This window comes from Thamnophis sirtalis, unplaced genomic scaffold (assembly GCF_051295495.1).
Source record: "Thamnophis sirtalis isolate CommonGarterSnake01/CBP01778 unplaced genomic scaffold, rThaSir2_p1.2 scaffold_3, whole genome shotgun sequence".
Lineage (NCBI taxonomy): Eukaryota > Metazoa > Chordata > Lepidosauria > Squamata > Natricidae > Thamnophis > Thamnophis sirtalis.
The window spans coordinates 151,502,634-151,574,722 of record NW_028261383.1 but is presented as its reverse complement, the minus strand read 5'-3'; the positions used below and the strand labels follow the sequence as shown (position 1 = coordinate 151,574,722).

General features: G+C 41.4%; 1 protein-coding gene across 1 annotated transcript; it reads right to left on the bottom strand.

The window, feature by feature from the left end:
- Positions 1–25,287: 25,287 nt before the first annotated feature.
- On the bottom strand, positions 25,288–50,768 carry LOC106550834 (keratin, type II cytoskeletal cochleal). The gene is made up of 9 exons (XM_014068816.2): positions 50,316–50,768; positions 48,060–48,271; positions 41,104–41,164; positions 38,299–38,394; positions 35,197–35,361; positions 34,331–34,456; positions 30,761–30,981; positions 27,832–27,866; positions 25,288–25,877 (listed from the first exon to the last, which is right to left on the bottom strand). Exons 1-9 carry the CDS (start codon positions 50,649–50,651, stop codon positions 25,690–25,692), a joined length of 1,440 nt encoding a protein of 479 aa, XP_013924291.1. The 5' UTR covers positions 50,652–50,768; the 3' UTR covers positions 25,288–25,689.
- Between the last annotated feature and the right edge of the window lie 21,321 nt (positions 50,769–72,089).

Here is a 72,089-nt window from a genome sequence, read left to right as displayed (position 1 = left end):
AATCAGTGAGCTGGCCAACCAGCTCACTGATTGGCTGGACTCCTTAGCTGAGGACGCATGCGCGAGTCTCCATTTTATTTTGTCTTTCTTGTTGGGGTTGCAGCTGCGCTTACTGGTGGTGAGTAAAATAAATCATGTTTTGTAAAAAATTTTACTCGGGAGTAAATTTTACTTACTCCTGAGTAAAAATTTTACTCGGGAGTAAAAAGCGGCTGCCGGTCGCGCAGAGAACTTCCACGTGGTTCCATCCAGACTTGCCGCCCGTGCTGGCTGTGAACTCCGCAAAGCCAAAGGGGGAGAAGGCAGGGGGCTGTCTCCTCCTCCCAGCCCAGCAAACAGTCCTTTTTTCAGCTGTGCAGACAACTTCCACATGGCTCTCGCAGCCCGGCAGAAGCATTTTTTCGGGGGAGGGCTCTGCCTTAAGCAAGAATTGCATTAAAGACCAGAGCAACAGGTATTTCCTTATTTGCCTGGAGACAAATAATTCCTAGGGATACTTGCCATGTTCTTTCATCACCATGACGATCTTATTTTTTTTTGAGCTAAATGTATTTTTCCAGTTTGAATTGGGCATAATCTTTTTTTATTGATCCACTGTCAGGAAGAGGGATTATAATTTAAAACAGATGATTTCAGTGGCATCTTTTTTATTAATTTAAATTTCTTTCCGTTGTCCATACCCATCTTCTTGTATCAAATAATAGCTGTGGATTCATTGGTATTAAGTGTATATGTTTGAAGCAGTGCAGGAAATCTTGAAAACTTATGAATTTCTCTCCCCTCTGTGGCATTAGGCCTTAGTATCTGATTTGCTATATAACTTAGCAGTAGTTATTAGCACTCTTGGTGAATGATTCCCTTTTCTCAAATTATCTTGAACAATAGTTTGCAATGTTTTCATATCAGCTTTTTAAATTTATTATTAAATAATTTGTATTCTATCAGGGGCTTTCAGCAGTTTACAGCAACAAAAATGCCAAATAAAATTATATTATTATAAAATCATTGTAACAATTCCACAAAAACAATAAAAAGAAAATCCAGTGATAAAACCATATTAAATCCCAATGGCTCCAGAAGACAGAATAATTTGTACAGCCTTCCTGAATGGACAGCAGGTTAGGGCTCCCTGCTCTGGAGGAGGTTTCCAAAGAGGCACCAGCTGAAACCTTCCTCCTGAGAAAGCCCTACCTTTGTCATGAATGGGATTACAGGGCCTCCCCAGAAGATATTTAAAGCTCTGGTAAGATAGCTTTGAGGGGGGTGGTCTTTAAATATTTGGACTTTAAGCTGATTTTGGAACATCTGTAAATTTGAAAGCACAAAAAATGCTATTGGCTTGTTTCCAGATGAGTCATTTACTGTAAGGAGTATAGGCTCAATGTATTTTAAAATAATATTTTATTTATTGTGCATATGATTTTTTAAAATAGTGGTATTCTGTGTTGATTCTTTTTTTTAAATTGTCTTAGACTATTTAAAAAAAGATTCTATCCAAAATAAATTGAAACAAGCCATTTTTAAAATTTCTATGCACAATACTTTGAAATGGACTCAGGAGTCATGATTGACACTGAGTGAATTTGCACTTTTAATAATCAGGAAGATACAATGGCATTGAAAAAAGTGACTGATGACCATTTTTCACACTTAGCGACCATTTTCACACTTAGCGACCGTTGTGGCATCCTCATGGTTACGCGATCAAAATGTTGATGTTTGGCAACGGATTCGTATTTCTGATGATAGTTTGAAATGGTGACAGTATAAATTATTGCTGGTGTAATACTTAACAATGGTTTTTAAGGATTTCTTTTATTTATAGAATACCTTTTTTATTATTTGGGGGGGATTTTTACTTTTAAATTGTTTATAAAATGTATTTACTACAAGAAATGTTCCTTTTTGCAAATGTGATCTTTGCAAATCTTTGTGATGCAATATGTTCAGACCAGGTTTATGTGTCTCAAAGTGGCTGCTATTCTATGGGCAGGCCAGGTTGGTGCAAGGCAGCTTTGCCAGATTTGGTGTGTTTCACCCTCATTGAATTTTATATCGTATAAAGAATGGAAGGAGGAAGGAAGAGAAAAAAGGAGGAAGGGAGTGAGTGAGGAAAGAAGAGGATGGAAGGAGGGAGGAAGGAAGGAAGGAAGGAAGAGAGGGAAAGAGCAGAAGACAGATAAGGTGAAGGTAGATAAGCAAGAGGAATGAAGGAAGAAGTGAGGAGTCTCGAGGAGGGGGAAAACATTTAGTGACCAAAGTTACAATGGCATTGAAAAAAGTGACTGATGACCATTTTTCACACTTAGCGACCGTTGAGACCATTTTTCACACTTAGCGACCATTTAGACCATTTTTCACACTTAGCGACCGTTGCAGCATCCTCATGGTCACGTGATCAAAATTTTGTTTGGCAACAGATTCGTATTTATGCTGGTTTCAGTGTCCTGGGGTGACCTTTTGACCCAAAAAAAATTTTTTAATCAAGCCCCCCCCCCCCCCCCGTGTCAAGGGTGTCCCTCTTTTCCAATCTGAAAATCTGGTCACCTTAACTAATCCTGGCTGCGCAAGAACAAGCTATCCGCACAAATGCCATTAAGGCCAAAATCGAAAAATCCTCTGATGATGCCAAATGCAGACTTTGCAAAGAAGCTGATGAAACTGTTGATCACATACTCAGCTGCTGTAAAAAAATCGCGCAGACTGATTATAAATTGCGGCACAATTCAGTAGCACAAATGATCCATTGGAATTTGTGCAAAAATTATAATATTAAAACAGCAACAAACTGGTGGGAACATCAGCCTGAAAAAGTCACCGAAAATCAGATGGTCAAGATCTTGTGGGATTTCCGTATACAAACCGACAAAATACTGGCGCATAATACACCAGACATCACACTGGTTGAGAAAAATAAGGTCACAATCATAGACATCGCAATACCAGGTGATAGCAGGGTCGCCGAGAAGGAACATGAAAAAATCGCAAGATATCAGGACTTAAAAATCGAAATTCAACGACTATGGCACAAACCAGCAGTGGTAATTCCAGTGGTAATTGGCACACTGGGTGCTATTCCAAAAGCACTGGAATTACATTTAAAACAGTTAAAAATTGACAAAATCACCATCAGTCAAATGCAAAAAGCCGCACTGCTTGGATCTGCACGCATATTACGAAAATACGTTACGACGTCCTAGGCCCCTGGGTGGGGCCCGACTAGTAACCAATGCCAAATCCGGCGAAACAACTGGCCGCTGTGATACAATTGAATAATAATAATAATGTCGAACAGATAACTATCTGCCACATATCCCCCCCATCCAGTGACGTGCGGTGAGGTTTATGGCTGGTGAGGCACTGACGTCATCACAATCAGATTTACAAACATTAAAATCCTACAAATTATCTTATCCAATATTTGATTGGCAGCAGTTAACGGGTTATGTTTAAAGTCTCATATCAGCATTCTTTACACATACTGTAGCACACAAAAAAGCACATTTAATTGAAGTTATTATGGGTCTTACCTTTACTTATAAATGAAATCCATCTGCCACTCCTTCTGAACAAAAGCATCTATAACTTGTTCATTTTTCATTGTCTTCTTTTAGTTTTAAAAGTCTCTCTGTCTCAATAGTGATCACGGCCAGGCAAGAAAGTCATCCTTGATGTCACCGCGCTCTGTGACTGTCACTTACTTTGCTGCCGCTGAGTCACAGGAAGAACGTGAGCCCTCTACTATGAGGCAGGAGAACTGTGTGCCTCACCTAGTCTGACTTTTTAGGTGTTTTATGATTGCTCAGCACAAGAAACCCACTCCACACATAGTTGTTGACAAAAAAACACTCCGTTTTATATTATATACATCAGCTAAACTATTAAAAATGACATACAGAGAGACAGCGTATTGGTCTCATTACAGATCATGTAAAACAGTTAAGCAGAGTCATCTACGGTAAGGCAGCAGCTAGCTCAGCCTCACCTCAGCTCTCGCCTGACTACTTGAATGGTAAATGTGAAAATTCTGCAATTTTAATACCAAATAATGTAAAACTGGTGAAGTTAAATGGAAAATAACTTTATGGTACAGATCAGTAGATAAATACAAGCATTTAATTTATTTTTTCCTTTTACCTTTTTCTTTTTATGAAAGGTGAGGCTATGCCTCACTTGCCTCTCCTGACTGCACGTCACTCCCCCCATCAACAATTGTTGATAAGAAAGAAAAAAAAGGGAATAGTGGGCATTGCAGTATCTGAAGACAGCAAAAGAGAAGAAAAAGGAGAGAATCGCACAATATAAAGATCTGTAAATCATCGTGTCTTCGGTTGCAATTCCAAAACCTCTGGAGTCCCACTTGAACACCCTGGTCATAGACCAAATCATAATCAGTCAATTGCAAAAGGCAGTTTTACTTGGAACAGTTTATACCTAGCAATGATACCTTTAATGCCATCAAACAACATCTGCCTATCCCAGATCCTTAGGAGGGTCTCGATAGGTGGATATAAATGCCAAATTCAGCTTAAACATCTGACTGACTATACAACCAAATGCAATAATCAGTCACAACCAAATTAACTATTTTTTTCTACCCAGAAATAGGGCTGCAAACCGTGTACCGTAATTCCCCATATAATTTAATATTACATGGTAATGAGGGAAAAGGTGCCCTCGGGGTTGAACCAGCTCATGAATTCTGAGGTAATCCACACCTGAGGAGAAACAGTAACTGGAAAAGCCCCCTTGCTGCTAGACCTACCTTCAGCCCCTTTGTTATAAGCCATTTTCTTCCTTCCTCACCAGCCTTCTGGGGAACCAGGAGAAGACTGAAATCCTCCACCTACTCTGGGTCTGGCTAGATTGCAGGAAGGTGATGCATTAGCCCTGGAATTAGGAGGCGGCCATCCTGTAGAGAGTGGAGACATCCCAGGAAACTCTGTGTGTGTGTATGTGTGTATGTTACATGCCTGGTGGAGCCGAAGGGAATTAATAAATAAATATTTAAAGGGATGGTATGATTGTGATGATCTGGTCAAGTTGAGGTGCCTCAGGTGGTCTGTGCCACTTGATGTTCCATATAAGGCAAATAGTGTATGTTTAACCAATGAGATTTTTTTGCAACCATGCTATTTCCTTGTTTCCTTGCTTTGAACTGTATAAACGTAATTAGAAAACGCCACTCTGGGTCTTGGCTCCTTTTACTGGAGTACTCCAATAAAAGAAGCTGAAAATGCCATTCCTTGTGTCTGGTGGTTTTTATTGGCTTTCGAGCCAGACTAGGACCCATTTTGGGTTCAACAAAGGGAAACCAAGTAAAACCTTAGGGGATCAATAGCTGAGGCAGGTGCTGAAAGGCCACCAGTGAACTCAAGGATTTAACCCAAATCAACTTTATTGAAGGTGCCAAAGGAGACAAATACACCAAATACAGTTTTTAAAAAAGATAATATACAATCTTAATGCTATTCCAACTACAGCTAAACAACTCAACATCCAGGTTTGCTTGAGGCCACCCCCTCATACAGGATTCCAGTTAATCCCCCCCAAAAAACCCACTCAATAGAACACTCTTCTTTTCCTTTTTTGGCTCCTAGAGATCTGGTAACTCACTATAGGCATGTGACTAATTTGTTTTTTTGACGGATCAGCTACTCCCCACTAGCTATTCATATCAGGTACATTAAAATTGTGTGTCATCTGTGACAGTCTTAATTAGCAGCGGTAGGACCCCCAAAGTGGTGATTTTGTAAAAAGAAAATTCTTTTAATCTCATGATTCCAGCAACTTCATCTTGCAATCTAATGCAGTTTCAGTATTCTTTTTTTTTAAAGTTTTTTATTAGATAAACATTAAAAACATTGGACATAGTGCGACATTTCTGGCATAAAGGTTTCCATATAGTAATTAGATCTTACAACATTTACATTTTTATCCATTACATAGGTGTGTGTAGTCAATCAGATTACCTGTCCGTTGATCCTTTCTTTTATATAATTACTAATCATACAAATACATATCCAATTCCTACCTATCACACATTCTTAATGCCACATTTTCCAATTCTTAACTTGTCTGTGTTTTTCTGTCCCAACCTTTTTCCCTCGTTTCTAACCATTGGTAACATTTGTCCCAGATTTTGTGATATTCTTACTCTTGTCTTTGAGCTCTAGAGTCAGTCTGTCCATTTCTGCGCACGTCAGTATCTTATTTATTATTTCTTGTTCCGAGGGAGTCTCTTTCTTGTCATCATGATGCCCAGGACCTGTAAAGTTTATTAATACTTGAGGTTAATTAATCAGTGTTAGAAAACTTGAAACTCAAGAGCAATATAATATAGATTTAACCATTTGGTAAAATCTGTACACTATCTTGTATAATAGGGGAAATACTTCAGAACACTACTTTTATATGTTGAGAAAGTGCCGGCTGGGAAGTGTTCTGATAAAATTAGTACTTATGATATGCAAACAGACTGCATAATTTGCAGAGCAAATTAAAGTGTAACACAGTATGATCCTTATACAGTAATTAAAAATGAAAATGTCCGATTCTGATGCCATGTTCATCTCATCCATAGAAGAACAGAGCCCCCTAACGGTGGCATTGGGAAATAACACAAGCAATGCAGTTAGGATCCGATATAGAAATGAAGAAAATAACAAATGGAGATGCTTCTGAAATTTTCATATGAATTTTTACTCAGAATTGGGTTTATTAATTTAATTTTCCTTTGGAAGGGGAAACAGGTTATTTCCAAAACTTTCCATTTCTCCATTATTTATTTTGGAGCAACTGGATACCGTGGGCCTTAACTTATATCCTTTCACCCATTGTTATTGATGTGCTTTTGCATGCATGGACAATTTCATATACTTATGTGGATTAGTTTTGTTGATATTTTTTGCAGTGTTTTTATTACTGAATTGGAACATAACTGCATAGTAGGAGTAAATATTCAAGTGCTGTTTTGAATCATGTTCAAACGTTTTGGTGCAGTCAGCGTACTGTAGACAATGTGCCTCTCTCTTGCCTATAATCTTTCCCTTAACTCACATATTCCATACATGCCATGTATATTTTCCCCAAGTCCTCCAGTGATTCTTTTTTAAAGCCCTTCCAACAATATTTTCTCTGACTCTTGGACTGTTCCTATTTTACTCCCCTCCCCCCCACTATTGTTCTACTCTTTTACCATTTTCCATCCTCCCTCGCTTCGCTCCCTGTCAGGTAGGTAATACTGACCTCAATAAGCATTACTGAGTAGAGTCTGAACTAAACAATATGCTCTGCTTATTTAGGAATCTGGAAGCCCTGAGATGATGTATAAAGCACTAGAATGAGCTGATAGATGTGCAATACATTGGCCTTCTGGTTTATGAACATTTGTGGATAATCCTCAAAGCATGCGCTAGGAAATTTATCCCCACAAGGGATTTCATTCCGTTCTGCAGCATCCAGAGCCATCAGGACTTCAGGAAGAAAGTTGTTACTACCTATCATAACAAAAATTTCTACCAATCTGCCACAAAAGAGCAATTAAAGAAATGTGTTAATCCCTCCCCCTCCCCCAGAAAAGAGAGGGGGCCTGAAAATTCTGGCCCTGACCCCTAATACGGTCTTAGTGTTATCACCGCATTTCCAGTGAGCTTCCGCAGGCTAAATAATGAAGAGAAGGCACACTCCAACCTCAAAACTAGCTTATCCCTATGATGAAGAGAATAATAGATGTTTCCAAATGTTCCCTGCAGCTGGATCAGGGCACACTGATGTCTCTGACTCCGGGATCTGAAAAAATGTTTTGCCAATCCAAGCACTGAGATGTTGAAAAGGAAAATCAATTTTCTTCCTGCCAAACTTAGGGATGGGTCGTCTCCTCGTGGCATGAAATAGGGTGTTATATCAAAGTGGATGTTACCCAAGCCAAATTCTGAAATTCAGTTCCCATTACATTCCTGAGAATCTCAGGAGCACATTGACGGCCCAAATACCTCTTCTTGACCCTTGCTGCTCCTTTTCCATCCAATTATTCAGCAGTATCAGGGCCATGGGGAGGTCACAGCCTCTCTGTGATAATGGTATGTTCTGAGTTGTTTATTCTGACCAATTCCACGGTCCATGCTGAGGTTTCCTATCAGGAGTGGCTCAGGAATTCATGGTTACTATAGCAACTACAGAGTCTATTGTGAGTTATTTCTGGCCCTACCCATTCAGCTGGATATAGTTTTAACTAGATAATGTTAACTACCGTAGATGTCCTATTGGGTTATTATTTCAAGATATTTCCTTACATCAGCTGAAAAATAGAATGACCATGGACAGACCAAAGAATAATGGGAGAGAGAACAACTTCCAACTTCCTGCTGCCTTCTCCACTGTTTTTCTTGTGGGAATTCACAGAGCACACTGGAAATCTTCCTTCCATCCCTTCCTCTTTCTTCATTCTTTCCTGTTCCTTCCTCTCTCCCTTCCACTATTCTTTCCTTCCCTTCTTCCCTCCCTTTATTTCTTCCTCCTTACTGTTCCTTCCTTTCTGTTCCTTCTTCCTTCACTCCTTCTCTTTCCACCCTTCCTTTCTTCCCTTCCCCCTCCTTCCTTTCTTCTTACTGTTCCTCCCTCCCCCCTCTTTCTTTTCCTCCCTCGCTCGAATTCCAGTTGGTTTCCCTATTCAGTTTGCTTGTGGGAAGCTTTCAGGGGGAATGTCAGTGGGGAAGCCAGTTGGAAGTTCCAACTCCGAGTAGGCAGGTAAATGGCTGCTGCCATGTGGAGGAGGGAGCAAGGGTGTGTGGGTCAAGACAAGAAGGCTGTATAGGTATGAACAAAAGATGCAATGTGGGTTGTGCAAGGTACATGGATAGCCAGCATGGGCCAGGAGGCTGCATGGGGGTGCATGAGAGATGCAATGTGATGTTAGGTAGGGCATATGGAGGGAAGTGCAAGTCAGGAAGCATGTATGGATGTTGTGGGGCTATGCGAGAGGTGTCAGAGACAGGGCAGCATGGGTTGAGAAGGTTTGTGGATTCACCCAAGAGGTGCAATTTGGATTAGAGAAGTGTGGTGGAGGAAGAACATGGACAGTGTACCATATGGGTTGGGAAGGCACATGGGGAGGGGATTTGGGTCGAGGGAGCACACAGGGAGCAACCTAGACCAGGAAGGATGCACAGTGGGTTCTTTCTTCTCTGTTTCTTCCTCCTTTCCTTCCCAGGAGACAGGTAAGTGGCCAATGTTGGATGGGGAGGGAGCAAGATTGTGAGAGTGGCTGGGAAACTGTCATGGAATGTTAAAAATGAGCATCGCATGACACAGCAACAGCCTGGCAGCACTGAAGCAACCCTAACTAGTAAGTACCCGCTGCTAGTACTAAATTTGTAAGTAGTTGAATTTAGGAAAAATTCGGCAACCTGTAGCCCTTGACCTAATTTCCTGTGGGGGTAGCTTCAGAAGTTTTCTGTAAAAAGAAAAAGAAAAAAAACCAATGTAGGTCTTTGATATGAGAGGTGTGCCTCTTTTCTGCCACCTGCTATTTGGGGGAGAAACAAGTTGGTTCACTGGTCCCACTGGTCCTACTGGCTTGGGCTTATGAGCCAAGGTGGCGCAGTGGTTAAATGCAGCACTGCAGGCTACTGCTAGATCAGCAGTTCAGCGGTTCAAATCTCACTGGCTCAGGGTTGACTCAGCCTTCCATCCTTCCGAGGTGGGTAAAATGAAGACCCAGATTGTTGGGGGCAATATGCTGACTCTCTGTAAACCGCTTAGAGAGGGCTGAAAGCCCTATGAAGGGGTATATAAGTCTACTGCTATTGCTATTGCTTATGGAAGTTAAAGGCAACACATTTGGAGCATACCAAGCTAGGAAGACTTCCCTGTTGAAAAAGAAATAATACAAACGCATTGTCATAAACTGGAAACAAACCAATACACGCAGACGAAACAATCATTAGAAAGGCACTCGAATATGCAGAGATGAACAAAATGACCATGGAATTAAAAGAAAGCGAAGAATCGGATTTCTATAAAAATGGAATAGAATTTATAAGTGGCTAGAAAACAGAAGCCAAACAGGAAATAGAAGTCTTTGTGGGTTTTTTTTCTAAACTAGTATTGAATAAAAATTAACCAAAGTTACTAATTACTATCAAACTTAAAGTATTGACTACAATGTAAATATAATGGTGATATGAACAATTAATGTTATTACAAGTGTTAGTACTACTCTTACTACGCTATTAGAGAAGTTAAAATCGATAGGAAGGCAATGTAGAATGGAGAACTACAAAGGCTAAATATGAATGCAGAAGGCTGTATAACTACTTTATATTGTTATGTTTGTCTTGTTTTTTCTTTCTTTTGTGTGTGTGTGTGTTTTCTTTCTGTTTTTAAAGGTAAAAATGTTTAATAAAAACTTTTGAAAGAAAAGCATTGTCATGGAAGAAGAAAAGCTTTTGAGATGGTAGCATGCATGGTTTCAATTTTATTATAGTGTGTTAAGTTGCCACTGCTTCATTGGGCCATTGGGGGAGGGGATGGAGTTGCTCAATACTACTTAATGGCCTTAGGGCAGTGATGGCTAACCTTTTTTGGATCACATGCCAAAAGCGGGGGGAATGCAGGGGGGTTGTGCGCAGGCATGCCCACACCCATAATGCTATGTGCATCCCCCCCCTGCTTTTGGCACACTTTTTTCACCCTCCCCAGGCTCCAGAGGCTTTCTAGGCGCCTGGGGAGGGTGAAAACAGCCTCCCCCCCCCCCCGGAGGCTTCAGGAGCTTCCCTGAAGTCTCCAGAGGGCAAAAACTGGCCCTAGAGGCAGCTCGGAAGTTCAGGAACTGTCCGTAGGGCTGTTTTTTGCCCTCTGGAGGCTTCAGGAGGCTTCCCTGAAGGCTCCGTATGGCGAAAAACGGCCCTATGGCCAAACCAGAAATTCTCCTGAAGGCTCCAGAGTGCAAAAAACAGCTCTACAGCCAAACCGGAAGTCTGTTCCTGAATTTCCAGTTTGCCCATAGGGCTGGTTTTTTGCCCTCCGGAGGCTTTAAGAAAGCCTCCGGAGGGCGAAAGACGGCCTTAAAAGAAGGCCGAAGCCAGCTGGCCAGAGCGCGCATGCGTGCTGCAGCTGACAGGGCAACACCTTAAAAGAAGGCCAAAGCCAGCTGGCCAGAGTGCGCATGCGTGCTGCAGCTGACAGGACAACGACATGGCTCCGTATGCCACCTGTGGCATCTGTCACAGCCCTAGAGTAACTGTTAGACTATCACTCCATCTTTTGATTTGACATTTAACATATTACACAATAGTTGGAACAAATTCATTAAAATTGTATTGGAAGAAAAAAAAGAAAGTTGCCAGTTTTGAAGCTCAGGCAAAAAAAGCATCCATGGCCATTCATTTTCAATAAAATAACCACATTTTCTCAATAATTCTCCCTCAGAGAACCAAACTCCTGTAAGAGAGTTGCATTAAATTCTGCTTAAGAGGTTTTCCTCCACCTTGTTCTCTCACACAGTATGAAGAGATCCAGGATTCTGTTACAACATATGGAGATGAGCTGCACAATGTAAAGAACGAGATCCCAGAACTGAACTAACTAATCCAGAGGCTCCAAGTGGAAACCGATTCTGTGAAAAAAAACAGGTATGGCCAAGTAGAATTACCAGAAAATTAATGGGAAAGAGTACCAACACTCCTGAAATTTTCTTGTTTTCCTTGTAAGCAGTTTAATTAATTTTGTTAATTAGACCACCTTGATTCAGATTGGTATAAAACAGACAAGGGTAAACATGCAGATGTTGTATGTGTGGAAGATTAGACCACTTTTGTTCATAGGCTAATCATCATCATCATCATCGTCACCATTGGCATCCTTCAGTCTCAAAAGACTATAGTATCGTGTTCTGGAAAGAGGTCCTAATGCAGCATCTAGTGTGGCTAAAAAGGCCAATTTGGGAGTGGCAATCCCTTCCACACTGAGGGCAGTGCTCAGCCCCCAGTCCCCTGCCCAGCCCCCAGATTTCACTGGTTCCGGGACTGCCTCTTTGCCACAGCAAACTTCCCCCCTCCTTTCTCCCCCTTCCTTTTTTCACTTTATTTTCTTATTTTTCTGATTGTCAAATTTGCTGTCTCCATCTTTTCTTCTCAACGTGGACATTAATATTCCGTATCAATACTTACTACCAAATTCTAACCTAAGATAAAAAAGTTTATTTTATAGCAAATCCTTGGATGTAATCTGCAACATTTTTTATTCAATTCTGGATGAAAAGGGTAAATAATCTGATGATCCAAAAAATGGGCATTTTTGCTCAATTTTGCCCCCCCCCCTCCAAGCCCCCAGGAGTACACTATAAGCCTCCTAAAGGCTATCCATGCCCTTTAAAAAAAACTGGGCCTGTTTTGGCAAAAAATGGGCCATTTTGGGGAGGTTTGCAGAGTGCAAAAACTCTTTTTTTTTAATTTGCCTCTTCAAAACCTTGGTGTGTCTTATACTCCGAAAAATACGGTAATTTCAGTCACTTTCAATTCAGGATATACTTCAATGCATTCTGAAATTCAACTGATTTATCCATGTTCAAGATAAGATGGATCCTGATTTTGTAATCAAGTGTTCTGAAATAAAACACTGGTGAGGAAATAGCTCTTAGCTATCTATGGGTGTGTTTTTTTCTTTTTTAAATAAACTAATCCATACATATGAATATATAATCTGTCGCTTGAAACTATTTTCACCTTGCCAAACCTAGAGTATGCACAAACCACATAGAAAAAAGAATAAATATGCTCCTATGTGGCAAGTTCAGGGTATAGCATCTTTTAAACTTCCCTAAAAGTAAATTATAGGCTATTTAAATTTTACAGCCAAATGTCATTTTACAATCAGGATTCAATGGGAAAAAGAAACTCTGCAATCTAATTGCAAAATACTACTACAGATAATGTGCAACTTTAACCTATTTAGCCATGGTTAGCAAGTTGCTTGTTGCCAGACCTGAAAAATTGGATATGTCCCAACTTACAATTTTTTCAAGGCATTGTCAAAAGTGCTTTGGGCAAAGTCTAGGGATCACACACTTTAAAAAAAAAAGGGGGCATGCATGAACCACCATCCAGCACCGCGTGTGCTTCTTGGGACTGAGGCAATTGCCCTGCTCTGCTATAAATATTCCATGGCAAGCTGTCTTCCTTTCTGCAGATTTATTGCTGTGAGTATGTGCTCATAACATGGTGCATGAACTTCTGCTTTCTCAGCATCTAGGGATTTAGCAAAAGAGCCCATGAGCTCCACGCAGCAAGCAAACGCTTTGCAAGATCAAAGCTGCAGACTACTGGCCTAGGCAGGAAAAGGAGATTAAAACCAGGCCCCAACCATGAAAATCTTTCTGCTGAGTACAAGTTTTGTTTCATTTGTGTATAGAAAGGGAGGGGAGAATCCGCACTTCAATGTGTGGTGCTTTTAAGTGTAATAAAGAATATTTGTGAAATACCTGAAACCTAAAAGCCATGTTGTATATAGGCCAGGTAGAAAGCTGGGTGAGAAACAATAGCAATAGCAATAGCACTTAGACTTATACCATTTTACAGTGCTTTACAGCCATGTCTAAGCGGTTTACAGAGTCAGCATATTGTCCCCAACAATCTGGGTCCTCATTTTACCCACCTTGGATGGATGGAAGGCTGACTTAACCATGAGCCTGTGAAGATTGAACTAACAACTGCACCATCATGACTCATCATTGTTATTCCATGATGCTGGAATAGCCATCTGTGGCCCAAGCAGAGATGTGTATTCAGATGCCACATCTCTGCAGAAATGCAGGGAGCTGCCCTGCTTTCCGCTTTTATGATTTGCTCACATGTCCCTCCCCAGGTGGCTTCAGTTATGGGAGCAGAAGGGGATCCGGTGTCCAATTTCTGACACCCATGGTCAATTGTGTATGTTGTCCTTAGGAAACCAATATGTAAGACCAAAGGTGGGTTCCTACCAGTTCGCACCTATTTGGTAGAACCGGTTCGTCAAATCTACCGAACCGGTTAGAAGAGGTCCCACCAGTGGACCCGGAAAGCAGGCCACACCTACAGAAGAGGTTCCAAAAATTTTTGAAACCCACCACTGTGTAAGACCCACAATAGTTTGGGAAAACTGATACCAAGATCAAAAAGAATATTACCGGCTATAAATAACAATGGTTGCTTCAAAACAAACAAACAAACAGAGCTCCTTTCTGATGCCTTGTTGCCAATATAAGAGTTGTTTAGAAATGCTAAATTGATAGTTCTCACCTTATCTTGTCTAAGGTGGGAGAAAAGCCAGATTAGCAAGTTGAGGTTTCCAACAGAAATGTCCCTTCTCAGACATTTTGGCTGATCACTTTAGCTTTCCTGACTTCCCTGGAGGAGACTAGAACGACCTGCAACTTCTACCTCTTTTTCCTATCAGAGGAAAGAGTTATCAAAGCTTCCCAGCTTTGCAGTCAAATTGGTCTATATTCATGATGGTGAATCTATGGCACGTGTGCCAGAGGTGGAACACAGAGGCTTTTCTGTGGGCACGCGCACCATCGCCCCAGCTCAGCCAGCTGGTCGTTGGGTTTCTGAGGTACGCATGCACAATGGCCAGCTGGTTGTCGGGTTTCTGGCATGCATGTGCCTCAGAGGTGGGTTCCTACCAGTTTGCACCTATTCGGTAGAACCAGTTCATCAAATCTACCGAACGGGTTAGAAGAGGTTCCACCAGTGGACCCAGAAAGCAGGCCACACCTACAGAAGAGATTCCAAACATTTTTGAAACCCACCACTGGCAAGGATCTTGTAACTTGACAGCTTTAAGACTTGCATACTTCAATGCCAGAGTTTCTGAATAGCTACTTGGACCGACCTAAGTACTAATTCATAATTTCATATTCGGTCACATGGGCGGCAAGCCACTCCCATCCGGTCACATGGATGGCAAGCCACTCCCACAAAGGAGGCCACACCCACAGAGTAGGTTCCAACAATTTTTGAAATCCACCACTGATGTCCCTTCCCAGTTTGGGCACTCTGTGTCTAAAAGGTTTGCTACCACTGGTCTATATGCTTATAGAGTTGGTCCTCCTTTATTGACCTCCCATTCAGCGACCATTTTAAATTGTGTCAGCGCTGAATGAGTGGGATTAGGACCAGTCCTTGAAGTTGTGGTCATTGCAGCAACCCACAGTCATGCGGTTGCAATTGGGGTGCTTGGCAGCCATCTCATATTGATGAGGGTTGCAGCATCCTGTGATGAAGCGATCACCGTTTGTGACCTTTCTTTCTGGCTTCTTGCAAGCAAAGTCAATGGGAAAGCAGCCAGAGTAAGTTGCAATTTGCTCTGGTAAGTCTGCTTACGCACCACATTGTGCCCTCCTTCCAGATGTGGGTTCCTACCAGTTCGCACCTATTCGGTAGAACCGGTTAGAAGAGGTTCCACCAGTGGACCCGGAAAGCAGGCCACACCTACAGAAGAGGTTCCAAAAATATTTGAAACCCACCACTCACACACACACACACACACACACACACACACACACACACACAGACAGACAGACAGACAGACAGACAGACTGACACAAAGAGAGAGAGAAAGAAAGAAAGGAAGAAATAAATAAAGAAAAAAGAAAGAAAAAGAGTGAGAGAGAGATGAAAGAAAAAAGGGACAGAGAGACAAAAGGAAGGAAAGAGAGAGAGAGAGAGAAAAAAGAAAGAAAGAAAGAAAGAAAGAAAGAAAGAAAGAAAGAAACAAACAAACAAACAAACAAACAAACAAACAAACACACACATGGCGGGCAAGCCACTCCCACCAGGTCACATGGCCGGCAAGCCACTCCCACAAAGGAGGCCACACCCACAGAGTAGGTTCCAAAAAAATTTGAAACCCACCACTGCCTCCTTCCCTCAACCTCCCCATGTTTGCACCCACTTGCACTACCATGTCCCCTTCCCCTCGGCTTCCCTGAGCTCAAATGTGCTTGCATTGCCACATCCTCCTTCCCTTTGGTGCCCTGCCTTTGTGCCTGCTTGCACCATGCCATGCTCTCCTTCCCTTAGCTTCCCCGCACTCAAATGTGCTCACACCACAGTCCACACTCCTTGCTTCCCTGCACTTTTACATGTTCGCACTGCACGTGCCTTTCTTCCCTTGGTTTCTCTGCACTCATACATCCTTGCGCTGCACTGCACCCTCCTTCCCTCAGCCTTCTTGCACTTGTACACGCTAACACTGACCCACACTCTCCTCTCCTTGGTCTCCCTGAATTCATTGCACACTGGAGCATCCCCTCTCCTAACTCGTGGCCTCTGCCAGGTTTCACAGGACCTCTTATATCCCTTTGGGGTATTCCTACATGCCTTACCTGGGATTCCGAGCACTTCCTCTTTAACAATCCACATATCTTGGGATTATGATGGCAACTGAGACTGCCTGGAGTATCATCACTAAGCAAAGCAGTCATGTGACATTGTGTTTTACAACCACATCACTTAGCAATGGCAATCCTGATCCAATTGCCGCCCTATTCTGAGGACCCTATACCTGTGTATGGCAAGAAAATAACATGAAAAATGAATGCAGGGGAAAAGTTCAATTTTTCAGACATAATACTTGTGAATCTCCCTCTCTTTCTTTCCCTGTAGTTAGGAATTACAGTAAATGTGAAAGCTTATATGCCCCCCCCCCCCGAAGTACCGAAACAGACATTTTCATGATGTTATCATGCTATAATGATGATGTCATGTAGTTATCATTATCGCTATAATCTGCCAAAGACTTGACTGAGCATGGGCCACCCAGAATACTAAGGGATTTACATCAGGGGAAGTGTGATTTCATTGCAAATTTGCTGACTGTTTGTACAAGCTTTTTAATTTAATAATTTAATTTAATTTGCTTCTCCTTGCCTTTTGTTCTTTTATCTTGAGGGTGAGCGTTCTCTGTATGAGAAAGGCTTGCTTGTAGGTATTTCATGTGATCTGGCTATTGCAATAGCAGTGGAATAGCAATAGCAGTGGACTTATATACCGCTTCATAGGCCTTTCAGGCCTCTCTAAGCGGTTTACAGAGAGTCAGCATATTGCCCCCAACAATCTGGGTCCTCATTTTACCCACCTCGGAAGGATGGAAGGCTGAGTCAACCCTGAGCCGGTGAGATTTGAACCGCTGACCTGCTGATCTAGCAGTAGCCTGCAGTGCTGCATTTAACCACTGCGCCATCCTGGCTCTTGACTCATTGCGTTTATCTGGCCATTTCCTGTGGAAAACTGACTTGTTACAGCTTCTCTTGTTTCTGCTTTATATCTTGAGCCAGGATACCAGAAAATGGGGAGCATTTTGCAGAATCCAATAACTGCAGCTTATTTGAAGATGAAAGCCTTGTCTCTCCTTTAAAATCCTAGAAAATGAAAGCTCGTTTTCATTGTCAAAAAGACAACACGATACAACTTGGCACAAAATCTGCCTCTTTGAAATTTGTACCAATCAGAATCTTCTTAGAAGGGTCCACCAACTTAGGGACAGAGACGTGTCAGCCTCGGCAACGTGATGGATGAAGAGTTGAAATGCAGTCCCTGCCTCCTTCTGTATTTTTTTTTGTTAATAGCAATTTTATTAAAAATTATCATAATCATAAAAAGAAATAAGTGGGGGGGAGAAAAAATAGAAGGTACAGACCAGTAATGGTTTTCTCTTACCTTCGCTACCGGTTTGGAACTGGGACCACGTGCAGAGCGTCCATGATGACGACGGGGTGGGTGGGCAGAACCTCCAGCCACTGCCGCTACTGGTTCGCCCGAACCAGGGCGAACTGGCAGAATACCACCACTGGTGCAGATAGAAAAGAAAGAGGAAAAAGAGAAACTACTGTAAAGAAAATGAAAAGAAACATATAAAGAAGTGACTTCCCTCTTCATCACAGTTATAAATAATTTTAGTAATTTATCACTTTCTCTATAGATACAATAAATCATCTCTTCTTCCCATATGCCTGCTCTTATCTATAAATAAATCCATATAGCCTTGTTTCAGTCCTGATGTCAGGAAAAGTCCATTGAAGGTTACCAGAGATAAGGTAGCTATCATAAATTAAGGCAAATATAGGTGTCCAAGGATAATGTTGCAGGATTCAATCTGGTTCAGTCACTGGGACCAGAAGTTTAGTCTTTCGAGCTTTCGGATTCGTGCTGGAGCCCATCCTCAGGGAACTTATTTCTACTGGAATGTCACATTCTGGAAAGAGAGAGGTTCCCTGAGGATGGGTTTCAGCATGAATCCAAAAGCTCAGAAGACTAAACCTCTGGTCCCGATGATTGAACCAGATTGGATCCTGCAGCATATCTATTTTAATCTTGATCAAATAAATGAAATTTATATCCTTCCTTTTACTTCTAACAATCTTGATTTTTAGTCCTTTTAAGTAATATAATAGAACTTGATTTCTTTTCATTTTTCTTTGTCCTTTCCTCACAAAATTCTTCAAAGCTCAAACAAGCTTCTTTTGTAAATCCAATGTAGGAAAATTATCCAGGTCGCTCTCTTGATTTGTTATTTGTACAGCTGGATCCTTTTGTATGTATAACATCTTTCTCCATGGTACCCTCAGGGTAAGAGCCTGCCAGACTTCAGCTACATAGTGCACAACCTTATTAAGATTTGTATGAGAGATGTAACTTCAGTTGCCTCGAGTTAGAAATATTCTGGGCCTTCAAAGTACCCAGCCCTGAGCTCTGAAATGCTTTTCTCTGAAAATCTGGAGAATGTTCATGATGCCTAGTAATTAGGAAAGATTTGAAAATAAAACCTTTTAGTCAAGTTTTTTTCCCTTACCTGGAATTTGAATATTTTTAGGCATTTTACTCTACTGCTTGTATAATTTGGGAAGTGCTTTCACACATTTATTATTATTTTTTCTTTTTACAACTCTATAATTCCTTAATTCAGGGTAGAGTCAGGACGACTGAATGAAACTGTGCATTTACCAGAAGAATGCCCTTCCTGATGCCTACTTGAAGTTCACAGCAGATATTTTCTCTTTAAGCTCTGAGAGAGAAACATCTGCTGCTACCTTATGAATGGGAGGCGAGCATCCTCATCACTGGGCCGCCATGTCACTCTAATTAATTATAGGAAGTAATTAACTTCCTATAATGTTGAAATGAATAGATGAAGGTGGGGGAAAACACTCCGAAAGAAGGCATGAATGGATATAGTATTATATCATCTGTAGAGTAATATGGAAATGATACTTGTTTTGCCTCTCCATCCCAAAATAACAAAATGTTGATTCAATAGAAACTCAATCAGAATCCTCACATACCATTTCATATTTTCCAATTCTGCCGGACAGACATTTTTCTTTCTGGAACAATGTTATGTGCAGACTGATCCAGAAATGTTTTGGGACTTGAAAAAAGGCTGTAGCTATTTTAAATCTGGCATTAATTTTAATGAATGGATTCCTTGAAGAATCTAAAGTGCCTTCTCTGTATTTGTGTGAAAACCTGAAAAGAGTCAGGCTGTTTGAACAGTAATGGTCATGTGGGTGCAAAGCACTTTCTTCAGAACTGTTTTTGAAGTGTGCAGTACACGTACGCACGCGCACACACATATTATTTTGTACAATAGGCATAACATGAAGAGAAAATCAATATTCAGCTCATTTATGTTTTTTTTAAGAAATATCAATGTGTGAACAGTGTGGCACCTGGGTTTCATACATTCCAATACAAATAAAATTAATGAAATTAATCATAATTATTACATTCAATCAACTCATGTATATCTAGCAATAATACATATTTATATTAGTCTATCATCATTCAATTATTCCATGTTGTATAGAAAATTATTTCTGTCTATCCTAACTTCTAATCCTGTCACCTACCTAAAAGGAAAAAAAGGAAAGAGAGTGAGAGGAGATGAAAAGCAAACCAGAATAACAACAAATAGAAGGATCATCCATCCATCATATATAGCCTGCTTCAATATTTTAATTGCTACACTTTAAAGGAAAAAGAGAAAGATGGAAAAGCAAATCAGAACAATTAAAAAGAAAGAGAAATCATCTAACCATCATCCCTTTAATACTTTAATTGCTATGCTTTTTCTATTGACCTGCCTCCCCAATTCCTCTCCTAAATCTTTCTCTATAACTTCATCTGCTTCTTGACTGTTCAATTTAAGCACTTCTCCCACCTCTACCCTCTTCCATTGCCCAGTTCCTAGGTTTTCTACCCAAGCCCCAGTCTCCCTTTCAAGTGTATCATCCAACTCAGCTCATTTATGTATTGATGCATTGTTATCAAGAGCTGGAAGGCAAAACAATTGGCTGTATAATTCTTCAGCCTGCAGACTTGATAGAAATTTGGTAACCGGGTCTGGGAAGCCTGTAATGGAGTCTCTGCATCTCCTTTGGCTATTGAGTCAGTAATGTTTATCTTATTAAACAGTTACTGCCAAATGTGCAAAAGCAGGACTTGTTGCAGGTCCCAGGGATGAAATTGGTTGTGGGAGAGGAGCATTACAGTCTAGCCAGAAGTTTCCCAAGAGATTTTCTATTTTTGTTTGATTCTATAACTTCTCTTGGTGGGGAATAAAAAGGAAGCAAGTCAGGACAAAGTCCTCAAGCTTAGCAGATAATTATGCAGACACACATAACAATTACAAAGATTTTCCTCTGAACCCCACACACAGTTTTGATCCCATGAATGTCATAAGGGTTGGGTGGAGAAACTGGAGAAGAACAGTTGCAGAACCAGCATAAACACCAGAAAAGGCAACTTGCTCTCATTTCTGGTTGGTTATTTCTTGGTTCTTCAGGACAGCTTGGGGAACATCTAGTATGTGATATTACATATGTAGCAGGAGAGAGATACCAGACCCCCCTGACACTTTGAAGGAGATGTTGGGGATCTTGATATAGATATTTTAAAAGTCAGGGCTTTGACCATACTCCTGTGACTTTTTTGACCCCCTCGCCCCCATCCCGGTGACAGTTCCTTATTGCATTGGATGGATATGTATTGTTTGTGTGGTACTATATTGATTGTGCAGTAATTATTATGCCTGAACCCAGGAGTGGGATTGAAAAATTTTAGCAACCGATTTTCTGCCTGGATGGCTATGGCCATTGGGGGTGTGGCCTACTCGGCCTCCTGCATCACAGTGGGGGGGGGGCATTTCCACCCTCTCCAGGTTTCAGAAACTTTCTTCTGAGAGGGCAAAAACAGACCAGTTTATGGAACTTCTGTGAGGCCTGTTTCTTGCCCTCCCCAGGCACTGGAGGCTTTCCTCGAGCCTCTGGGAGGACGAAAATGGCCTCCCCCGGGCTCTGGAGGCCCTCTGGAGGCCGGAAACGGGCCCATTTCCAGACTTCCGGAACTTCCGGGAGGCTCATTTCTCGCTCTCTTGGAGCCTCCGTGTGGGCCCTGCACTTACCTGGCATGATGAACGGGCCACTTGGAGACTTCTGAGAGGGGCAGGATGGGCAGGGCCAGCCAGTCCTTCCAACTACTGGTTCGGCGAACCAGATGCAAAATTAGCATCCAGTTCGTCCAAACTGGTCCGAACTGGCTGAATCCCACCCCTGCCTGAACCGAACTTTTATCTTCCATTTGATGTTCTTGTGATTCTCTATTAGGCTTACAATGCTTATTGCATTGAAATAGTAATTAATATGCATTGCTTCCTCTTCTTGTCCTTGTTCAGTAATAGAATATTAGTTGATTTGATTAGCTTTGCATAATCTCTATTGAATGTTGAATCATAATATACAGCCCTGACTGACTATCATTATTATTAGTTTTATGAAACAAACTATCTTTCAGGCTAATGTGTTTGCTTCTAATCCTGTGTGTGTCCCTCTCAGGAACAGAAATATAGCAATCTCAGTATATTTTGAAAGTAAGGTATGATAAGAACAAAGAGCCTGACTGATGTCAATCAGGAGACAGGAGTGTCAAACTGGCAGCCAATGGTCCAGATCTTCACACGCAGGCCATCCCCATCTCAGCACCCCAAAGGGAAAAAATATCACGATACATCACATTTCGGCAATGCAACATCACAAGTATAGACCTTCTCAATGGCATCATGTAACATCCCTCTCAGACAATCACACAGATCCAGAAGTTGGAACAATTCTAAACTGGACTTTGTATGGGGAGATCCATTTCAGAGTAGCTAAACAATCAAAAGTCAGAATGGACAAGATCTAATCGGCACCAGGGAGGCCAATGATGAATTTTGATGCTATGTTACTACCAGTCTACCATTTACTTCCTGACTTGGCTTCTCAAAAAGACGACCTGCGCTTCCTTGCTTCTTTGTCTATTAAACTTTCTCTCCTAGCCAGGCTAAAGGTTTGTTGGATATAGAGCAGAACTGGCTATATAACGTGTGAAGCGTGTGCTCAGCGAACCAGTTGTTAAACTGCTAGGATCCCACCCCTGTCTCAACCCACAGACAAACTGTAGCTTTGAAGACGTTGTTTGGCTCACAAAGAAGTAGGGTAAGATGGATGTGGCAGAGATAGATAAAAAGATACACAGCATGAAAGCTGGGAGTGAGGAAAGTTTTTCTCCTTTGCTCATGATGTCGGAATGCAAGATCAAACACTGAAATAAATGTGGGGAGATCAGGATTAATAAAAGAAAATCCGTCTGTACAATACATAACTGTAGCTGCCAAAAGATGAAACAAAAGCTCCCAATTTAGGCGGTTTTTATATAGTCTGGACACACCCATACAGGACAGGCCTTTTAGAATCAATGACTGCTATTGTCAATGGATATAATATACTCTTGAATCACTCTTGAATCTTGTACATCCTGACAGTGGGTCTCCAGGGAATCTCTGCTGGATTAATGTGGGAAAAGTTGGTCTGCTCCAGCAACTTACGATCTTAACACACCTTAACACAAAGTTATATCTTGCTGCCAAGTCACATTAAATAAGTGTCCACTAATTTCAATAATATCTCAGGAGAAGCAGGAGATGTGTTTGGGTGTATGTGGCTGTTTAGGTATGGATATGGCTCTGTAGGTGTGGGTATGATTGTATTAAATTATTATTTAAGTGTAATTATTATTGCTCCTCCACGCATAATAATTACACTTAAATAATAATTTATTTATAATGACACTACTAATTTCAATTATGGTGTTAGATTTTTCAAAACTTTGTAATACATATTTTTAAAGTGTTATTTTGTTAAGTTGCTAAATTGCTTACTATAGATCGGTGGTGTCAAACTCAATTTCACTGAGGGCCACATCAGGGTTGTGTTTAACACCTCTGATTTGGGGGGCAGGGTGTGTGTGGCCAGGGTAGCTGTGGCCAGCTTGACATCACTCATGTCGGGGGTGCCTGTAGTGGCCTGAGTGCTCTGCCAGCGAAAACAGACTCCCAAGCTCCATTTTCCGCTGCAACGGCCTCCTGCAACCCTCTGCCAGCAAAAATGCAGGTGACCCTCCTGAGCTCCATTTTCACTGGCAGAGGCATTGTGGGCCAGTCCGTTATTTCCAGGGAGGCCCTGCAGGCCAGATCTAAGCACTCAACAGGCTGGATCTGCCCCCTGGCCTTTAGTATTAAATATACCATAAATGTATAGTAGATATAGAAGTATTTTATATACCAGCAGCCCTCAACCTTTTGGGCACCAGGGAATGCCATGGCCCGGTGCCAATCCATAGACCGGGGTTGGGGACCCCTGTTATATATTGTATTTGGTATTTCCTTTCACACCTGAAGCAGTAAAAGAGGAAGTAAAGAACAAGTAATTTTACCATTGCAATTATATTCTGTGGTCATCCTTGAAACATATTGGGTGTGCACACATTTCTCTCCAGCAGTTTTGGTGAAATTATAATTGGTGTGTGTCTGTCTGTCTGGCCTTCATATCATTACAAATTCACCCTCTGTACTGCAAAAATATTTGAAGTTTGTTTATGGTGCAGGAAATCTAATAATAATTTTGAGGTACTAAAATACTTTAAAAAGATAAAATAACTCAAATCTGACAAGATAATTAAATCTCAACATATTAGAAATTATGTGCAGGTTTTTATGAGATCTCATGTGAGCAGTGGTGGGATTTAGCCAATTTGCACCACTTCAGGAGAAGCGGTTGTTAAGTTTCTGAGCAGTTTGTTGAACTGGTTGTTGTAAGAAATCATTAGGGCAGAGAACCGGTTGTTAAATAATTTGAATCCCATCACTGCATGTCAGATGTGGTAATTTGACAAGCTTTTTGGCCATTTTATTATTATCTTTTAATCTTATGGTTCTACAGATGGTATTTGGAGGTCCTGCAGATACCCTGGCAACTAGCAGCATCATATTGCCCATTTTGCTTTTTTATTAATCTACTTCATGGGACTGTTATGAGGATAAACAAAAGGAAGGGAAAGAGCTATGAGTATGTGATCAAATTCAATGGAGTCAATGGTATTCAAGTAGCTCCCATAAATGTGATAACTTTGATTTCTCTCCCATCCTAACAGTAAACTTTTATTAGTGGACAAAAGCTAAAACTCACAATGGGGACAATGATGCATTTTCCTTCAAAAAGATATGGTCTTTGCTCTTCTTTCAAAAAGCTTGGAAACTTCATCCATTGCTAAATAATGTGTAAAAGGGGTTTTTGATACAATCATAATACAGAACAGACTAAGCCATTCAGAAGACTTTTTAGTAGCTACTAGGATAGAAATTCTGCCAATCTATCAGTTCGAAAGCATGTAAAAAATGCAAGTAGAAAAAATAGGAACCACCTTTGGTGGGAAGGTAACAGCTTTCCGTGCACCTTCGGCATTTAGTCATGCCGGCAACATGACCACGGAGACGTCTTTTGACAGTGCTGGCTCTTTGGCTTTGAAACAGAGATGAGCACCGCCTCCTAGAGTTGGGAACGACTAGTACATATGTGCCAGGGGAACCGTTACCTTTTAGGCATAGAAAAGTTTCTGTTTTCATAAAATCCCAATTTATGCAGCAATGTGCAATTATTACTTGAGTGAACTTTCTGAGGAACAACCCTTTCCTAGTTTTCATAATGCCAGCATATAGCTCTGCCTTTTGGATCTTATAAATTATTGGATTGCCTGCCTTCTCTCCACTTCAGCCTTAAATAATTATCTTGGCTGTCATAACACAAGAATTCAAAGGGCTGATCAATTTTCTTTTTCTTTTTTTGAAAAGTGGATGATAAATGTTGCACCATGTCCATTCTTCTTTATCCAGTGTATATGGAAGAAAAATTAAAAGAATCACAAAGGAACACCATTTAGGAGAAAAGTAAGATAGCCTCAGCTTTATTTGTGTGACTTTAATTCCTTTGCCACTCCCAATAAAAAAGGTAGGAAAATGCAGCACATTTTTTACATCAAAACCAGAGCATGTGGTTACATTCTGGATATTTCTGATCAAGGTTTACTCTGCTGTCCGTGAAATTGACAGCGAAGTTCTCCTTGGTCTGAATGGGGACAAGAAGAGATTAAGGGTGTTTAAAGTAAGTAGGGAGGAGCTCATGAATTTATAGATTTGTATCATCACTGCTGGATGTTATGGCCATTTTGGGGTGCTGAGGAAAAACAACCCCTTTCCCCAAGCCCATATTTTCTTCTCTGTTGCAAGGAAAGGAAGGGGCATTTCTTTTATTCAGTGATGATTCTTTCTTTGCTTATTTCAATTTCTGACGCTTCTCCTGGATGTGCTTTTCACACTGTATGTCGATTTCAGGCTGCTCGAGCCGCCTCCAGGAGTAAAACCAAGAACTCCACTGCCCATTCCACTTCCCAGATTAAATCCTCCACCAAAGCCAAGACCACCTCCGCTGCTGTAGGTATTACCACCACCAATGGAGCTGAGCATAGCTGCAGCATACAAAAAAAGCAAGTCATGTTTAGCAAAAACAGTGAGACATATTGGAATATTCTAACAAATATTCTGCCAACAACAGCAAGGCATTGGTTCTTGAAGAGAGCGGACACATTAACTATGGCTCAGCAGAGGCCACTTAATTTATAATCTCATATGTATGAAAGGGGATTTTGGCCCAGTTATGCTTGCTCTCCCATTCAGTCACCTTCTTTCTACCTATATCCTAAAGTGAAGGAACATACATTTGAGTATGGCCCTGAGAAATTGCTCCCAATTATCAAAATGTGATATTTAACATGATAGAAGATGAAATTATTACATGCATACCTATTATAGAATCCCCACCCTCCTATCCTTCCACAAGAGTGGCTCTGCCGGTTGGGCTAAGAGACAAATGGGGGATTTCCACACTGGAAGTGGCTGCCAGATTGATGGCGGATTCCACCTCCCCACCCTCCTTGTTCTATGCCAATGGTGGCTAACCTTTTTGGCATTGAGTGCCCAAAGCATGCGCGCATACCCACAGTGCAATGCATGTGCGACCCCCCCTTGTGCCCCCCACATATATGAATGCCCCTCTGCATGTGCCCTGCCCCCGTGCATGCGTGAGTGACACCTGCACATGAGTGCATGACCCCTGTGTCTGCGCCCCATCCCCCACACATGCATATTCATCTCCCGCATGTGCCCCACTCTTTGCGCATGTGCAGCAGAGACCTGAAAACTAGCTGGCCAGCTCGAGGCGCATGCGCATGCACTGTGGAGCTGAACTGGGGTGACGGCTCGCGTGCCTGCAGAAAGGGCTCTGCATGCCACCTGTGCCATAGGTTCACCATCACAGCTCTATGCTCTCCACCCATCCATTTTTTGGTTTTCAGATTGATGAATTCTCATTGTATTACTTCCTCATTGTTTATTTTACAGGCAGTACTCAACTTACAACATCAGTGAAAAAAGTGACTTATGACCATTTTTCACACTTATGACCATTGTGGCATCCTCATTGTCACAAGATCAAAATTCAGATGCTTGGCAACTGACTCATATTTATGATGGTTGCAGGGTCCCAGGATCATGTGATCACCTTTGGCGACCTTCAGGAAGCAAAGTCAATGGGGAAGCCTGATTCACCTAATGACCCTGTTACTAACTTAGAAACTGCAGTGATTCACTTAACAACTGTGACAAGCAAGGTCGTAAAATGGAGCAAAACTCACTTAACAGTGAGATTGTAAGTTGATTGCTACCTGTAAAATAAACAATGAGAAAGTAACACAACGAGAATGTCTCGCTTAGCAAGATAAATTGGGAGCTCAATTGTGCCTATAGATTGAGGACTATCTGTATGGTATTCTATTATTTTATTTCTATTCTGTTTACACTGCTTTCATTTTCTTCTTTTTTATTACCCCCATGGTGAAATAGGAGGCAAATTAAATAAATAAATAAGATAAATAATCTCTACTCTTCTTCTAATTAAGTCTAAATGTTTTCCCTAGCTATGTCTTCAATTTTTTGGAACACAACTATAAGTACAGATAGTCCTTGTTTAGCAATTGCAATTGGGATCAGTAACTTGGTCATTAAGCAAGGTAGTCACTAAGTGAAAATGATAGGACCATGACTATGCTTATAATTTTTCAGTTTTCCTTTGCTTCTTGCTACTTCCTTCAGCTGAATTGGGGTTCTTTTGGGTTGAGGACAATTTGGTATGGGCTAAGTAAGTGAAAATAAATGCAGAAAGACACTGCAAAGTTCATAAATGTGAGGACTGGTCACTAAGGAGATTTTTGAGCAATAAACTTTGGTCACTAAACAAGACAATCCTAGGGGAAACTTTCATCTTGGAGAAAATTATAAATTGCTGCCCTAAGGGATAATTTCCATGATCTGTGATCCAGTCCCTGGGGTTTAATATATGCTGAAAAGAATAGGAAGTAAACTTACTCATATCTACAAAACCAGATCCGTCTTCAGACAACCTATTGTGTGAGAAATAAGCACACAAGCAATTAAAAAAAGAAAAAAGAAAACATTCATTTTTTCTAATTGAAATATTTTAGTCTTGGCAATAAGGAAACAAAACATTAATTTAAAATATTCAGAAGAGACAGCTAACTGTCTCTTGCCAGATTTAATTAATGCGTGTCATTGGCCTTAGGAAGAAGATGAGAAATACTATGTTGGATGGGATTAATGATCCAGAAGATGGACTCTTCCCCCACCCAGTCCTTTATTGTTGTTAATTGACAACAATACAAGTAGGATACGCTTAAATGACAAAGCATAGGTCTCCCTCATGATTCACTTAATCGCAACCATTTCCCCATAGGAGTTTTAATTGATGAAAGGAAACATTGGATTAAATATTCATAGCGGATATATATACATAGTGGACTTTAGCAGTTGATATTGTTATTTATATATCATCAGCATCATTTTAGCCATTGGCTGTCCACTGCAGGATGAAGGCCTCTTACACACGTTTCCAAACAATACGGTCCTGAGCTTTTTTACCAATTGGGACCACAACGCTTTCTGATGTCATCAACCCATCTTCTTTTTTAGGTCTCTTTTGTGGATGCTTTTTATCAAGTGAGATCCATTCTTTGACTATTTATACATGCACACACACACACACACACATACACACACACACACACACACACACACATATATATATATATATACACATACACACACATACAAACATACACACACACACACAATACATATACACATACGCCAGTGGTGAAATCCAATTTTTTTCCCTACTGGTTCTGTGGGCGTGGCTTGGTGGGGGGGGGTCATGTGACCGAGTGGCCGTGGCCAACTTTACGTCACTGACAGCAACTCACAAAGCCACGCCCATCAAGCAATGCCCACAGAACTGAGCCGTACAGCCGTCCAAACCAAAGCTAGTGGTGAGGAGGCTTCGGGATGACACTCAGGACTGCTGAAAAGGCTTCCTCCCCAAGCCTTCAACGTATCCCAGGATTGCAACATGGAAGGCTCAGCAGGAAAATGAGGGTCAGTCTGCTGACCTTAAGAAAAGGCTGAAGGCTTGAGGGGGGGACCTTTTTGTCGATCGGCAGGAAAATTGTGAGGGGGATTTTTCCGCCTGTCCTCCTTTTCCTGCCTGTCCTTCCAAAGTCTCCGTGAGTCTTTTGGCAGCCGAGGCAGAGAATCTTCTGGCAGCTGGGGAAGAGAGGCGGCAAAGGGCGAAGCAGCCCTGCATGGAGCTGGAACCATAAAGCGGGAAGCACACTCCCAGAGTGGCGGCTGCTGGAAGACTCTCTGCCCCAGCTCCCAGAAGACTCGGCAGCAGGTGGCTGGCCTGACCAGCCTCTTCTCCGCTTCCAGTGGCTTCCAGCCAGGATTTGGAAACTGCAGAGGAAGCCTGCCATGCCCAGTGAGGGTGAGAGAAGAGATAGCAAGAAGAGCCACATCTCACTCCACACGTCTTGCTTCTCCCCCACCCACCCTGCCACCCCCCCTTGATAAAGAGACGGTGGGGAACAGAAGCAGCCAGGCTGCTGTTGCCATTGGGGTGGGGCATGTTGGGTCGCAAGGCACACATCTTACTGAGACTTGCAGCTCCATTGTGTTCCTCGCCATTGTGTCCAAGGAAACATGTTGTAAAAAAAATTTCTCATGAGTTCAATCAAACTTTGCAAAATGTTCTTTTTTACACCATGTTTTCCTGGACGCAACAGCGAGGAACACGACTTGCAGCATGCAAATCTCAGATAAGACATGTGTCTTACAGCCCAACACACTCCCCACCCCGCACCACCTGCCACCCCCAAATTGCATTCCTTAAAGGGGTGGGTGGCTAAGCAAGGGACAGGAAGCCCAGCCATGCCTGGCAAGGGGGGGAGGGACTGCAAGAGGAGCCATGTCTCACTCCACATGTCTCACTTCTCTCCCGCCCCACCTGCCACCTTCCTCGATAAAAGATGCCAGAAATGAGTCTTTGTGAGACTTTTGGAGCAGGACTCTAAAAGGTGTGTTGTGCCATTGCACGCACTAACTGCAGCACCGCTGCAAGTTTCAAACTACTGGTGCAGTCAGAAGTGGCAGGATATCATCTGTGCTGGCAGTGAGCGGACAGCAGCTCTGGAGCAAGGCTGGAGTCGGGGAATGGCACATTCCCTGACCCGGTTGAGGCAGAGGCTTTGGGGTCTCGGGAAATGGTACGTCCCTGTGCCCCAGCTCCCGACCCAAGACAAAGGGCAAGCGGGTGACATACATTGCTTACCTTTAGTGAGGTGAGCAGGCAAGGTGACTGGCGAGGCAATTAGCTGGGCCGTGTGGTAAAGGCAACTTATATAGGGCAGGGATGTGTGGACGGGACAAACAGCCAGAAGAGGCGAGCGAGTGTCCATAAGGTGGGAGAAAGCACCCAGAAGAAGTGTGAGCAGTGAGCGGGCGGGAGTGGGCATGGCCAACCAGAGGTGGTTTTTACCAGTTCAGCGAATCGATTGAAATCGTCCCTACCAGTTCACCCGAACTGGTTAAATTTCACCCCTGATGTACACATACATATGATTGCAAGCTACCCAGAATTACCCTATAGTAAGGTGGGTGGTCAATATATTTTATAAATAAATAAACAAACAAACAAATAAATATTTTTTAAACAACCATTTTTAAAAAACTAAATTCCTTCTTGGCCTTAGATGTTTGTGTTCTAGCAGAAGTCTTATTAGAAGAGGCAATCGCTTCCATAGGCAATGATCGTAAGTACTTATTTTATATATAATCTGGACGGGGAAATAAAACCTTGATTGGTTTTTTAAAAAACTACTTGACTGAACACTGCAGCCCTAGTAAAGTTGCTGCAACGATCAGAATATTTCTTCAAGCCACATACCTGCTCTCCTCCCCTTCCAGCAGCTTTCTGTAAGTAGCAATCTCAATATCCAGAGCGAGCTTGACATTCATCAGCTCTTGATATTCGCGCAGCTGGTGGGCCATATCTTGCTTAGCTTTGTTGAGGGCCATCTCCAGTTCCTCCAGTTTCCCCTTGGCATCTTTGACGGCCAGTGTACCACGTTCCTCTGCTTCTGCAATGGCGGCTTCCAGTTTGGCACGCTGGAGAGACAGACCAAGAGGACAGAATTACTCAGAAATTCTGCCGTTTCATTTCATCCACCACAGAGCAGGAGAAAACGATAAGTGTTCCAAAGCCAAACTGAAGGGTATTGTATGGGGACGTCCATTCATCCTTTTTTTCTTTTTCTTTTGCTACTTTTTTTAACAGAAAATATATTCAGAACCAATCCCTAACTGTGACCGGTGGGGTGGTGGTGGTGGTGAGGGGGATCTAAGGTTGGCTTCAGCTGCCAAGGCAAGACTGAACCTGTTAGGTCAGTTTACACAAATCCAGGAACTTGTGGTGAGTAAATTTTATTGTAAAGTTGTCTCTTTTATTGTAAAGCCTGTCTCTCTTTCTTTTAGTTCTTTAACTTTTGTTTTTCCTGTATTTTTATTTTATAATGAAACTTTAAAAAGTCATGGCAAAAAAAGAATGAGCATCCTGCATCAATTAATTCTGGTGAATAAAAGGGTTCCACCACAAATCCGCGAAGCCCTTATCTGCGGAGACATAAGCGCGAAGACTAATTCGCGCCGTTCAAAGCGCTAAAGAAAAACGCGACCCTACCGCGATGACATAATCGTGGAGGGCAAATCCGCACATTCCCAAGCACTCAGTACCCTAAACCTAACCCTAAACCTAACCCTAAACCTAACCCTAAACCTAACCCTAAAACAAACCCCTAAACCTAATCCTAACCCTTACCTTAATGGAAATTGGCTTTCTGCCACAGCGCCATTTTAAAGCGCCCTTCTGTTGCCGCGCTGTTGTCGTGGCGGTGATGACACGCGATGATGACGTCGCGGATTTAACGACGCACTTATGTCTCCGCGGATAAGGGCTTCGCGGTTTTGTCGTGCCACGAATAAAAGACAGGGAACTCCGTATTGGTTATTTTTATAAGTCTCATCTTATTTATTATTTTTATTAATATGCCACCCTCTTTCTGTCCACTTTTCTTGCTTCGTTTCCAATTGCACTTTTTAAAATGATGAGGAGGGTGTCTTAAAATAGGTAATGAGAATATCTTGAGAATAGTGTAGCAGTATCTACACTAAATGGACCACACTCTTCCCACTATTAGTGAGGAATCTGAGTTCTCAGTGTAAAGAAAATAAAATAAAAACTTTTCTGCAAAGAGAAGGGGAAAACAGCTGGGAAGTAAAGGGAGCTTCAATTGATTCTATCTCCTAATTTTTCTCTTAGGGCAGATCACATTCATCCCATAGAATAGCAAGGCATTAACGTCTCTTTAAAAGTCAGTGCAATCATTCAACTGATATTGTACAGTGATTCACTGCTCTCTAGCTCAAAGTCCAGCAAATAGTGCTGTGTCTTTAAGAAGAAAAAGAAAAGAGGGGGAAAGGAGAGGAGACTATGGGTCAGCAGCAGGACAATGCCTGCATTGTATACTGAAAGTAGTTCAACAAGTACAGATTGGAACATTTGAGAAACCACCTACTGAAGATCAGGAAAGCCCCTGGCAGAGCAAAAATAGATTACACTAAATGAACCAAAAATCTGACTTTATAAAACAGGGCTGAGGAACTTGTTCTAACAGTCATAATTTAGTCATCTAGAACCAGTGGTGGGATTCATTTTTTTTACTACTGGTTCTGTGGGCGTGGCTTAGTGGCCATGGCATGGCTTGGTGGGTGTGGCGGGGAAGGTTACTGTAAAATTCCCATTCCCTCCTGATCAGCTGGGACTTGGGAGACAGAGAATAGAAGGGGGCGGGGCCAATGATGAAATCCAAATTTTACCAATTCTCTGAACTACTCAAAAGTTCCGCTACTGATTCTCCAGAACTGGTCAGAACCTGCTGAATACCACCTCTGTCTAGAACTCTTTGGAGAGGAAGCAAAAGCTTTACCCTTTATTTAAATCAATGCACAAACATCACTTGCAGCACACTTTTGATTTGATATATTAGGGGAGAAGGGCTCACAGCTGAATGGCAATGCAACTTTTTCTGTCTCTCTCCCCCTCCCCTTCCAGAGTAGACCCAATTTGTGGCACCTCCAGTCAGTAAGTCAAGAAGTGCTTTTGCTTGGCAATCCTGGAGGACTATTACTACAGTCAGCCACAATAATTTAGACAGGAATTCAAGAAATGCGACCTGCCGCATTAAAATCAATATGAGAATCAATATTAATCCAACGTCAGTGTCAAATGCATGTTCACAAGGGAGCATGTTCCTTAGCCTGAGAACAACACACAGGGAGGAACTCTCCTCTCCATGTCCCCAAAAATGTGCCTTTGTGAGCAGGAGTGCTTCCAAAATGACTTAGGCTAATCTTCAAGTCTATCATCTGTTCTGGCATTGACAGGGTGAAAGGTAAAATGCCCTCATATGCACCTAGGGTCAGAAAACAGCAGTGCCTTGTTTCCAAGAAAAGGGAGGGAGGGGGAAATCTTCTAATCATCTGCCCTTTGCTCACCATTAATGCCATAACCATTTATTACACTGTTGGTATGAGATAAAATTACTAGCCATTTACTATGCAGGAAATTTGTAGGTGGCTCCACCCATTGTGCTCCACTCCCTCTATTGTAAGGGTGTTAAAAGAAGAGTGTAATGCTTAGCATCTGGACTCCAGATCTCCCGTTCATCAATTAGAAGTGAACTCCCCTGGGTCACTGTGTTTGCATTGCTTCTCTTTGAATGTTTGCTGAAGTCTCCCTGCCCTGAAACCAAACACCCATTATGGAGAGACAATAGCTTATCTCTCCCTTTTGTGCAAACAGTCTACTTCATTTATCACGAAATATCCAATCCTTGCAGGCAATGTAGCACAGTTATATAAGCAGGTGGAGGTTTATTTTTTTTATAAAACGTATATATCATTTATTCAACAAACTGACAAAGCTGCCCAAACCGGAGGAGGGGGAAGGTTTGTGGCTTGGAACAGCATGAACTCAAACTTAGCTAGGTAGGTGAGGGTCAAAATGAAGGAGACAGATGTGTGGCCAGATCTTCCCATATTTTTGTGAGTTTTTTGTTTTTTTTTTTACATTTCAGCAGCTACAAAGGGCTCCAATTTCTCCATAAGCTATAATCTATGCTTTTTACCAAAAGAACTTTGACTCCAGCCAGGTTTGCGATAGAATCTCAACCTGCTTTTTCTTGCAGTTCTTTTATATCTAACACGTAGATGCATCCAACTTTAACAAGAAACCATAAATCCAACAATATAGTTCCAGCTGTGGTCTATTTCCTGTAAGGATTTATGTCGTAGGTGGGATGGTGAGTTGGGATATTGGGACTGTGCATGGATATTATACCACACTCTTACACACTTTTATTCCTTAGTACTTGGTGTAGATTTTCTTTCTTTTACTCACCTGGTTTTTCACATTGTCAATCTCAGCTTGCAACCTCAGTATTGTGCGATTAATCTCTGCAATCTCATTCTTTGTGTTCCGCAGGTCATCTCCATGCTTTCCAGCGGTGGCTTGCAAGACCTCAAACTAAAATTAATAAAAGATGTAGAAAATATAAAGGGAGGTTGCTTGTCTTCCCCTCCTCATTCTAGGCTCCTGCCTGGGCTCAGTTCCCTATCACATCCTGAAACTCTACATAATGTTCAAGTTTCAGAATTGTTTTCTACGCAAAGACAAAAGAAACATCATCTTTGCTCCAAGTAGCAACTGACCCATTTCTGAGACTAGAAGGGCAAGTACAAAATGCCCATGGGAGAGAAGGTTAGAAGAGTGAGTGAGCTAAAAGAGGATAAATGACTATTAAGACAGTTTGTGGAAAACTAGTAAAAATTCTTAAGGCATAGGACACAAACAACATCAGTCCCCATCACGTATCTCCAATGTTACATATACGGTACATTTGTCTGATTGCTTATTTGAGAAATTTCCTGAACAATTCATTCAGTGGGCACTGCAAAATGAACAGTCATAAAGAAGGAAAAGGCTAACTGATGGTGATATCATTACAGCTTCTACTCATAAGAGTAGTTTAACGATGTTGGAGCTACAAGTTCCAAATATAAAGGCAAAAAAAGTATCCATATTAATCATAAATTTGAGATTCATATGCAGCAGCTATCCAACAAAGTCAGTACCTACAAGGGGCTTTCTTAAACATCTGCAAATGTATTTGAAAACTATAATACAGCATTAAGACATTATAAATAATCCACTTGATATCACCCAGTGGGCTCCCTTTTAAACCCATCTTTTCCACCATTGCTCACCTTGCTTTGGTACCAGGTTTCTGCCTCCTGCCTGCTCTTCTTAGCAATATCCTCATACTGAGCCTTGACCTCAGCAATGATGCTGTCCAAGTCCAGGTTCCGATTGTTGTCCATTCGAAGGACAACAGATGTATCTGAGATCTGGGCCTGCATTTCATTCAGTTCCTGACAGGAAAAACAACATCCACCAGACATTAGTTGTGTGCTGCCCTTTCCATGTTGTTCTGGTGAGGATGTATGGCAACACAACAGTTGAAGTCTAAAGAGGGGAAGGAGGTAGTCTTTGAAACCAAGTTTCCTGCTTCAATTAAATGTTCAATAAGAGTGATAAACTAATATGGCCAATTTTTCATGGGATTAGGGTCAGAATGGCAGCTAAGTATTCACTGAATTACATGTACTTTGTATTATGTACAATGTACATGTACATTGAATTATAGGCATAAGCCATTGCAATATACGGAAGACACATGTTTTTTCCCTCCATGGGTTCTGTTAAACACAGAAAATTGTGTTTAACAAATGTCCCAATTAAGACCTGGCAATAGTATCAATGAACAAGTGGCAGCAACTTTCTCCTGTTCATGCAGGTTGAACAATTCCTAGCTCAGCTCATTGTGCCATACACATACAGAAAGACTATTAACTCATTCAAATAGACTCATTTGTAAAACTCCTTTGATATCCATCTACTTGACAAAAGAATCACATAAGATAAGCAACTTGATATGTTTAACAAGGGTTTCGGGTTTCCACTACAGAGCCATTTGTACATTAAAATGTGACAGCTTTGACAAAGAGCCTAGAGACTATGAAGAAAAGGGAGTCAGAACAATGAAAAGTAAATATAGATGATTACATTAGTAGAATTTCAGTGTTTGTAATTTCTTAACAGCTTTGTATTCAATGTCCTGTCAAGCTTGAATTTAATCTTTTGAGTTTCTTTATATAGGGAAACTGGATTTTCCAATGGAATTTTGGAATATAGAACCAATCTTAGCTTGAGCAAAGTTCTCCTTGAAAATCACATTTTAGTTTCAATTCAATTCAATTCAATTTATTAAATTTATATGCCGCCCTTTTCCCCCGAAGGGGACTCAGGGCGGCTCACAACTCGAACCGGGGAGGGGAATACAGACAAAAGATTTAAAAATAACAACATAACAATATATAATTTAAAAACTCACAACAGTCATACCATTCGAGATGGGGGCAACAGCTCTTTAGCCCCAGGCCTGTCGGAACAACCAGGTTTTGAGGGCTTTGCGGAAGGCCTGGAGGGTGGTGAGGGTTCGAATCTCCACGGGGAGTTCGTTCCAGAGGGTCGGAGCAGCCACAGAGAAGGCTCTCCTCCGGGTAGTCGTCAGTCGACACTGGCCGGCGGATGGGATTCAGAGGAGGCCTAATCTGTGGGATCTAATCGGTCTAGTGGAGGTAATTGGCAGCAGGCGGTCTCTCAAGTACCCAGGTCCAATACCATGAAGGGCTTTATAAGTAACGACTAGCGCCTTGAAGCGTATCCGGAGACCAATAGGCAGCCAGTGCAGCTCGCGGAGGATAGGTGTTACGTGGGTGAACCGAGGTACACCCATGATCGCTCGCGCGGCTGCATTCTGGACAAGCTGAAGTCTCCGAATACTCTTCAAGGGCTGCCCCATGTAGAGCACGTTGCAGTAGTCCAGTCTAGAGGTCACAAGGGCACGAGTGACTGTTGTGAGGGCCTCCCGGTTCAGGTAGGGACGCAACTGGTGCACCAGGCGAACCTGGGCAAATGCCCCCCTGGTCACAGCCGAAAGTGGTGTTCAAGAGTCAGCTGTGGGTCCAGGAGGACTCCCAGATTGCGAACCCTGTCTGAGGGGCGTACTGTTTGACCCCCCAGCCTGAGAGATGGAACACTTGGCCAATTAGTAGGAGGGAAGCACAGCAGCCACTCGGTCTTATCTGGATTGAGTACAAGCTTGTTAAGCCCCATCCAGTCCGTAACAGCCTCGAGGCACTGGCACATCACGTCAACCGCTTCATTGAGTTGGCACGGGGTGGACAGATACAGCTGCGTATCGTCCGCATACTGATGTTGTTTAAAACATGCAGCCTACTCAGTCAAAGGATAGGGTTTAAGCTAACCAAAATATTGCTGTAAGTGTATTTTGCACATTGCACTAGATTAATATTTGCTTAATCATGGTTTGTTGAAAAAGTTACAATGTCTGGGTGCACACATCATATTAATCCACTGGAGTCTGGCAGCCAATAAATTTAAAAAGATAAAAAATGTCAAAACTAAACAAATTACATTTTGGCTTACAAAGTAATATAAACTCTTATTAAAAATAGAATTCTGGGCAGACTGGAATTCTGTCTGAATCTAATTTCATCAATAGTGAGAAATTTCCAATGAAAAATTCAGCAACACAATTCACCTACCCGCACAGTGATTATATTAGGGATCAAATAACTTGGGATCAATATTAGTGATAAAATATTTTTGACAATATTTAATAATAGAGAAGATAATACTTCTCAAAGTTCAAATGTAACAGAGAACCATAATTTGTTTTCTCTTTACAATTGTTACGTCTGGATATTTAAATTACTGCTAGAAGAAAATGATCTCCCTTAATTTTCCTTGAATAAATTTATGAGAATTTAAGTTTTCTCTTTTTTATGTTTCCTTTTTAGATATTGACTGGGCAGTATGAGATGCTAAATGAATACTGTCATCACAAATGCTTATCATTATTATTTGCTAAGCAAATATATTTGCTATATATTTTCTTTAATGAATAATCTTTATTTCTGTTAATTCTTCCCCTCCCTTCATAAAACAACTCCTTTGCTCAATCTCTTCTCCCATGCCAACTTTTCCAACTCTTGAGAAAGACAAACTAACAGGTCATATATAAATATTTAAATAAATTCTTTACAAGGATCAGTTAATTTGTTGTCTGTAAGGAGATCAGTGCCTGAGCTAAAGACAGTAATAGCACAAACATTCTTCCTTAGTCTTGTATCTTGCAGATATGCATCTTGTTGACTGGGAGTTGTAAACCAGCATACCTCAATGGTATCAGATTGTGGAAAGTGACAGTAAAGTTTACTTACTGTTTCATAAAGCGCTCTCAGGAAATTTATTTCATCTGTCAGTCCATCCACTTTGGCTTCCAGCTCCACCTTATTCATGTAGGAAGCATCAACATCCTAAAGGAAACCATTAGAAGAAAATCAACTTATGTTTTTGAGAAATGGAGAAGAAGGAAAGGACGAGGTTGCTACTATGGGCAAAGGAAAAAAAAATGTAATGGAGAATCTCATTTCTTTGTTGCTAGGTTTAATCATCCCGCATGTTGTCCCCGCCCTAAAATGAAATTGTCAGACTGATTTAGCATCAATGTACACATGATACTGTGGTGGCGCGATGACTCGGTGATTAAGACAGTGGATAGCAGTAGCAGTAGACTTATATACCGCTTCATAGGCCTTTCAGGCCTCTCTAAGCGGTTTACAGAGAGTCAGCATATTGCCCCCAACAATCTGGGTCCTCATTTTACCCACCTCGGAAGGATGGAAGGCTGAGTCAACCCTGAGCCGGTGAGATTTGAACCGCTGACCTGCTGATCTAGCAGTAGCCTGCAGTGCTGCATTTAACCACTGCGCCACCTTGGCTCCTGGATGCTGGAAAGCCAATGTCCTGGCCTCAAGATCCCAGCATCATGTCACAGATTGAGTCTTATTACTTGTTCCAGTTCCTGCCAATTTAGCAGTTCGAAAGCATGCAAATACAAGTTGATAAATGGGTGCCACTTTGATGGGAACATAACGGCACTCTGTGACATCTTGCTGGCCCATATGACTGCAGAAATGTCTTTGGATGTCACTGGCTCAATGGCCCTTGAAATAGAGATGAGTACTGCCCTCTATAATCGGCAATGACTAGCAGAGTAAAATCCGCAGGGGCTCCTTATACATGATACTGAATATGCAGCAGGCTACTATGGCTTTTTAAAAATTATTATTTAAAGTCACAACTATAATTTAGTCCACTGCAAGTGGGAAGGAGAAGTTTATCCTTTCCTTTTATAGTTTTAATTGCAATTACACTTGTCTTCTCCTCCCATGGCACAGTCATTTTTGTCAAGCTTGGAAATTAGTTTCCTTTTCCTGTAATAAACTATTTAAGGGGAAGAACATAACTGCAAGTATTCAATTTCAGATAATATGTAGTATGTCCTTAAATTTCTTCTCCATGTGGATGACTCAATTGACCTTGAGTAGGTCACCTCTCCTTGCTGTGTGTGTATCCATTATCCTTTTCCTCTTCCATCTCATCTGTTTCAGTGGTGGGTTGCAGGTGGTACGCCCGGGTACAGGCGTACCGGAGCCTGCCCAGAGCACGGGATGGAGCTCCTTACCATGTTTTAAAGCTTTCAACGCTTCCGTACATGTGCATGGTGCGTACAGCGCCTGCGTGATGCTCCGCTGAGCAGCTGAAGCATTGCGGAGGCTTGCAGAAGCCTCGTTTACAGCTACAACGCATGCACACGTGCCACACGCATCCATGTAGGCATCCAGAACCCATCACGGATCTGTTTGCTTTGTATACAAAGAAGAAAAACACCTGTCTGCATAATACAAATCCCTGCTTTTAGTGCTGTAACCATATAATAAGGGAATAGGTGTTACATTTATTATACTCCAATGTAATTCTTGCATCAGGACTATCCAACAGCTGAATGAATGAATGAATGAATGAATGAATGAATGAATGAATGAATGAATGAATGAATGAATGAATGAAAGCAATTTGCAAAATAAGGGTATCCTTTTGAGGATTTTGGTGGTTGCAGCAGTGTATTTAAGTGATTTTAAAATGCAATTGTTTTACTCTTCCTAGCATTCACATGCTTCATAAAAAGCTGGGTTAATGTTTGCAAGAATTTTTTCTTTCAGAAAGTTTATCAAATTCAGTTTTTATTCCATTCAAAGCTTCTATATGGAATATCCACTTTATAATGGAGATGTCAGGTTGTACCAGTTAATAATTCCCATGACAAAATAATCCCTGTACAGAAATAAAAACCTGACATTCAAAAAGTCTGTAACTCTTTCCCCATAACAACTTATTTTTATAGGTTTATAATTTTCTTTTTTCTTTGAAAATAAAAGTAGACGATCTTTTCCCCATTGGCAGTTTATGGTGATGCCATCATTTTTTGTGTATATGGACAAGAACAGATATCACCCAAAAGTTTACATTTCCATAATTAATATTAAATTTGAAGACATTTGACATTTGGACATCATCACTAAAATAAAATTTTACATGCCAATGTACTGCTAATAAATTTAATAAAAAGGTAAAGGTTCCCCTTGAACATATGTGCTAGTTGTTCCTGATTCTAGGGGGCGGTGCTCATCTCTGTTTCAAAGCCCAAGTGACAGAGCTGTCCGAAGATGCCTCCATGGTCAAGTGGCTGGCATGACTAAATGCCGACAGCACATGCAACTCTGATACCTTCCCACCAAAGGTGGTTCCTATTTTTCTACTTGCATTTTAACATGCTTTCAAATTGGTAGGTTGGCAGAAGCTGGGACAAGTAATGGGAGCTCATTCCGTTACATGGCAATAGGGATTCGAACTGCCAAACTGCCGACCTTTCTGATTGACAAACTCAGCATCTTAGACACTAAGCTACCATGTCCCTAATAAATTTAAATTTAAATTTATTTTAATACATTTAATAAGTAGACTTACATTTCTACTTTGATCTATTCCAATTGTTTAAAGGTACTGTTTCCAGGGTTATATCCTGCATATAATGCTACAGAATTGTACTAGTAAAATCATGTCACACTGGAAACCCTGCCATCTATAACACAACATGCGAATTTAGGTTAATAGACTCTTACCTTCTTGAGCACGACAAATTCATTTTCTGCAGAGGTGCGCTTGTTGATTTCATCTTCATACCTGTGATGAATGTAGAAGAGACAGATGGTTTAAATAGGCCCATGAGTTACTCATCACAGAAAGAGAAAATTTATCTAACCCTAGGGAAATCTGCAGCAATGATGGGACTAATCAAGTTTCTTTCCCTCACCCTGCTATTTTAGAAAATGAAAATGTATCTTTTAACAGGATTCTTCATGTTAAACCTTCAAGTTTGGGAAGTCAAATTGGGGCCAAAGACATTCAAATCTGGAACAGTAAGCTTAGACATGTCTTGCTTATTGTAAGATTAAGTTGTGTTGTACCGAAGGGGATTTATTTCCAAATATATATGATTACCAGAAAACAAGCTGCTTTATACCAAAGCACTCGAGTCATGTAACCTAGCATCATCTGACTGACAAGGGATGTCTGGAAGTCTGCCTGTCGAGATGAGATGGACCGGTTGCTTTCGTGGTGTGGAGACAATAACTTGGTCCTTAACACCAATAAGACCAAGGAGCATATAATGGACTACAGAAGGAATAGATCAGACATCCAGCCCTTGCTTATCAATGGAGACTGAGTGGAGCAAGTGACCAGCTTTAAGTTTCTGGATGTTATCATAAAAGAGGAACTGACCTGGGGCGCTCACATTGCAGCACTGGTCAAAAGGGCCCAGCAGAGATTATATTACCTGAGACTACTGGTGACCTTCTACCGCTGCACCACAGAGAGTATTTCAACTTACTGCACCTGTGTATGGTTTGCCAATTGCACAGTGGCAGATAGGAGAGCGTTCCAGAGAATCAACATCATTGCCCAGAGGATCATTGGTTGCCCTCTCCCCTCTTTGGAAGAACTTTATAGCTCCCGCTGCCTTAAGAAAGTTCAAAACTTTCTCCACAATAGGGGATCGTTCCCGCTTGAGCTCCCTTTGTTCCTTTTTTCTCTACCTGCCCAATATAGCTCCTCCTTAGCTTCATTTCATTTCCAATTTCCTTTTTGCCTCCTTTTTACCAGGAGGAGGAAGGGTTTGTGTGTGTATGCCCACAGGTGCTTATATTACACAAACATCAATCCACCATTAAACATTTTTTCTTTTAAAAATCCTGTCTATCTTTTCTCAGATTGGGGTCTGGCAAGCATGACCCAGGCCTACATTAAATGAGGAAAGGGTAGAAATTATCCCCTGGGTTGTTTTCAGCTTGAACTGGCAAACCTAAATTGATGAACAAAAAAAGGGGAACTCTGCATAAAGGTATTTTCCTTCCTCTCTTGTTGTGCATGATGACCTCTCAAATCTGCAAATTTCTTCTTCTCTGGAAGAACCTAAAACTCCTGAAACTTAACAACTGCTATGGCTCTTTCCTATTGCAAAAAAGTGTGGGGATTGTAAATTGAAATGGATGCAGAGAATATTCTCTAAGAGACCCTCTCACAAATTCCCGGAGTTCATAAAAGCAAAGACCTTTTTAAGCTCTTTATGGCACAATTGGTGTCTCACACACAGAACTATCCCTGCTATGAAAGCGGTTGGTGTCCTTGGATCGTATAAAAAGGCCTAGATAAAGCCTATCCTCAGGCTGCTACTCCCTTTCTCCACAATCCATATTTAACTTGCCTTACCTTTGGGAAACATTAGTAAGTTATTGACTTTTTTCGTCCACAGAGACACACCCTCAGGTGTTTTGTTTGCTGTCTTATTGGAGCTAGTGTGCCAATTTCTATTTCTTAAACATAGCAGGTGTGACTGGGTGGGGGGGAAAACAGGCGTGGAGTCCATTTCTCTTGGATATTTGTAAGAAGCAAAGAGCCTTTTTTACACAAGTTCAGCAGCCATTTGATCCTTTGTCTCCACAGGAACTTTCTAAAGAACAACAGAATGTGCTCTGCGGTAAAATGCAGAGCTATCAGCAGATAAAGAGTAGTATACATCCTTCCTTCCTCCACCTCCCTTTTTCAACAGTTGTTTGTCAAGTGATAGGAGAGGGAAAAATGACCTTTCACTTGCTGGCATGCTCTTTGTACGAACTAATTGCGTGAGAAGCTAATCCAGGAACTTCTTAGGAGGGATTTATAATACTTCCACTTAAAATGGCTCCTAACATGTAAGACTTAGGCTATAATTTACTATACCTTTAAATTACACAGATGAGATAGCAGGTCCTAAGTTCAAGGGCTGCCATATCAGCATAATTGCATAATAATTGAATATATAGTTGAAGTATGGGGACACAGATTGGGAAAAATCTCCCTCAAAAGCCTCAATCATCCATACAATTTCTTAAGTCATTCCTTGGGTTGCTCTCAGTGAAATCTACCTCACAGGAACAATGAGAAGACAAAACAAGGATTTGTGTTTGAGCTGTGCACCTTGCCCTGAATTCTTTAGAAAGGAATTTGATTTTAAAGATAACTACCGGTATATACATTTTCTAGGCTAAGTAAAAGGCTCATAAACAATCAAGCCATCAAACAGGTTGAAAGCATCAATTTTTTTAAGAGTAGTATCCAAACTTCACAAAGCAGCAAAATTCAATCCAACTATGTCTTTTTTGTAGAGCAAACTTTTCACTTTTCATTTTAAACTTTTCACAGCCAAATCACTTTTCTACCACTATATGAGGCAAAGGTAAGCTGTCATTCATACATTGTAAAAGAAATCAGAATGTTTTTAAAGAATTCCTTCTCAGTTGCCTAGATCTGTCCCTAATGTGGTCATGAGATCAGAGGCTGAACTCCCCAGAACTGAAGGCAGAGTTTACAAATAATATTTGCCTGACTAAGCCATAATTTACAGGTACCATTAATTTTGAGGGGCAATCATATATAAAACTGGCAGGTGATGGAATATTACAAATAAATTTTGCACATGCAGTGTTACCTGCAGTGTCTGTTACTGAGGGTAGAGATAGTTAAGGTTGTCATCACACAATAAGATATTGTGTTGAGTTGAGTTGTGTTGTGTTGAGCCAAATTATAAAAATATATCACCTAGAGAACACAATGGATTCCTCTCCACTGTCACCTCTATATTTATTCTCACTTTCATATTCTATGTATTGGTGCCTTTCTAAAGCCTGTTTTAATGCCTTACTATCAGCACATTTTAATAAAATCCCAATATTAAAAGATTATGCCCAAGTAGGACCAATGAAGACTCGATTACATGAATTGTTCCATACTGTGCCTGAATCAAGACGGTTGGTTTTTCCATTAAATATTTTCCTAAGTTCATGTAACTTTAATATAAATTATCTGCTAATGTCACAAACAGGGTTGCAAAATATTGCTACATATAAAGGTACACCACAGCAGCATAATTATTGTGAAATATATGTCTATTAATATATCTTGGACAGTCATGGATCAAATTATAAGGATATTTATCATTATAAGGGTTGCTTTGCAATAGTGGCTTTATTTGTTGCTTTATTCAATCTTGGTTTAAGACTGCATCAGATTTGTAAACAATGCGTAAACTAAAATAGGGTGACCCATCTATCTAGGCTAATACTATGCTTTAACTATATGACAACTCCTTTGGATTCTAGCAATTTTCCATTCCAGACTACAGAACGCCACACATAAAACAGTTCCAGGACATTCACACCATTAAATCAAGGATGTGTGGTAGAAAAGTAGACAAAGCATTCTCTGTCTCTGCCCATAAAGTACACATGCAGAGTTCAGGCGGATGAAACAAATTGTTCAACACCCACATTTCTGCACCTCCAGAAACTGTATACCTGAGGAATTTTTTGCAAGGGAACCTTTTAAGCCATTACAGTTACCTGCACACCTGCTGGAAAGCCCCTTGTATGAGATGTGTAAGCATCAGCAGAAGCGTTTTAATTGCTGTCTCCTGAATGATTTAAATGAGATTTTTTTCCCCTTCTGCAAATCAGCAAATGGTACTATGCAAGGAAGGGTGTGTCATACTTAGATTCCATTTTGGCCAGACTCAGCCAGTCTTAAGATTTCATAATTAGTAGGTTAAACAGGCTGGAAATCTTAATGGCTATGTGCACGTCATGCTCAACCACAACTATTCTAGTACATTTTAACCTAATTTAACAACCAACATTTCTGTCACATGCAGCTATAGTACACTAGGACTATGCCATTTCTAAATAGCTTGAGCCTTTAAAAAAACCTGTCTGACAATGTTTAGCCTTCTTAACCTTGAGTAATTTTTACAGCTATATGCCACACCACATGTTGTTTCCCTACCATCCTCTTTCCAGTTTAACAGGTCAAGCTTTTCTAAATTCCCTACACTAATCCTTTTGGTTATTCATCCTTTCACCTTTGCAGGAAGAATCCATATTGGGACATGAAGATACCATGAAAGTTTCCAGTAGTTTGAGCCTAAGTACTGACAATTCAATAAGCAAAAATGCTTCATCTAAATTTCTCTGGACTGAAAACCCCTTAGACTACTTGAATCTTGTATGTATCGGAAGGTTGGCCTAATGTTCTCAGGTTTTGTATTTTGTTTTATTTATTTGAATGCTCCAACACTGGAAGTTTTTAAGAAGATGTTGGATAACCATTTGACTGAAGTGGTGTAGAGTTTCCTTCCTAGGCAGGGGGTTGGATTAGAACAGTGTTTTTCAACCTTTTTTGTGCAAAGGCACACTTTTTTCATGAAAAAAATCACGAGGCACACCACCATTAGAAAATGTTAAAAAAAATTAACTCTTTGCCTATATTGACTATATATAAAGTGTTTTTCCCACGGCACACCTTACACTATGTCACGGCACACTAGTGTGCCGCGGCACAGTGGTTGAAAAACACTGGATTAGAAGACCTCCAAGGTCCCTTCCAATCTGTTTTTCTAAATTCTATATTTTACTAACAGGGTCTATGTTTGGATCCTAGGCATTATATGATTAACCCCTAATTTCTCTTCATCTGCCATTTTCAGCTATTGATGAAAGCAGCTAAGAAGTGCATATCATTCAGTGTCTATAGATCACATAATTCTACATTATTAATATCCTTGGTCCTTGCAACTACTACAGTTCAAATGTTTGTGAACTTGACTGTACTGCAGATTCTACAGTAATTACCTTCCTTGTGGTCTCTCACCAATATTGAATCAGCACAGCCCCACCTAACCAAACTGCTTTAATGAATAACAGAGATGTTCTGGGATCGTGCATGTTGCTTCCAAGTAGTTTTTGAATCATGCATAGCTTTAATATCTAGGACCCTGTGCTTTAGAAGTCATTGTTGTTTTGGTTGGATAAAAAACAGTCTATAGGCAAAATAATTATAAATACATGGCACTTTTTTTCCAGCCACTACCATGAGTAGAATGTATCTGCTTCATATATTTTGCACAGAAGATTAAACAGTTCACAAGAGAAATATGTGTTGTATCAACAGTTCAATCTTGTTTCTTTCAATGATTAAAAAAAAATCACCTTGTCAGATTAAGGCTATTCCATTTGCAAGCAAATAGCTTCTCATCCTTCTCTGAACAATATTAATATTCCTTTGATACAAGTATAGAAAAATGAAGAATAAGCCACTGACTCCAAATTTCAATTGTCTATGGATTTCTTCAAGTATCAAGTAAATTATCATTCACAAAGAATCCTGGGACTTATCCTTTGGTATGATAAAGGTGCTTAAATAGGTTGGCAGGATGCAATGAAAAATGCTGTCCCTGGAGAGGCTACAACTCCCAAATACCATGGCAACTTTAGGGCAGCAGGTTGGGAGAGGCTGATCAAAGCAAGCGTATTCTGCTTGAAACCCCACTCATTTTAAACTTCTATATCTCTGGGTATTTCTTCCTTTAATATTTATTCAAGCTAGTATTTTCCAGATGTGTTCCAATTATACCTCCCAGATTGTCAATAGGCCTTTATGGTTAGAAATTCTGGGAGTTGTCATCTGAAAGTACCTGTAGAACATTAGATTGGGGAAGGCAGATTAGTTGTTAACTTTAAATTGAAGGTAAATCCACATATATATTTTCTTGCATTCAATGGTCTTGTTTTACCCCATAAAAGGATGGATCAGGGAGCAAGCCAGGGACAATACTGGGCAATGGTTGGTAACATTGTGCCAAGTTTAGATATACTTATGCTGCATTCAGGTTTGCACGCTCCGTGCTATGTACACAATTTCTGATGAATCATAGGTACTAACTTAGGTGTGTTAAGTGCAACAGTTTCTTGGATTCTACACCGGACAAAGAGGGCTGGACTACATAATCAAGACCTCTTCCAGTCTTTATATTTTATGTTTCCAGAGAAGCCCATTGGATCCCTATGAACTTTCCAAGGAAAAAGCATCTTGAAATTGAATCTGTTTTTACTTGTATTACTGTTATTTTGGCTTTATCTTCCAGAACCTCCATGCCATTCCTTTCTTAACTATTTGCACACTTCCCCTGTATGGCAGAAGTTGTCCGAAGCAACCTAAATAGTAGAATTACCAGGTCTAGGTTGCAAAATGCAGGCAGTTCAGAAATTAGATAGATAACTGTAAATAGATAGATAGATAAATAGATGGATGGATGGATGGATGGATGGATGATAGAGGCAGGCAGGCAGGCAGAAAGTAGAGTTTTCCAAATCTTAAATAGCATGAGAATAATCTCAGCTCAATTTCTGCACGAAATTTCATGCTTGAAATAAATTCTGCTAACCTCTCCAGGGCTTATTTCAACCATCCATGAGCTCATATTCCTTATTTGCAACTCAATGCACATTAGTTTGAGAATGAGTCTCTTTAGGGCCAATTGGGATTTGCAATGAACTTCTGTCCCCCTCCCCAAAAAAGCCCACACACTTTTCAGACCTGAATTCTTTTCTAGATACTGTTCCCCCCCCCTAAAGGAAAACCTGGGATGCTTTGCACAGAGGCACCTGAAGCCTCCCAGACTTGACAAAAACCGTTATGAATACATTACTTGTTCTTAAAATCCTCAACAAGATTCTGCATGTTCTTCATTTCTCCTTCCAGCCGTCCTTTGTCATTGTGCAAGCCGTCTAGCTGTCTCCGCAGGTTGTTAATGTACGTCTCAAAGAGGGGTGCAACGTTGCTCCGAGTTCCGGTCTTTTGCTTCTGCAGGAGGTTCCACTTGGTCTCCAAGATTTTATTCTGTTGCTCAAGGAATCGGACCTGAGAAATACCCACAAGCACATTTTAAAGAACAGCTGTTTTTCCAGGACAATGCGACATGCCACGAAATCAGAAAAAAATGGCCAGCCTGAATAATGCTCAAGATACAGAAAAGAGGATAAAAGAATGAATTATCTGGCAACATTAAGTAGCTAGGGAAGGAGGGAGGGAAGCTGAAAAGGAACAAAAAAAACCCCATCAATGGATAAATCTTTGTTTTAACCGATTGGTTCTGAAGCCAGCCTTTTAGCCATGGGTCAGCGTGAAACACACGCCTGGATTTAGTTGCACATTTTGCAAGCATTTTTGAACTTCTGATATTTATTTAGCTTTTGCATGACCGAACAGTTTAGGAGCTCTAAGAATGTTTGCATTTCCTTTTACTGCATTTTCTCTTGATCAGTTTAAGAGGTGTGGGAAGGTTACAGACTTGGATTTCCAACAAAGAAACCTCCTAGTCAGTTATACAGCTAAGCAGAGATTCATTCGTGCACGCACATTGTTCTCTAATGTTTAAATGAATCGATTACATTAATAGGAGGCTCTAACATTTGAAGAGGGATGTTAATTTACAAGCAAAATTGGGGCTAGAACTTCCATGGCTAAGCAAAAGGGTTAATAAGTAAACCATGTCCTATTTTATGCCCATAAAATGCCCATAGTTGGCAAGTTAATCACTGCAGTTGTTAAGTGAATTGTGCAGTCGTTAAGCAAATCTGCCTTTCCCCATTTGCTTTTCAGAGGAAAGCACCTGGGAAGGTCGCAAATGACAAGCATGACTATGGTTAAGTTGCACTTGTATATGCCCATTGCCAAGCTCAGAGAGATACTAAGGACTTTCAACCATGAGCTACAAATATTCTCCTTTATTGCTACCATCAGTGGTGGGATTCTGCCACTTTGGGAGAACTGGTTGCTAACTTTCTGAGTAGTTTGGTGAACTGGTTGTTGGAAGAAATCATTAGGGCAGAGAACCAGTTGTTAAATCATTTGAATCCCACCACTGGCTACCATTGTCAATCTCCTGATTTTTGGTGACATGACAGTGGGGTTTCTGCAATGGTCATAAGTGTGAGGACCAATTCTAAGTCACCTTCTTTAGCATCCTTGTAACCTCAAGCCGCACCTTAACAAATGGTTGTAAGTGGATGATTACTTCATATGCTCAGAACTTTGGCTTTTGGGCTAATTACCCAACCCAACCCAGAACTATTGGACAAGTAGCACAAATGGCATCACAGTATATGGCTTATAATGAATACTTATGGGATATCTCTATGTAGGTATCTGACAATATGCTCCTAAGCATGATTACTCAGAAGCAAACCCTATAGAATTCAGTGCAGCTACTCCCAGGAACAAACAGATAAAATGCAGAAGACATTAAAAGGTGAACAAGGGTATATATAGACATAAAATCATCATGGGACGGAATCCATACTTTTTTTCCCTTTGTCAAGAACTGCATTAACTCAGACACATTGCAACAGCGGGTGCACAAATGTAAAAAAGAAGACATTTTGGCTACTTAAGAGCCAAGCAAAAATATTACAGGACATATCAAGTGTAATTACTAATTATTTCAGAAATGTGCGCTCATAGGTATGTATTTAACCTGGATAATTTTGAACTTTGGAGGATCTCTTTCTCCTTTCCTCCCTGTGTGTATAATGTATCGGCCTCCATCCTTGACAGCATGTGAGACATATCTGTATTTTGAAGATGTACAGTCTTTTACAGATCAGTTCAAAAGCGTCCTATCCTGCCATAAACCAAGGTATTAATCAAGGTATTATTAATCAAGGTATTATTAAGAACAATCAGGTGATTCATATGGAGTCACTGAGCCATCACCGTTTAAATCCAAGCTATCAGTGAAAACCGAGCATCTCCTTCGATGCAGCTAAAGCAGTCAGCCTGAAGGAATCCCTCGCTTTGTAGGAAAACAACAACAACGAAACATCCCAACTTCATGAGTACAGTTGCAACCCACTACTAAGGCCTGTAGAAAGTTCTTGATATCACAAAAAGGCTCATATCTCACCTTGTCAATGAAGGTTGCAAATTTGTTGTTGAGGACCTTGATCTGCTCCTTCTCCTCCTTGCGTATCGCATGGATCTCTGGGTCAATACTCAGGTTGAGTGGGGACAAGAGACTCTGAGTAATCTGAATATTACCATATCCAGGTGAGACAAAGTAGGATGGGTTATTCCCCCTGTTGCTGGAGCCCACATTAAACATACTGGTGCTACTAAAGTCACCAGGCTTCTTAAAGCTTCCTCTAAATCCATGTGACGAAGAAGCCGAGCTGACCCGGACCTGGGAAAAATTAGAAGGGCCACTTGCTGAACGAGAAGTGAACGAAGTCATCTGCGACATGATTGCTTGAGCAGGGGGTTGTATCAAGGTGTAGACTCAGGGGAGTTTTAAAAAAAAGAGTCCCTCTGAACCTGCAGGCTGGCACTTCCTTTCCTTTATATCTATTAGAAAGAGCTGGGCTTGGCTTGGGGGCAGAGAAAGGATCATTTTACTGCCTGGAAGAATTGGGTGTGTCTGGCTGCCGGCCCACTGCCTTCAACCTGCTGAGCTCAGAGGAGAAGAAAGGCGGGGGGGGGGGGAACCGACACTATCAGCTCCACTCCCTTATACCTTGCCCTTTTCTTAGCAGCTATTGTCCAACTTCCTGGACAACTTGGCCTCAAGCAGAATAAAGTTAAGATCTCACAGTCTTTTATTCCTGCCCTGGGAGTAAAGACATTCAGAAAATACTCAGGGATCAAGGAGAAGTTGTAATAATGCATGGTTTTATGTTAATAAAAGAAATGTCGGGAAAGATAAACTAAGAATAATGAGATCAAAAGGGAAGAAAACCCATTAAACGGTGCAACTCCAACATCTTTGATCAGTGTCTTCACTCAGATATGCTGTTTCTGAGGGTGGGATTGCATAAGAATACATTTAAAAAGATCCAATAATCAAAAATCTACTCCAGGTTGATATCCTCCCAAATAGCTTGAATAAAAATTCCTATCACCTTCCAGCCTTGAACAGGATACACAAAAGCGGAAATCTGTGCTGTGTAGCATTGGATTGTTGGTAATGTAATATCTGCATCAAAAGGATACAGTACTTCAATCTGTCATCCTTTCCATGATTAATAATTGATAGTTTGCTTCCCCTTTTTCTGTTGTTATGCTCCAAAGTGGGATTTTGTTTCTCTTTACTGAAGAGAGGAAACCGGTTCCACCACAAAACCGCGGTAGACAAAAGCGCGCTCGACGAAAGCGCGTACGTGACGTCATCACAGCGCGACGAAAACATCGCACTGTGAGCGGTAAATTTAAAATTAAAGCGAAAACCTTACCCTAACCCCCCCAAACCTAACCCTAAACCTAACCCTAAACCTAACTCTTAACCTAACCCTAAACCTAACCCTTAACCTAACGCTAAACCTAACGCTAACCCTTAACCTAACGCTAAACCTAACCCTAACGCTTAACGTAACCCTAAACCTAACCCTAACCCTTAACCTAACCCTAACCCTAAACCTAACCCTTACCTTTATGTGAATTGGCTTGCTTTAATTTTATTTTAATTTCAATTTAATTTATTTTTATTTTTTTTTCGTCGCGCTGCTGATGACGTCAGGTACGCGCTTTCATCGAGAGCGGTTTTGTCTACCGCGGTTTTGACGGGTCACGGAGGAAACCATGGGTCATTTCATTTATGCTTGCCACCACCTAGACCCAAAAGGTTTTTAGATACTCTGATATAGCAACAAAGGAAGATTTAATCCTAAATCTCCAAATGCAATATATGTTTGCTGAGCAAACAGAGCAGCAAACAGCACAACAAACAGCACAGCAAACATATGCTCTTTTAGTGTAAGTTGCATTGACCAAAGCAGCAGATGAAACCTTCTTCCTGGACCTATAATCTAGAAGATATTTTCTTTATAATCCTAGATCCCTGCATTGTCTGTAGAGATTCAAAGCACACTGTTAGAGAAGAAAGGCATTGTAGAGACTATATTCTGGTAACCATAAATATTAATGGATTGGCTGGATATATTTTAAACATGTTTCTTTAAACTAAGCCACAATGGTTAGATTCATACATTACCCTCTTATCCATAAACAATGGTTGGGTTCACACACATTAAGCCACAGCCAAACAAGGACATTGTGGCTGAACATAATGTGGAAACCTAGTCACTATGTTCAGTTTGCTTTTCATCTGCTGGGTGGCGAGTATGGGAACTAAACCTCATGAGAAAAACTCGGGATGTATTTAGAATAGAATAGCAGAGTTGGAAGGGACCTTGGAGGTCTTCTAGTCCAACCCCCTGCTTAGGCAGGAAACCCTACACCACTTCAGACAAATGGTTATCCAACATCTTCTTAAAAACTTCCAGTGTTGGATCATTCACAACTTCTGGAGGCAAGTTGTTCCATTGATTAATTGTTCTAACTGTCAGGAAATTTCTCCGCAGTTCTAAGTTGCTTCTCTCCTTGATTAGTTTCCACCCATTGCTTCTTGTTCTACCCTCAGGTGCTTTGGAGAATAGTTTAACTCCCTCTTCTTTGTGGCAACCCCTGAGATATTGGAACACTGCTATCATTCATGTCTCCCAATTTCTTCAGGAACTGGCTGGTTTACTACCTTTGATACACCAAGCCAAAGGAAGCACCTTACAAATCTCATGGAGGGTAGTCAAAAAGATATTCTGGAAGATCTCCTTGTTTTAATGTCCTTCAAATTGCATTGAAAGAATTGCTAAGGTTTTAGGAGTAGCTCCTGGCCCTTTTCACAGCAGTGTCATTGTACACAAAGGGTTAATGTTTTTTTGTGAGGAGGGGGTGGACTTCCTCTGTTACTTTTTGCCTTTCAAGGAGTTTTAAAGGCCATTTTTTCCCCCTGACACTCCAACAAAGACCGCCCACCTTTGGTGGCTCATTTCAAATTCTGCTTAAATGGAATTTGGGAGCAATTCATTTACTTAGTATGAGTTAACTCAAGAGTTATTCTGAGAGGGAGGGAAAAGAAAGAACAGATAAGAATTTGCCCTGGGAAGTTTCAGGCTAAACTTGTTATCTGAAGCAAAAGTGCAAGTTGATGTTTTGGTTACTGTGGTAACTTCAACCACCATTAGGCAAATAACTTCCCTGACCACAGAGTTGACTCTTGGTAGTTCTGTCTCCTACAACACATGAGCGCACCAACGTGCCTAATCAGGGGTGGGTTGCTGCCAGTTTTACTTCCGATTTGCTGCGTGCACATGCGCTGTTCAATATAAATTGTTCAGAACAATTTACAGTGAACTGCACACGTGCAGTCACTAAAATCCAAAATGGCGGCAGCCCGGCAGCAGCGTGGGAACCAGTTCAGGGGCGTGGCAGGCCTGGGTCACTGCCAGTTCTGCAACCCAGGCCTGAATTCCACTACCAGTTCGGATGAACTGGGCCGAACTGGCAGCAACCCACTTCTGGTCCTAATGTTTCCTTTTATTCGCATCCATTTCATGTATTCAAAACCATGTTTATACTTATATATCATGTTTATACTTATTTATGCTTGATGAAATAAATAAATAAACAGAGAAAAGCCCTTCCTCTTTTTGATACAAAGCTGAAATGAAGACTGAAAATTCAGTTTTAGATAACAGGCTCAGGTCTCTGAGTGTGTGAACCTAAGAATGGGGATAGAAGAAAACAAGGCAGTTCTCTGCACCAGTAATAGCCCTAGCTAAAATAAACATTGAGGTTTGCAGGCATGCGGAAAATTGCTGCAGGTCTATGTAAATGTAGCAACTAACTAAAAGACACAAAACGTCTTGATCTTTGCTGCAGAGGAAAAGGGGAGCTTCACTGGTGGCAAAGCCTTTTTAGGGAGCTGGTTCAACTCTTTGGTAAGTGTCAAACTCTGTGACAAGGATCTTTGTCTACCGGCTTTGCTCTATTGTCTTCTCATATCACCACCAAGATTATCAGAGAGGATGAAGAAAATAAAGGATGGATGGACAATCACACAATTGGCAAGAAAAGAATGTTAAACACAGGACATCCTCAGATAACTATGACAATTGGGACCAGAATTTCATGTGAAGTATGATGTCACATGACCCCACTGCTTAGTGTGGGCAGTTCCGGTTTTCGTTGTTAAGTGAATCCCATGTGGTCATTAAGCAAGGACATCATGTGGTCACCATTTGTGATCTCCTGTCCAATCCCCCTTTGACTTTTCTTGTAGTTAGTAAGCAAAAAGAGGTTGCAAATATTAACCATGTGTCTGTGGGATGCTGCAATGTCATAATTCTGATCTGCGCACCAAGCAACTGGATCATGACTGCATAGCTGTGGAGACACCAAGATGGCTGGAACTTTGAGGACTTCTTGTAAGTAGCACTTATTCAGTGCTATTGCAAGTTCAAATGGTCACTGAGTGAGTGCTTGTTAACTGAGGTCACCTGCATTTCTATGAAGAAGGAGAAAGAGATAATACTACTGCAACGTGCTCTACATGGGGCAGTCCTTGAAGAGCATTCGGAGACTTCAGCTTGTCCAGAATGCAGCCGCGCGAGCGATCGTGGGTGCACCTCAGTTCACCCACGTAACACCTATCCTCCGCGAGCTGCACTGGCTGCCTATCAGTCTTCGGATACACTTCAAGGCGCTAGTCGTCACTTATAAAGCCCTTCATGGTATTGGACCTGGGTACTTGAGAGACCGCCTGCTACCAATTACCTCCAATATACCGATTAGATCCCACAGATTAGGCCTCCTCCGAATTCCATCCGCCGGCCAATGCCGACTGGCGACCACCCGGAGGAGAGCCTTCTCTGTGGCTGCTCCGACCCTCTGGAACGAGCTCCCCGTGGAGATTCGAACCCTCACCACCCTCCAGGCCTTCCGCAAAGCCCTTAAAACCTGGCTATTCCGACAGGCCTGGGGCTAAAGAGCTTTTGCCCCCCCCCCCTCAAATGGTATGGTTGTTGTGTGCTTTTAAATTGTGTATTGTTTTGTTCGTCTTTTTTTATTCTTTATTTGTACCCCTTCCCTTGACTTGGACTGTGAGCCGCCCTGAGTCCCCTTCAGGGAAAAGGGCGGCATATAAATGAAATAAATTCAATTCAATGCAATTCAATTCAATACTGAGGAAAAGTCTGAAAATTGTAGCCTAAGATTCTATGATGAATTAGGAATCAACAATTTCCTCATTCGTCTCGTCTACACTTTCTCATAAGACACACCTTGGAAAGGCACGACAGGTTTTCTCAGGAAAGAAGTCCAGTAATAGTGGACAGTCTTCAGGCAAATTCCTTTCCCCGAGTCACCATGAAGACTTTTTGCAGACGTGACTGTCACAAGCTTCAGAACTACAAGAGTATCCCTCAGAAACCCTTAAAACTTTTTTCCCCTAACATGACAGAAGGAAAAATATACGTCTTTCCGCCTCAATAATTTTATTGAAGATTATATTATATGGATAAAAAAGAATACACCCACATATTACAAGAATTTATTTTAATTAAAAAAAAAATAAAGTACAGAAAAGAGATGTCAGCCTGAAGTGATAAACTACTAATACTGATTATACTTGCTGGAGATGAAGGGCACATTTTCTTCTTTTATCTTTTCTATGATAAAAGAAGAAAATATGCCCTTCATTCCCAGCAAGTATAATCAGCATTAGTAGTTTATCACTTCAGCACAACATCTCCTCGTTCCATACATTAGCTCACTCCATCCTTTCTAAAGCCTCATTCTGTCTCTAAAGCCTCATCTTTCCATATTAATCAGCAAAAAAGTCCAGTAACGATTATTAGAAATAATAGCATAAGGATTACACACTTTATTTGGACGTGGTGGCTCAGTGGCTAAGACACTGAGTTTGTGGATCAGAGGGTTGGCAGTTCAGCAGTTTGAATCCCTAGCACCGCATAACAGAGTGAACTCCAATTCAATTTTAATTCAATTCAATTCAATTCAATTTACTTTATTTGTATGCCGCCCTTTTCCCTGAGGGGACTCAGGGCGGCTCACAATTCAAGGGAGGGGGGAAAACAAACAAAGTTACAGAACATAAAGATCATACACAGCTAAAAAACACAACAATCATACCATTCGGAGTGGGGCTGTAAGTCTTTAGCCCCAGGCCTGTTGGAACAGCCAGGTTTTAAGGGCTATGCGGAAGGCCTGGAGGGTGGTGAGGGTACGAATCTCCACGGGGAGTTCGTTCCACAGGGTCGGAGCAGCCACAGAGAAGGCCCTCCTCCGGGTAGTCGCCAGTCGACACTGGGCGGCTGATGGAATTCGGAGGAGGCCTAGTCTGTGGGATCTTATTGATCTAGTGGAGGTAATTGGCAGCAGGCGGTCTCTCAAGTACCCAGATCCAGAGTGAGCTCCCATTACTTGTTCCAACTTCTGCCAACCTAGCAGTTTGAATGCATGTAAAAATGCAAGAGAAAAATAGGAACCACCTTTGGTGGGAAGGTAACAACGTTCCGTGTGCCTTCGGTGTTTAGTCATGCCAGCCACATGACCACAAAGACATCTTCAGACAGTGCTGGCTCTTCGGCTTTGAAATGGAGATGAGCATCACCCCCTAGAGTCAGGAACGACTACCACATATGTGCGAGGAGAACCTTTACATTTACTTTACAAACTTTGCCTATTATACCAATCTGAATCTTTCCTATCAATAATTTGATAGCAGACACCCATGATTTACTGCAGACAAATCAATATGTAAAATATTCCCTGAAGGTAAAAAGTTTTATTTTACTTTTTTTTTCTTTAAAGAACCTAGTTTGTGCAATTTTCATTCATGAGTCATATATGACACAGACTTGTATTGCCAAATAGACACCTCATCTTTTCTTTTCCTCTTTCTCAGTCCCTATAAGTCATCATCAGCCAGGCTGAGAGAACTAACTTCATTCTTGCCTGTTAACAAGTTTTATGTAAACAATAGCTTTAGGTTTTAAACCCATGATGTAATGCTAGACAATGGATAATTGTTGGGGTTGTCACTTTATACAAAGAAGAATGCACATTAATACCTAATTGTTATTTACATGTTATAAGTCTGTCAATCTGAATGAATGTTTGTGGACTCACAACTTAGTCTCCCAGCTGCTTAGACTTGGTTTAATTATGAGTTGTGGTCTGAGGGCATTTCCACAAAGTGTTCTGATTGCCCCTAGCAGAACAGAATCATACAGATTCTCATGTTTTGATGTCAGGAGCAGGATCTGTGGCAGAGATTGGAATGGGTTGGTTTTTTTTAAACTGCCTATTCCTCTTTTTTAATGCACAACCTTGTGCTACAGTCCATACATGGCCCACCCTCACAATCCAAGATTTCAGCTACCTCACCAGGGGTGGGTTCCTGCCAGTTCTAACCTTTTCTATAGAAGAAGTTCCACAAATCTACAGTGCCATTTAGAACCAGTTCCAGATCCCTCCCACCGCCCATCCGCACATCAACAAGATGAAGAGTGAGAGGAGGAATTCTGGGAGTTGAAGTCCACAAGTCTTAAAGCTATCAAGTTTGAACTCCCCTGGGTTTTTTTTCTAAAAGGTTAGGGGTGCAAGAGTCTTGTAACTTGACAGCTTTAAGACTTGCACACTTCAATGCCAGAGTGCCTGAACTAACATTTTGGTTGCTAAGCAAGAGCGTTGTTAAGTGAGTTTCACCACATTTTACAAGTTGGCCACTCCCACCCAGTCACATGGCCGGCAAGCCACTCCCACCCAGTCACATGGCCAGCAAGCCACTCCCACAAAGCAGGCCACACCTACAAAAGAGGTTCTAAAAATTTTTGAAACCCACCACTGTATCTCACTCAGAGATTGTTGTGAGGCGTCATGTGAAAATGGTAAGATCTCATTTGTGAGAGAGAATTCTGAATTGCTGGTCGTTTTCACACTATATAAAACAAATGAACTGGAAGCCACATTTTAGAGTGTTCATAGCAAAGTAACCGCAGTTGGGATTTTAGTTTGAAAAGTACAACACAAGCCTGTAAAGCATAACCTGATTTATTTTGCTTTGGAATGATGACAGACGAGAAAGGAGGATTATGTAGAAACAGAAGAACTTGAAACTCTGACTGGGAGGCCCTTACTTGAAGGGCTCTCAACCTGGTTTGAAATATCTTCAAATCCAGGGATTTAAGGGGAGGGGAGGGAAGGGTTGTCACAAAGCAAGCAATTCCCATGCATACCATTGCAATTCTAGGGATGAGCTTTCTTTGTCCACTTCAAGTTTGTGACATGATTTATATCCCATTTCTGGAGAACAGTGAAGTGGGATTGATTTATGTTGGTGTCAACGTGTTTTTACCATAATAATAGCTCCTCTTGCCTTCTCTGTTTGGTAAGAAGCTTGTTTCTATGCCTAGAGTACATATTAAAGGAAAGCTATAAAAGCTGGGACAAGAGGCATGTTGCAATGCACTCTCACTGTATCTCCCAGAGAAATCTTATACAGGCAGTCCACAGTTTACAACAGTTCATTTAGTGACCATTTAAAGTTACTATGGCATTGAAAAAAGGGACTTATGACCGTTGCAGCATCCCTATAGTCACGTGATCAAAATTCAGACCATTGGCAACTGATTCACATTTATGACAGCCACAGCATCCTGACAATATGTGATCACCTTTCATGACCTTCTGACATGCAAAGTCAATGGGAAAGTCAGATTCCTCTGACAACCATGTTACTAATGTAAAAACTGCAAGCGATTCACTTAACAACTGTGGCAAGAAAGGTTGTAGAATAAGGCAAAGCATGCTGAACAAATGTTTCACTGAACAACAGGAATTTGGGGCTCAATTGTGGTTGTAAGTCGAGGACTATATGTAGAAACTATATTAAAACTCATTTTGCTTGCCTTTGGATTCTTCCACATAGCAACCCTAAAAGTGCCCGTTTCTGGACTTCTGGAGTTTTCAGTAGGCCTGTTTTTTGCCATCCCCAGGCTCCAAAGGTTTTCCTCGAGCCTCTGGGTGGGCAAAAATTGCTTTCCCCGGGCTCTGGAGGCCCTCTGGAGGTCAGAAAGAGGCCCATTTCTGGACTTCCGGAACCTCCGGTAGGCCCATTTCCCCCTCCCCCTGAGCCTCCACGCAGGCCCTGCACTTACCTGGCATGATGATCGGGCCACGTGGAGACTCCTGGGAGGGGCGAGGTAGGAGGAGTGGGGCAGGGTGGGTGTGGCCAGCCAGGAGTGGCATTTGGAGGTTCGCCAAACTCGGCACAATCCTAGCTAGAGGATTGCCTGAACCCAGGACAATCCCCAACAGAGTGGGCAGGGGGATGCTGAGAGTCCCACCTACATGAGAGTCCCACCCACATGACTCCTGGGAAGGGAATCAAAACAATATAATTTGATTGGACATTTGGAAATTAAGTGATTGTTCTGATGACCATCTCAATATACTTTGTGGGATTTGGTGGGATTTTATTCCTTTTGTGAAACACTAAGAGTTTAATAACTAGGACCCGGATTGTTGTTGGGGGCAATATGCTGACTCTGTAAACCGCTTAGAGAGGGCTGAAAGCCCTATGAAGCAGTATATAAGTCTAACTGCTATTGCTATTGCTATTGCTATTGCTAACTAGGATTATGCTTTGCGTTCTGTTGCATTGTGCTGCATTGCATTGCATTAACTACAGTGTATTAGGGCTAGATCTTGGAGAATATCTATATGGTTCCTCAGAGTCAACACTGACTTGATGACACCTGTTCAATCAATCAATCCCACACATTGCCTGAATATAATTATTTCAGATTTTCTCAAAATAATTATTTAAATATTTCAGATTTCCGAACAATGTCAATAATCATTAAAATTATTCATGACTTTATAATTTAATAATTTCAAATGTCCACCAGGAGGAAAGAGGTTCCCATGACAACTCAGTATATGAAAGAAAGTTTTTACAATGTTTGTTTATGATTCTGCCATAATGAATGCCCCATTCATTGTGGAAATTTCACCCCTGTAACATTGTGGTATCACTAGATGGAGCTAATATTGTTGTGATGTCATGGCATTGTAAAAAATGGGTGGAGTTTCCTGACTAAGATGGGTGATGATGCTATGGTGAAGTGAGTAGAAGCTAATTACAGGATTCACTTAAATTTCCAGTCCACTGGTATGTGCCACATTAAAATATACCAAATTAGCTGTGGTGCAAAGTTAGTTTTGGGTATTGTTCTTTTAACAGATTCCTTAACAAGTGGGAAGTTGGTGCAAAATCTGTGTTGTATTTACTCCAAAGGACAATGAACCTGATTTTAAAATGATCTCTTCTTCCAAAAGGAAAACAAACCAAAATAGGATGTGTGTGTGTGTGTGTGTGTGTGTGTGTGTGTATGTGTGTATGTGTGTATGTGTGTATGTGTATATGTGTGTATGAGAATGTGTGCACGGACAGACTATAAAAATGTGTAATACCCATTTTCCCTACCTTATCAGTTTATCATGATATATTTTATCTTTCCTTTTTATATATTATGTACGTATTATCATATCACCTACTGTATGTTTCATGTTTCACACTATAGGACGCACTCCCCGCCCCCTCCAAAAGAGTGGGTGGAAATGTTTGTGCATCTTATAGAGCGAATATTGCAGGGGAGGTTGGTGCAGCCTGTCACCACTGCCCCCATTCGCCACCGCCAGGGAACGTTGTGCATCTTCTCCTGGGCGATCCCCCACAAAATAACCTCCAATCCACGGATGTGATTCAGCCAAGCCCAGCCCTGCAAACATAAATCTGGTTCCTGATTTGAAACAGATGATTCATATATAAACAACAAATATTCTAAGAGGAGGGAGAGAACTGGGGAGCTAGGCATTTGTGGGAAACAATGAAAGGGACTGTTTCAGTGGACTGGGATGGGCCAAAGGAAGGTACAGACTCTGAAATCATTTTCCCAATTCTGCCTTCTGCCACTAGCTTTGTCTGCACACTGGACAAAACTCCCTTTCATCCCACAGCCCCACCTTCTCCTGAGCCTCCTGCTGCTTTGCTTTGCAAAAAGTAGCAACCCCCCCCCCCTCCATAATTGAGTCATAGTTCTGTTTTTGAAATTTGAATGTATGGTGCTGTGTGCTTATTATTTATATGATAATTAAAAAGTACCATGTTTTAGCACACACATATCCACTAGATCTCTAAGTAAGTGCACCATTACAGTATTCATATACTGTAATTCGTTTAGCAAACAATCCAATTCAATCATCAGAGGAATTTGTACAGGATGTTTCCCCTCTTATTAGCATACCCAGTCTTGGTATATAATAAAAGTAACTCAGGAATGGGCAATATGTTGGAGCCTTCTTTGGCTTGGGGGAGGAATCTGGCTAGACAAGAATAAGGGTTGTCCTTCTGCTTTGAACAGCTGTGAGGCAAGGGAGCTAGATTCACCGATTTACCTGATAGTAGTAAACCCTACCATAATATTCCAGGAAGGGTTGTTCCTGATAGGCACAGCCAGCAGCCGTACTGTTCCATTCTCCCTCCTGAATTTCTATTTCCCAACATTCATTGTCCACGGAAAAGGGTGGGATTTTATTTTTTTGTTTCCCGTTTCTTCAATTTGCATGGCTTATTATTATTATTTCCTTCCCTTGATATGGTATTTGCATTCATTTTGTATTTTATATTTGTGCCACACCTGATATTTGCTTGTCTTTTATTTCAAAAAGAAATGTCAAACTGGCAGCCTATGGGCAGGCCATGCCCACCCCAGTTCCGCAAAGGCAAAAAAGTCACAATACATCCCGTGTTGTGATCGAGTTTGACACCCGTGCCCTAGAAGATCAAATTGCCTTATATGAAGATCTCCCTTCATTTTTTCCCAAGGCAACCTATGATGTAGACTGGATAGATACAAGACCATATAGTTTGGAAACATGCGGAAGAGGCCTTCATCCTGCAGTGGATACACAATGGGCTAAAATGATGAAAGACAGAGCACCCAACTCAAAATCATCCTCCAGGTTTCCATAGCTAAAATAGTATTTTATTTTTTTGTTTTACTTTCATTTGTTTTACTTTGTTTTACTTGATTTTACTTGATTTTACTTGATTTTATTTTACTTGATTTTACTTGATTTTACTTTACTTTATTTTATTTTATTTTATTTAGCTTATCTTATTCTGTTTTATTTTATTTATTATTTTGTTAATTTTATTTATATTTTATTATTTGTTTTATTTATTTTTATTTATTTTATTTTATTTTATTTATTTTATTTATATTTTATTATTTATTTTATTTATTTTTATTTATTTATTATTTTATTTATTTATTTTATTTATTTTATTTATTTTATTTATTTTATTTATTTTATTTATTTTATTTATTTTATTTATTTTATTTATTTTATTTATTTTATTTATTTTATTTATTTTATTTATTTTATTTTTATTTATTTTATTTTTATTTATTTTATTTTTATTTTATTTATTTATTATTATTCTCCCTTCTTTCCATAGATCTTCAAAACTGAATCTTAATACTAGGTACAGCATTTCCTACCCCTCTTGGGTATTTCCCATGCTGTTATCAACCAGGCAGGCAATAGATCACTTTGCTCCTTTAAATGTTATTATGGCATCAGATCCAAATAACATTGTGCTATTAATAGAAAACTTCTAATGGTATCTAATCCAATTCAAATGTTTTTTTTCTTCTTTCATCTGGGTGGAAGAGGTCTTCCTGCATGTTGACCTTGTGCTGGTAGGCCATTATCTACTGTTAGGCTGCTTGTCCCACCCTCCTGCCGCCCAACTCAAGTTTCACAACAGAGCCCCAGGGCAACCCCCAACATTTCCATGTCGTAATTGTGCAACTGGTGGCAAGACTGGCAGTGTCAACAAAACATATTGGGGATCTTTGGAAATGCTCCCTGATGCAACAACAGTGGAGATGCAAATTACATTACTTTAAGGAAAGGAATGTGAGAAAGGTAAGAGGGAAAAATGCACACCTGAAGTGAATCTAGGAATCCTAAAAAGGAAGAAAGGCCAATAACCATTGCTTTGGAATCATTTGGAACTTCAAACTCCACTGGGATCTTCAAAGGGGGTGGATGAGATTTTCTAATTGAAAATCAAAGCTTTAAATTGCCATGTAGAGAGTATGAATATTGTAAGTGAGATGGGAAAAATAGCAGGGTCCTATAATAAGCCTGGAATCACCGATTATGAGTGTATTAAACAATGCATGTGGTGACAGCAGTCTTTTGTTCAAAAATTTAATCTCTGTCGTCCCCTATCTTCCCAACCATAATTGAAACTATTATTTACAGAGAGAGGGAATTCATAATGGCACCATCTGGGAGAGCTCAGGTCAAAATAGGAGCTACAAAGAATGGAGCCAACTTTCATTGATTCTCTGTTTGGCAAAAACAGATTGTTTCCCTTTTAGATCCTGCTGTTTAATTTTACTTAAACCCATGACAACATTCATCCATCGCAGGCTAAACCCCTGCGATGAGGCTGAGTCAGAGGTGGGTTGCTCCTGGTTCTGCCCGGTTTGGACAAACCGGTAGTGGTGATTTGGCCTGGGTCATAGAACCAGCAGTGATGCAAGCTGGCCATGACCCCGAACTGGTTCCCCGGTCTCTTCTCTTGTTGTGGGCATGTTTCTGCGCATGCGCAGAACTATTTACAGTCAACTGTGCATGCACGAGCAAAGCGTGCACACAGCGAACCGGTACCAAGCAGTACAGGAACCCACCCCTGGGCTGAGTCACCTTCAGTGGAGACCTTGTGTAACATCTGTGTTTGTGTTTACATCAAAAGCTTGATAAGGAGGAAACAAAAGAAAATGCTTTGATCTGGGAGTGCCAAAGGGGAAAAAATATTTTGTACCCTAGAGAATTTCACTCCTATTTACAGGAATTTGAAGTGACTCAGTTGACCCCACTGGAAGCCACAGATGGGAGCTGAGGGGAGGGGATGGTAGAAAAATGAAATTGACCTCCTCAACTTCTGAACCTAGCTGGCACAAGAGCCAGGAGGCGTTGGAATGGAGGATCTGGCCCTCTACAGCCCTCACATCCTCCATAATGAAAGTAAGTTGAATGAGTAACTAAAATAAATTAAAACAGTAACAAGCAAAACAAGCAAGTCAAATAGCTAAATAAGCATTTGGCTCAAACCAAGCATGCTGCTTTTTTCCCCTCTGGCTTTTCCTTTCTTCATTTCAGGCTCATTTAATTCCTTCTCAGATTTTGAATGTGTGACATTTCATGCTAAATTTTGTACCAAACTCAAAGCATGTCTTCCCCCCCTCTTTCTGCTACTCTATTTCCTTTGTGCCTTGACCCCTCTTGTTTTATACTGTTGAATGTAGATGCTATTAGGAAGGCTTGTGATCACCCAGATGATTATATGATAATTGTTTTTCTATGCATGAAGAAATGCTTTGTTTTCAGAGGCACAGCTGTAAGATATAGGATATGATGCAATAATTAAAAACCACACCGTCATTTTGACATAGCTGCACGCATGATTGTACCCAGGTACTTAATATGTAATTTTGTCAAAGAAATTCGCAAAAATAGATAATAGAAAGAATCTTGTGACATATTTGATATGATGGTAAGGAAATCAGGATTACTTTTGCACATGGGCTGTATTTTAAACTAGGGGTACATATGCTTTGGTAACAATGAATGGCATCAGATTTAAAGGAACTGAGGAAATAAATGCACCTGTCAGGCCCAAAGAAACCAAGAATGACACAAGAAGTTATTGTTAATGTCTTCTGTTATTGTTGTTTGCCTACAAACGGAATCTTGCCAGACTAAAGTAATTATCTGAAATACGTATAGATATATACTCTTCAAATTGCTAGGGAGGGTCAGATCTGCTCTCTTCCTGCCACTAGACATTTCACGTTCAGCTGTCTCTTTGCTGTCTGGGAAAGAGCCCCTCCCTTCCACCACAGCACCCAACTTTATATGCTACCATTAAATGCAATTAAATCTCAGTTTTCGGAAAGGTAGCTAAACCCTAATCCAGAAACATCAATTTGGGGTTAGGATTGCTCTACGGTCTACTGAATGCAAGAATGGACCAGAACCTCTCACCTTGTAGGATAGGGATCCCCAACCTTTTTGGTTCTGTAGACCAGCAGCAATGGTGGTTTCAGCGGTTTCAGCGGTGGGGGCGGGAATAGTTTTGTGCATGCAGCCTAAATCCCACACATGTGCTAATGTAACTTCACATGATTGCCCATCTCTATGGCGACCCAATTCCCAACAGGCTGCAGCCTGATAACAGTCAGCAGCAGGGGTGGGTTGCTGGGGCTGCGCAGGGGTTTGAGAGAACCTCTAGCTAAGATTCTGTGCAGTTCGGAGAACTCCCAATTCCCACTCCTGGCTGGCTCTGCCCACCCCTCCCCTCCCAGGAGTTCCCACATGGCCCGTTTTGTATGCAAATAAGTGCAGGGTGCGCATGGAAGCTTGGGGAGGATGAAAAATGGGCCTACCGGAAGTTTGGGCCTCTGGAGTCTGACGAGGCCATTTTCGCCCTCCCAGAGGCTTGAGGAAAGCCTCCAGAGCACAAGGAGGGTAAAATGCCCCCCCCCTGTGGTGTAGGAGGCTGAATAGGCCACACCCACCATGGCCACGCCCACCCAACAACCGGGCAGTGAACCCCTTGCTAAAAAATTTGAAGCCCATCCCTGATCAGCAGCCCAAGGGTTGAAAACCCCTTTTGTAGGAGCCTGGATTGTGGTGTAGAGAGATCAAAGCCCAGGAGGGCTGTTGCTAGCAGAGCTACTGTAAGGGCCCCCTGGTTGTAGGCTCAGGGACAAGAGTTCAGGGAAGATTCTCAGTTGCCAGCTTTTATGTTCTGCAAGCAGAATTCCTCTTGACTTCTTCCTTATATATACTTCCTAATGTCAGCTTAATCTGTAAATTAAGATTTTTTTAAAAAACTTGAAATCTGATACTCTTTACCAGGCTTCTCTTTTTATCACAATGTTAGCTGTTCAATTTGGAGTTCTTAGAGTATACTGAACAGATGTGGCACTGTGCAAAGTTTTAATTTCCCTGGAGCTGGAGGCACAAGTTGCTGGATGTCTAAATTGCAGATTTCCTGTTCAAAAGGGTGGATGTAGGAGTGTTTGGGCTTCAAGATGTTTTCCCAAATGGTGTAATGGCATAACAAGCACAGTGTGTGGTATAGAGGGAGAGGCCTTGGAATGTGGCAAACGAGAAGATCTGGGTTCTGTTGACAACACTGCTCCATTTTTTTTTACCATTTGACCTAGGATCATTTGTTTTCCTTTTGTTGTAGGAAAACAATATCCTCCTTAACATGGAACCTGTGAAGATTAGAGACTTTTTAGTCTGTAGTAATAGTTGAAATGATGAAGGCTAGTCACTTCCATCTCTGTAGAAATAAATTTTGCTTTAAATCTAAGGCTAAGTGTTTGGCATCCTGAATTGCTACAAATGGCCACTGTTATACTACTGCATTGTTGTTGTTGGTAGTTGCGAAGTTGTGTCTGACCCATCACGGCTCCATTGACAATGATCCTCCAGGCCTTCTTGTCCTCTACCATCCTCTGGGGTCCATTTAAGCTCATGCCTACTGCTTCAGTGACTCCATCCAGCCACCCCATTCTCTGTCTTCCCCTTCTTCTTTTGCCCTCCATCTTTCCCAGCATTAGGCTCTTCTCCAGTGAGTCCTTCCTTCTCATTAGGTGGCCAAAGTATTTGAGTTTCATCTTCAGGATCTGGCCTTCTAAAGAGCAGTCAGAGTTGATCTCTTCTAGGACTTTTTTTTACTTTTAAAGCCCTACATGGTTTAGGACATGGCTACCTGAGAGACCACCTCCTGCCATTTACCTCCCAGAGACCTATAAGATCACACAGATTAGGTCTCCTCCGGATTCCATCTGCCGGTCAATGTCGGCTGGCGACTCCCGGGGGAGGGCCTTCTCTGTAGCTGCTCCGGCCCTATGGAATGATCTCCCCATGGAGATCCGGACCCTTACTACTCTTCCGGCCTTCCACAAAGCGATTAAGACCTGGCTGTTCTGGCAGGCCTGGGGCTGTTGATTTATCCAGCCCATCCTAAGTTATATGAATGTTGTGTAATTTTAATGTCTGTTCTTTTAATTTTTATATGTTCCCCCTCCCTGTTTTTATCTGTAAGCGTCCCTGAGTCTCTCGAGAGTTGGGCGGCATACAGATCCTAATAAACCGAAACCGAAACCGACTGACCAGTTTGATCACCTTGCAGCCCAAGGGACTTGCAGGAGTCTTCTCCAGCACCATAGTTCAAAGGCCTCAATTCTTTAACGCTCAATCTTCCTTATGGTCCAACTTTCACAGCCATACATTGCAACTGGGAAAATCATAGCCTTGACTATACACACTTTTGTTGGCAGGGTGATGTCTCTGTTAAATTGGGTAATGGATAGGAACACACAGGATTAACGGTAACAACAGCTCTTTATTGAATACAAGTGAGAACAATCCAACGAAGGTTGAGTCTGACAGCAGCCCTTTTATAGGGAGCTGTTAGACCCTTCAACCAATAGGATTAAACCTCTGTTCCTACTGGAACAGAGGGCCTTGGTGGAAACCACTGTAGTCAGGGTAAATATCTAATACCCTGCTTTTTAGTTTGCTGTCTAGATTTGCCATAGCTTTTATACTACTGCATAGCTCCCCACTGATAAAGAAGATGAGCAAAATATGAGTTGAAGATTGGTGTTATTGCCCCGTTCTTTGGATAGATGCCCTCATTTGAGAATAGAAGGAAATATAGACAGCAGGTTGGTGCTGGCATAAATTTGGACAAACAAAATAATTGAGAGAGAGGAGTGTAATTGACCCCCAAGGGCATGGTGACCCCCGAGGGCATGGACAGGATTATGGGAAGACTCAGTGCTGCCACTTGTATGCTGAACCCGTGTCCCTCTTGGTTAGTCTCGGTTTCCCGGGAGGTGACATGAGGCTGGCTCCAGGCGATTACCAACGTTTTGTTGAGAGAGGGGTTCTTTCCCACCGCCTTGAAGGAGGCGGTGGTGAGGCCCCTCCTTAAGAAGTCTTCCCTGGACCCGGCTTCTTTAGCCAACTATCGTCAGGTCTCTAACCTTCGCTTTGTAATGAAGGTTGTCAAGAGTGCAGTAGCACGTCAGCTTCCTCAGTACCTGGATCCGTTTCAGTCAGGTTTCAGGCCCGGATACAGCACAGAGACAGAATTGGTGCGCTGTTCGATGATCTCTGGCGGGCCCAGGACAGGAGCTGCTCCTCTGTCCTGGTTCTATTAGACCTCTCGGCAGCTTTCAATACCATTGACCATGGTCTCCTACTGCAATGACTCGGGTGGTTGGGAGTGGGGGGCACCGTTTTACAGTGGTTCTCCTCCTACCTGTCGGATCGGTCGCAGTTTCTGTTGACTGGAGGGCAGGGATCGACCCCAAGGCGGGTCACTTGTGGGTACCCCAGGGGTTGCTTCTCTCACCCCTCCTGTTCAACATATATATGAAACTTCTGGGTGAGATCATCTGTGGTTTTGGGGTATGGTATCATCAATATGCTGATGATACCCAACTTTTCATCTCTACCCAAACCACCCAAACAATGCCCTCGACGTGATGTCCCGATGCCTGGAGGCTGTGCGGATCTGTATGTGGAGGAACAGGCTCATACTCAATCCTTCCAAGACTGAGTGGCTGTGGTTTCCATCATCCCGATTTGTGCATCTTGTTCCATCTTTGATGATAGGGGGAGAAATTTTAGCCCCCTCAGAGAGGGCCCGCAATCTGGGCGTCCTCCTGGATAAGCAGCTTAGTTTAGAAGAACACTTGATGGCCATGATCAGGGGGGCCTTTTATCAGGTTCGCCTGGTACGTCAGTTGTGCCCCTTCCTGGATCGGGATGCTCTGTGCACAGTCGCTCATGCCCTTGTCCTTTCTCACCTGGACTACTGTAATGCTCTCTACATGGGGCTGCCCATGAAGAGCACCCGGAGGCTTCAACTGGTCCAGAATGCGGCTGCGTGGGTTATCATGGGGGTACCTAGGTGCTCCCATATTGCGCCCCTTTTAGGCGGCCTGCACTGGTTGCCGGTTGTCTTCCGGGTACGATTCAAGGCACTAATTATGACCTTTAAAGCGCTCCATGGCTTAGGCCCAGCATACCTGCGAGACCACCTACTGCCACCGGTAGCCTCCCACCATCCAGTGTGATCACCAAAAGGCTTCCTTATGTCTGTACTATGAGAATATATGAAGGATGGATATAATGCCTGTAGAAAGCCATAGAGATGGCCTTGAGGGGAATAGTCAGAAACAGTTACCAAAACAAGGGCAGAAACATTTGTTAAACCCTGGGAAAGGAGATAGTATTATGAAGAGGCTCAGGCTGGCTCCTTCCTGTCTCAGTGGGGATGTAAGAGAGAGGGAAGGTCAAGCATAAGCAGACTTTCAAGATTCTGTTACTGCAGTTTTACTTGGTAAATATATTTATAACCTTCCTGTAGAGTCAGTTTCTTCATCTAGTTACCTCATAGCTCAGACAATGCCAGAGGAATAGAGAAAAGCAAATATTATTTTAATCTTCTTTGTGTGTGAGAGGGGGGAGGGGGAGAGCGAATGAGAGAAGGGGAGGGAGGGATAGAGAAGGGAGAGAGGGAGGGTGAATGAATGAGAGGGGGGAGGGAGAATGAAAGGGGGAGGGAGGGAGGGGAGAAGGGTGGGAGAGTGAATGAGAGAGGGAGGGAGAGGGGGGAAGGAAGGAGAGTGAATGAGAGGGAGCAGGAGAAGGGGAGAGCACCTCTGCATCTCCAGAGGTGAACTGGGATGATGAGGGGTCCTAGGAGGAAAAGGTTATAAAGAATATTTGGAGTTGAGAACCTGAAGAAGAAGTGACCATAGGGAGGCATGCTAGCTATCTTCAAGTATTCAAAAGGCTATTATGGAGAAGATAACCTAACTGTGTTTAACTGTGTTTCAGAAGACCAGACAAAAATGAAATAATGTAAATTGAAACAAGTAGATTGAAGGAGGGCATTGGTGACATATCATAATAGAAAGGGCAATGAAATAGACTACCCAAAGTAAAAGCTGGATAGTTGTTTGTTGGGAATGCTAAATTAATGGATTCTTACAAAGGGCAATAATTTCCTAGATAATCATCAAGAGCTATTCTACTCCATCCATTCTATGATTCTATGGTCTTGGATGAACAATTCTGGTCTCAACATTTGGGAAAGATTTAAGGGCCTTAAAGTATGGGGTGGAAGGAAATCTGGGACATATTTCATTACTTTGTCTGCAGTGCTATCCACAATTATCTATTTGTTGTTCTCATAATTGCAGAGTATTGCAATGTATACAGAGTAGGTCAGTGTGGTAAAGACTGCAGTGTATACAATATTTAATGATGGAATTAATAATTGCCCAAGACACTGTTGTTTTGTAATCTTAATTCTCAGTCATACTGTGTCTGGATGCTAAGGAAGGTTAATTTCTTTTAAAAAATAAAGGAAAAAAATAACCTTCAGACATATGGTTCTATGAACTCTGGAGATCTGTTGACAAAGGCCCTTGAAAGCAGTTCTAATTCCAAAACTATTTGCAAAGCCCTATAGTTCCAGTTTGGCCATTCTAGGGAAAGGTAAATAAAAACTGTGAGAGGAGTAGGGAGAACCAAGAGATTTTTAGATGACCTTAAAAAAACATGCTAAGTAGAGCAAAAATATGGCAACTATTTGGATTGAAGAGTCAAGGAAATTCCCAAACTGTAGGCTAGATGTTGAAAGAACATCCCAGAAAACAATGGTAAACCACTTGTTTTGCTGCCAAGGTAAACAAATCTGTCCCTGTAGCCACTAACTTCAAATCTGAGGAGTCTACAAAGACCTGTCTAAGCAGCATTTCTCAACCTGATCAGCTTGAAGATGTATGGACGTCAACTCCCAAAATTCAATGGCTGGGAAATTCTGGGAATTGAAGTCCACAACATCTTCAAGCTTCCAAGATTGAGAAACGCTAGTCTGAAGCAGAGGTGGGTTGCTCCCGGTTTGGCCCAATTCGGCTGAACCGGTGGTGGAATTCAGGCCTGGGTTGCAGAACTGGCAGCGACCAGGCCTGCCATGCCCCCAAACCATTTCCTTCACCACCGCTGGGCTGCCGCCATTTTGGTTTTTAGTGACTGCGCATGCTCAATTCACTATAAATTGTTCTGCACATGCACGAAGAACAATTTACATTGAACAGCGCATGCACATGGAGTGTGTGTCTGGGGCAGGCGGGGGTTGCGAACCAGTAGTAAAACCGGCAGCAACCCACCCCTGGTCTGAAGCCTCCTCAGGTGCAAAGCCTAAACTTCCAAAATGCCTAAGCATCATGGTAATAGACATAGAAGTCTGTTCTTGACTGTGATGGTACTAAAATGATGAAATGTGCACTGGGATATGATGCAAGTTCTGTTTTTCCTGCTTTTACTATCATGACATTGCAGAATTGGCATGTCTCAATGCTAATAGGAGTAATTCCAGCTTATGAGGATATTGAGTTGGAGAAGGACATAATAGACTCCACTCCACTTATGCTTGGAAGAAAACCTCCCTCATACGTGTGCTTCTTTGAGTGTTTTACCTGAGTGGAAACAGGTAAGGGAAATATCCCTTTCTCTTAATGCTAAGTACCGTAATCATTTGTTTAGGAGCAGTTCCATATAATAACAGAGCAAAACAGTTTGGCAGCAATGTTTTCATGCCACTAAACATAAAAAGGTTTTTAAAGAAGGTCAAATGAATGAT

Bases quoted from the DNA above. Each gene is read 5' to 3' on its own strand.
- LOC106550834 (XM_014068816.2), bottom strand. From the start codon at position 50,651: ATGTCGCAGATGACTTCGTTCACTTCTCGTTCAGCAAGTGGCCCTTCT. The intron at 34,457-35,196 runs GTGAGCAATGGT...TATTAATTTTAG, and splicing joins AAACCTGGTACCAAAGCAAG to TTTGAGGTCTTGCAAGCCAC. The intron at 25,878-27,831 runs GTAAGTTTACTT...TGTATGCTGCAG, and splicing joins ATCTGGTTTTGTAGATATGA to CTATGCTCAGCTCCATTGGT.